The 72,089-nt window shown below is 40.6% G+C and overlaps 1 long non-coding RNA gene across 1 annotated transcript; it reads left to right on the forward strand.

Annotated features, from left to right (window-relative positions):
• Positions 1 to 11,638: 11,638 nt before the first annotated feature.
• LOC129475089 (uncharacterized) lies at positions 11,639 to 26,261 on the forward strand. The gene is made up of 2 exons (XR_010119551.1): positions 11,639 to 11,715; positions 13,532 to 26,261. It is a non-coding gene; the product is annotated as an uncharacterized lncRNA (long non-coding RNA).
• The last annotated feature ends 45,828 nt before the right edge of the window (positions 26,262 to 72,089 follow it).

Genomic DNA, 72,089 nt, shown 5'->3' on the forward strand with positions numbered 1-72,089 from the left:
AGTGATTTTTCTGCCTCAGCCTCCCAAGTAGCTGGGACTACAGGTGCCCACCACCATGCACGGCTAATTTTTGTATTTTTAGTAGAGATGAGGTTTCACTATGTTGGCCAGGCTGGTCTCGAACTCCTGACCTCAGGTGATCCACATGCCTCGGCCTCCCACAGTGCTAGGATTACAGGTGTGAGCCACTGCACCTGGCTGAAATGAAAGTTATTTTAAATTTGAGATGTCCATTAAAAGAAAACTTTAAAGGAACTGGAATTTGATGAAAGTTACCTCATAAAGTAATTGAAAGGACTAAAGATGAGAGAATGCATATGAAATAACTTAGCATAGTGACTGACACTAGGTAGGAACTGCAGAGATGTTTGCTTTAGTCAATTGTGCACATTTTATTTGAGGTCCCCCTCCTGTGCGACTACACTCCATTGCATGTCTTGTTTGATACATTATACCTAAGTATTTCATATATGAAGATGAAAGGAAGCAAGAATTAGTGGAAAGAATATGGTTTTGGAATAAAAACAGATCTTGGTTTGACTGCTGATTCTGTCATTTCTTGTGTGTCCTATGCAGGTCACTTACTTTCGCTTAGCTTCAGTTTCCCAATATGAAAAAAAAAATTCCCAATATGAAATTACCTTGCATGGTTGTGATGAAGATTAAATGAGATAATGTCTATAAATTGTGATGTTTGACACATTATAGCATAATTAATATGGCACTGACATAGCAACCTTAGTTGTTATGTGCTTCAATTCTTTTTCAAATAATAAGGGGCTTCCCTTGTGTTCCTCAGTGGGTTAGAATTTAGTGTGTGGAATATATGGTCCGTGGACAATGTTAACTGGTAAATATAGAGATCAAATCCTTGATGGATTATCTTTGATTGCCTCAAGAGCTGGCCAACCCAGATGTTTTTGTGTCCTTCAAAAAACAGTAGTGAAGGGTGCAGTAGTGTTCAAGAAACATGAATTCTCTTTCAAGAAGCAATAAGATTTCTCTGTATTAATTTAGAACATTTTTACTTTTTTTTTGAGACAGAGTCTCACTCTGTCACCCAGGCTGGAGTGCAATGGTGCATGGTCTCGGCTCACTGCAATCTCCACCTCCCGGATTCAAGCGATTCTCCCACCTCAGCCTCCCGAGTAGCTGGGACCACAGACGCGTGCCACTACACCCAGTTAATTTTTGTGTTTTTATTTATTTTTTATTTATTTATTTATTTTTTTTTTTTTTTTTTTTTTTTTTTTTTGAGACGGAGTCTCGCTCTGTCGCCCAGGCTGGAGTGCAGTGACGCGATCTCGGCTCACTGCAAGCTCCGCCTCCCGGGTTCACGCCATTCTCCCGCCTCAGCCTCTCCGAGCAGCTGGGACTACAGGCGCCCGCCACCACGCCCGGCTAATTTTTTTGTATTTTTAGTAGAGACGGGGTTTCACCGTGGTCTCGATCTCCTGACCTCGTGATCCACCCGCCTCGGCCTCCCAAAGTGCTGGGATTACAAGCGTGAGCCACCGCGCCCGGCCTAATTTTTGTGTTTTTAGTAGAAACAGCGTTTCACTATGTTGGCCAGGCTGGTCTCAAACTCCTGACCTCGTGATTCGCCCGCCTTGGCCTCCCAAAGTGCTGGGATTACAGGCCATTTTTACTTTTCAAAACTGTTCATTGTATAAGTAAAAAATAGTTTTGCAAGTGGGCACCTAAATTTGGTGTTCAAATGGTGTGATTCAGACCAATCTTGCTGAAAACAATTAAAAATGCTAGACTATAGTTAACAGCAATATATAGTTTCAAATAGCTATGGGGATATTGGACATTCCCAACAGAAAAAAATGATAAATGTATGAGATGATGCATATGCTAATTACCCTGATCTGATCACTATACGTTATATGTATTTAAGGACTATTATGTATCCCATGAATATGTACAATTATTATTTGTCAATTTAAAAAAATTAAAAACAAAAAAAATATTTGCAATGTGCTTTTTTTTTTTTTTGAGATAGAGTTTTGCTCTGTCACCCAGGCCGGAGTGCAGTGGCACGATCATAGCTCAGTGCAGTCTTGACCTCTCAGGCTCAAGCAGTTCTCCCACCTCAGCCTCCTTAGTAGCTGGGACTAGGTGCCACCTCACCTGGCTAATTTTTAAAATTTTTTTAGAGTCAGAGTTTTGCTATGTGACCCAGGATGGTCTTGAATTCCTGTGTTCCAGTGATCCTCCTAGTTCGGGCTCCTAATGTGCTGGAATTACAGGCATAAGTGATTACACCTGGCCTACCTTTTTGGAAGTATGGAAAAGTTGACTAGATAGTAAGGAGCTACAAGGCAAAATATCTAAGTGAAAGTGAAAACTTGAAAAGAAAAGGAAACACAAACTATCCTTGCACTGAAAATAGTTGTCAAACTCAGCTCCAGTTTTCATGGTCTTACAAAGCTTCAGTTTCAATGAATTTGAGCTTCAGTTTTCACGGCCTTACAAAGTGATGGGGACAGAAGTCAAGCAAATCTCAACAATGTTTAAAGGATTGAAATAATGTAAAGTTTTTTTTTCTGATTACAATTCAATTAATCCAGAAACCAATAACAAAAGTGGGAACAGTCTATGAATTTGGAAATTAGGAAGTACATTTCTAGGCTGGGTGCAGTGGCTCACACCTGTAATCCCAGCACTTTGGGAGGCCGAGGCAGGTGGATCACGAGGTCAGGAGTTCAAGACCAGTCTGGCCAAGATGGTGAAACCCTGTCTCCACAAAAAATACAAAAATTAGCTGGTCGCGGTGGCAGGCGCCTGTATCCCAGCTACTCGGGAGGCTGAGGCAGGAGAATCACTTGAACCCGGGTGGCAGAGGTTGCAGTGAGCCAACATCGTGCCACGGCACACTCCTGCCTGGGCGATAGAGTGAGACTCCATTGAAAAAAAAAAAAAAAAAAAAGGAGCCTAAATGGATACAGACAGTTTATTACTAACACAGATGGCATAAACAAGAATATCATGGCGTCAGCTCCCCACATCCTTAGTTCCACAGGATTACAGTGAACCAGAGGCTTCAGATGACAGATGGCATGAGCAGTGAGTTACTCTGTCCTGGAAGAACTATTCCTATACTATGTCAAAGTGGTTCTATAGCCTGAAGTTGCACCATAAGAGAAGCAGCAAGATAGAAAATCCCATGCCTCAGCAGAATAAGGAAGGTGGATGAGAACTGTCTTTTGGCAGCTTCCCACAAGATAGGGAGACCGAAAGAAACAGTCCTCACAAGACCACTTATCTTATCATATCCCAGGGAGAATTACAGGCCACTTCGCCAAGATTTAGGTCAGCTTCCAGTTGAGCCTTGCCTATATAGCCTATGGAAAGATGCAAAAGATTATCAGGACATCTCAGCAGAGGCATTCCCCTATAATCAAGAATAAATACTGAAAATTAAGGGAAATACCTTTGAACTCTATTTATACACAATAATACAAAAATGTTTTATTTTATTTATGACAACATTATAGTAATATTTAATAAGTCATTTGTCAAATTCGGTGTTATTGGAAATCCTTCAGACACGGTAAATTAGCACTTTACCACTAGATGGCACATGACAAATACAGTTGTCCTGTGTATCTGTGGAGGATTGGTTCCAGAACCTCCCACAGTTACCGAAGTCTGCATATGCTCAAGTCTGTGATATAAAATGGCGTAGTGTCTGTGTATGTCCTATGGATTTCCTCCTGTATAATTTCAATGATCTCTAGATTACGTATTAGAGCCAAGATAATGTAAATGCCACGTAAATAGTTGTTACATAGGCATAACTTGCTGATATCCCGGGTTCAGTTCAATATCCACACCATTGCAATAAGGCAAATATCACAGTAAAGCAAGTCACACAAATGTTTTGATTTCCCAGTGCATACAAAAGGTATGTTTACACTGTACTGTAGTCTATTAAATGTGCATTAGTACTATGCCTAAAAAAAAGTACATACCGTAACTTAAAAAATACTTTATTGATAAAAATGCTAACAATCATCTGAGCCTTTAGCAAGTCATAATCATTTTGCTGGTGGAAGGTGGGTCTTGCCTGACATTGATTGCTGATGACTGATCAAGGTGGTGGTTACTGGAGGGTGATGTGGCTGTGGCAATATCTGAAAATAAGAACAACGAGGCCAGGTGCAGTGGCTTACATCTAAAATTCCAGCACCTTGGGAGGCCAAGGTGGGCAGATCGTTTGAGTTCAGGAGTTTGAGACCAGCCTGAGCAACATGGTAAAACCCCATCTCTACAAAAAATACAAAAAGAATTAGCCAGGCGTGGTGGCACGTGCCTGTAGTCCCAGCTACTCAGGAGGTTGAGGTTGGTGGATCTCTTGAGCCTAGGAGGTGGAGGTTGCAGTGAGCGGAGATCATGCCACTGCACTCCAGGCTGGGTGACAGAGGGAGACCCTTTCTCTAAAAAATAAAAATAAAAATAAATAACAATGAAGTTTGCCATATTCATTGGCTCTTCCTTTCACAAGAGATTTCTTTGTACAATGTGATGTTACTTGATCGCATTTTACCCACAGTAAAATTTCTTTCATGGCTCATGCCTATAATCCAGCACTTTGGGAGGCCAAGGTGGGCGGATCATGAGGTCAGGAGTTCAAGACCAGCCTGGCCAATATGGTGAAACCCTGTCTCTACTGAAAATACAAAACTTAGCCGGGTGCAGTGGCGAGTGCCTGTAATCCCAGCTACTCAGGAGGCTGAGGAAGGAGAATTGCTTGAATCCGGGAGGCGGAGGTTTCAGTGAGCCAAGATTGCACCACTGCACTGCAGCCTGGGTGACAGAGCAAGATTCCATCTCGAAAACAAACAAACAAACAAACCAAAAAAACTTCTTTCAAAATTTGAGTCAATCCTCTGAAACCATGCTGCTGCATTATCAACTAAGTTTATGGAATATTTTAAATCCTTTGTAATAATGTCAACAATATTCACAGCATCTTCTCCAGGAGAAGATACTATCTCAAGAAACCACTTTCTTTCCTCATCTGTAAGAAGCAACTCCTCATCCATTCAAGATTTATCATGAGATTGCAACAATTCTGTTACATCCTCAGGCTCTACTTCTAATTCTAGTTCTCTTGTTATTTCCACCACGTCTACAGGTAACTCCTCCACTGATGTATTGAGCCTCTCAAAGTTATTCATGAGGATTGGAATCAAGTTCTTCCAAACCCGTGTTAATATGTGGATATTCTCCTCCCATGAATCACATGAATCACAAATGTTCTCTCTCTCTTTTTTTTTTTTTTTTTTTGAGACTGAGTCTTGCTCTATTGCCCAGGCTGGAGTGCAGTGGCACAATTTTGGCTCACTGCAAACTCCGCCTCCCGGGTTCAAGCGATTCTTGTGCTTCAGCCTCCCGAGTAGCTGGGATTACAGGCGTGCACCACCACGCCCAGCTAATTTTTGTATTTTTTAATAGAGATGGGGTTTCACCATGTTGGCAGGGCTGGTCTCAAATTCTTGACCTCAATTGATCTGCCCGCCTCGGCCTCCCAAAGTGTTGGGATTACAGGCATGAGCCACCGTGCCCAGCCACAAATGTTCTTAATAGCATGAATCAAAAATATTGATAATGGCTTCTAGAATGGTGATTTATTTCCAGAAGGTTTTCAATTGACTTTGCTCAGATCCATCGAAGGATAACTATCTATGGCATCTATAAACTTATGAAATTTATTTCTTAAATTATAAGACTTGAAAGTCAAAGTTACTTCTTGATCCATGGGCTGCAAAATGGATATTGTGTTAGCAGGCATGAACACAACATTCATCTCCTTAGACACCTTCATCAGAGCTCTTGGGTGGATAGGTGCATTGTCATTGAGCAGCAATATTTTGAAAAGAATCTTATTTTTTCTGAGCAGTGTGTTTCAATAGTCGGCTTAAAATATTCAGTAAAGCATGCTGTAGATAGACGTGATGTCATCCAGGCTTTGTTTTTCCATTTACAGACCACAGGCAAAGCGGATGTGGCATAATTCTTAAGAGCCCTAGGGTTATCAGAATGGTAAATGAGCATTGGCTTCAACTTAAAGTCACCAGCTACATTAATCCCTAACAAGACATCCAGTCTGTCATTTCAAGATTTGAAGCCAGGTATTGATTTATTCTCTCTAGCTATCGAAGTCCCAGATGACATCTTCTTTTTAGAAGGTTGTTGCATTTACACTGAAAATCTGTTCTTCAGTGTAGCTACTTTCATCAATGATCTTAGCTAGATCTTCTGGATAACTTGCTACAGCTTCTCCATCAGCACTTGCTGCTTCACCTTGCACTTTTATGCTATAGAAACCGCTTCTTTCCTTAAACTTGTGAACCAATCTTTGCTACCTTCAAATTTTCCTTCTACAGCTTCCTCACCTCTTAGGAGATGAAGGCTAGGGCCTTCACAGAATTGAAGAGAATTAGGGCCTTGCTCTGGATTAGGATTTGGCTTAAAGGAATATTGTGGCTAGTTTGATCTATCCGGACCACTCAAACTTTGTCTATAACGACAATAAGGCTGTTTCACTTTCTTATCTTTCGTGTATTGACTGGAGTAGCACTTTTAATTTCCTTCAACAGTGTTTCCCTTGTATTCACTACTTGGCTGTTTGGTGCCAGAGCCCTTGCTCTCAGCCTGTCTTGGCTTTTCACATGCCCTTTTCACTAAGCTTATTCATTTTTAGCTTTAGATTTAGAGTGAGAGATGTGGGAGGACTCTTTCACTCGAACATTTAAAGGTCATTGTTGGATTATTAATTGGCCTAATTTCATTATTGTTTTGACTCAGGGAATAGGAAATCTAGAAGAGAGGGAGAGAGATGGGAAAACAGCAGGGTGGTAGAGCAGTCAGAACACACACAACATTGATCAATTAAGTTCCCCCTTTATTTGTTTTTTTTTGAGATGGAGTCTCACTCTGTTGCCCAGGCTGAAGTGCAGTGGCACGATCTCAGCTCACTGCAACCTCTGCCTTCCGGGTTGAAGCAATCCTCGTGCCTCAGCCTTCTGAGTAGCTGGGATTATAGGCACGCACCACCATGCCCAGCTTTTTTTTTTTTTTTTTTTTTTTTTTTTGTATTTTAGTAGAAACGGGATTTCACCATGTTGGCCAGGCTGGTCTTGAACTCCTGACCCCGTGATCTGCTCGCCTTGGCCTCCCAAAGTGCTGGGTCCTGACCTCATGATCCACACACCTCAGCCTCCCAAAATGCTGCGATTACAGGTGTGAGCCACTGCACCTGGCCTAAGTTCCCCTCTTATATGGGCACAGTTTATGGCGCCCCCAAATAATTACAATATTAACATCGAAGATCACTAATCACAGATCATCATAACAGATATAATGATAATGAAAAAGTTTGAAATATAGCAAGAATTACCAAAATGTGACAGAGACACCAAGTGAGCACATGTTGGAAAAATGGCACCAATAGCCTTGCTAGATGCAGAGTTGCCACAAACATTAAATTTGTAAAAAATGCAAGATTTACGAAGTGCAATGAAGTGATGTGCAACAAAATGAGGTGTGTCTATATGGTATTATTTAGGGAATAATGACACAGAAAAAAGTCTATACATGTCCAGTGCAGATGGATTTTTAAAAAATATTTTCAATTTTGAATTCACGGATGAAGAACTCGTGGATATGGAAGACCAGTTGTATTCATCCTCCATCTGGTCAGTATGGAAAGTTCTTTCTCTAACTTAGGAATTACAAACCTGATTATCATTAATTTCAAAATGTATATGAATTTTAACTTTAAATATAATTATTGTGCAATAATTCTTTTTCTGAAAGTATTTTTCTCTTTATTTTCTAAATTTACCTTTTAATAATTTTTTTCTTTTTCTTTTTTGAGATGAGGTCTCACTCTGTCGCCCAGGCTGGAGTGCAGTGGCACGATCTCAGCTCACTGCAACCTCTGCCTCTCATGTTCAAGCGATTCTCCCACTTCAGCCTCCTCAATAGCTGGGATTACAGGCACGTGCCTGCCACCATGCCCAGCTAATTTTGTTGTTCTTTTGTTTTTGAGACAGAATCTCGCTCTGTCGCCCAGTCCGGAGTGCAGTGGCTCGATCTTGGCTCACTGCAACCTCCGCCCCCTGGGTGCAAGCAATTCTCCTGTCTCAGCCTCCTGAGTAGCTGGGACTACAGGCGCACAGCGCCACACCCAGCTAATTTTTGTATTTTTTAGTAGAGATGAGGTGTCACCATATCAGTCAGGCTGGTCTCGAACTCCTGACCTCAGGTCATGCACCTGCCTCAGCCTCCCAAAGTGCTGGTATTATCGGCGTGAGCCACCGCGCCTGGCCCTAATTTTTGTATTTTTAGTGGAGATGGAGTTTCACCATGTTGGCCAGACTGGTCTTGAACTCCTAACCTCAGGTGATCCGTCTGCCTCGGCCTCCCAAAGTGCTGGGATTACAGACATAAGCCACCGTGCCGGGCCATTAATTTTTTTTTTTTTTTCATTTAAAATACTTCAAGCCTACAGAAAAGCTAAAAAAAAAAAAAAAAAAACACAGTGAACACCTGTGTATACTTGACCTAGATTTACCAATGATTAACCTATTGCTACATTGCATTTGGTAGTTGTATCTTTTTAATCTTCATTAATCTAGGATAGTTTCCCTGCCCCCCAACTTTTTAAAAATAGGTTGATGGTTCAGGCCAGCTGTCTTCTAGATTGTTCCACAATCTGGATTTAATGATTGATTCTTCAGATAAAATATTTTTGGCTAGTACTTAAATAAATGACGTGTGCTTCCCATTTCATCACCTCAAAAGTCACATTTCAGTTTGTGCTATTATTGGTGACATGAAGTTTAATCAGTTAAGGCAGGGGTATTCCAAATGGCTCCATTGAAAATGCATGTTTTTCTCTTTTATATTTAATTAGTAGCCTATGGGCAATACTTAAAAGTCCTATGAATATTCTCTTCCCCAGTGTTTTGCCTAATGGTTTTGGTATGCATTGAGAATTCTTGCCTAAATCTTTTATTATACTGATGGTTTCTTTTCTTTTCTTTTTTTTTTTTTTTTGGAGACAGAGTCTCTCTCTGTCACCCAGGCTGGAGTGTAGTGGCGCAATCTCAGCTCACTGCAACCTCTGCCTCCAGAGTTCAAGCAATTCTCCTGCCTCAGCCTCCTGAGTAGCTGGCATTACAGGCGCCTGCCACCATGACTAGCTAAATTTTGTATTTTTAGTAGAGACAAAGTTTCACCATGTTGGCCAGGCTGGTCTCGAACTCCTGACCTCAGGAGATCCACCTGTGTCGGCCTCCCAAAGTGCTGGGATTACAGGCAAAGTGCTGGGATTACAGGCATGAGCCACCGTGCCCGGCCTATACTGAAGGTTTCTAAATGGTCAGTTACAAATTCTGTCATTCCTTACAAATATATATTCTTTTAGAAAAAAGCAGTTTCTTTTCTGTTCTGTTATTCTTTTAGAACAAAGCAGTTACCCTCTCCATTACCACTTTTTCTTTTTTACTATCACTGTAGACTCACGGATTTTTTTATTCTATGTTTTATAGTCAACGACCATTATTATTCCTTTTGACGTTCAAATTGTACCAGAGTTAGCCAGTGAGAGCCCTTTCAAGCCATCTCCTGTGTCTTTTTAATGTGTTCTCATCATTCTTCAAGTGCTTTTTGGCTTATAATACAAGATACTTCAAGTTCACTTGTATTTTTCCTGCCCCATATATAGCGTCAGCTATTTCTCCAGTAAACCTTGGTTTCTTTTAGTAGACAACAGTATTTAGAAACTAGTACCTGGGCATTAGATGTACTCATTGCTGCTGGTGTGTCCTATTAATTGCTACTGGAGTGTCATTGCCTCCTTTCTGTGGACAGACCTAGTAAGATTTGTCTTAGGAAATCATGAGTTCATACTAAAACTTCCGATTCAAATCCGTCACCAAGGTTTCTTTAGGATTCTCTTCACTTTCTCAGGTTCATATTTGTATCTCCTTTCTCCTATAGTGAGAACTCTGGTTCCAAAAATACCCCCAAAAAATGCATTTACTCGTTTGTTCTAACCATGCAGAATATACACACGTGGTGTGTGTGTGTGTGTGCGCGCGTGTGTGTGTGTATGTGTGTGTATGTATGTATGTGTCATAGTTTTAGAATTTACTTCTCCAATAACATTACCAATAATAAAGATTATATTTAAGTTTTCTGGTCAGAACCAAATGATGACGTTTGTTAAAAATACAGATTTCTGGGCTTGCCCCTAGTCTGCCAAAACAGAATACTTGGGAATAGGTCCCTTTAGTCCTCATTTTAAAAAATTAACACTCCAGGTGATTTAGAAGAATTCTGATGTTTGTGATTCAATGATGTTGTGATGAAGAGCTTGAGCTTTAAGTAAGAAAGGTTGGTATCCTCGTTCTGTTACTTAGTCTTTTCAGGTTCATCACCTGGTACTTAGAAAAGTGCCTGACCTATAATAAATACATAGTAAAGGTACTGATCTTTTTTTATTATAAAGTACTGAACTGGATTGCCACATATTTCCTATCTGGCAAAAATTAAATTAGTTTTAAAAGCAGTTTATGTAATGATGTAATGTTGTAAAGTTGTTCTGAAGTGAATACATTTGTGAAAATAGAAGTAAAAATTTTCTAAAAGCTACACTGTAAACATAAGTGTGCATGATCAGTTGAGATATATGAATATATGTTTATATATTTTAAAATTATATATGTGTTTCTTTACTTCTTCCACCCATTGGGAGTCCAGTATTTTGGGGCAGATCGTGTAACAACTCTAATGATAACGTTACCCAAAACTGATGAAAAAAAGAATAACTTCGACAAAATACTTCTGTTTTGCAGCCCGTGCATATTATTACATTATGAACTTTTAAAGGGAGGATGGACTATTTTTTATTCACTTTTATAATCCCTGTCCCCAGCACCATATTTTGACTGTGGTGATACAGGAATACCTCATTTTGTTGCACGACACTTATTTGTGGAGTGAATGAATCGTTCTTTCTCTCTTTTTTATTGTAGGAAAAATATACAACAAAAAATTTCCACTTGATTTTAACTGTAGTTTGGTAGCACTGAGCACATTCATATTAGAACAGGGTTCTACTGACAGCATTGTACCAAGTGAGGGGACCAAAAAATTTTCTGCTTTTCATTGTGGAATGTCATTTGAATCAGAAATCTTCTGGGGACTTTGTTATTTGAATTTCTAACTTTCCTTCTTACTTGCCTGGGGGATAACGCATATTGAACAACAAAATGGTAATGTTCATCCTCAGAGACTAGACCTTGTCAATGTTCTCTGATGCCTAGTAGGACCACTGCAGGAAAAAAAAAAGTTAATGAGACTGTTGCTAGGAGACGGGAGAGCCAAAAGCTCATAGTCTTGTAGGGGTTCCTCTGGAAATCAAGTCAACTTGAGTGTGTTTGGATTAGAGGTTTAGCTATTAAAATCTGCCCTTTGAAGAGCATGCACATTTTAGCATATAATGTTTAGTATGATTTCATGTTTTTGGAGAATTTTTGAGGATAATCTCAAGGCATTTCATTTCTTTCCATAGGGATAATCCCTTTTTTCAGAGCACATCTCATTTCCAAGTGGCTGTTGCGCTGCTGTTTGCCCCTACTCCTTCAGTGCGACAGACAGCCTCAGAGCTGGTGGGGAGACAGCATGCCACTGGTAAGTAGCTGAGAAATATTTTGTAAAATAGATATCCAGACTAAGATTTTTAAAGCAAGCGACATGTTTTGATGGAATAGAATAATGCAAAACTGTGTAGGAATCTCTGATTCTAATCAGCAGCATTGGGAAATGGATTAATTAAATTCTAAATATTCCCTGGTCATTTCTCTAGTTTAAAGCTTGTTTCTTAAATGATGGAGTTGCTAGGAGGCAATATAGAAACTTTCCCCTTGTGATTCTTGTAAAGTATTTCCTAAAATAAGATTTAATGAAGATGTTACTAAATTGGAGAATTGCTTTCAGAATTGTACCTCAGCTTTATGATATTTGTATTTGACGTGATGAAATGGGTTATGATTCAAGATGTTCTCAAACCTGGTTTATTTTCTCAGTGCTGGGAGAGCATAAGAAAAATATTACTTTGCAATGCAGAAAAGGATACGATGCCTCATTTTTTTAAATTAAGAAAGTCGTGTGACGGGATGTCTGTACTAGAGAGAAAATGAGGAAGAGGGCAGTTTGTAATAATGTTCAGATTGATTGCTTCATGTGAGATATGAAAGTGTATTCAATGAGAAACATTAAAATTTGGCTTTAGGATGAAAAAATCATGAAAAAGTAATAATGAATATTATGATCTTGCCTTCATTGGAAAAAATTAATTTGTATTTTTGGACAGCGATTTATACAGTAAAGAGTGTTCTCGGTGCTTCTTTTTTTGAAAAGGGATGTGAGATGGATAGCAGAGATTCTGATCAACGAAGCTTTAATGTTTGTTTCTGAAACATTCCTGAAAATGTCTATGCTTTTGTAGCTCTGTTTCTGCAAGAAAAACGAAAAAAAAAAAAAGTGAAGTGGTGGTTTATTTCTTTGAAATTCAAACTGAGCCTTGAATGTGAGGAAAAGAAAAATGATAGATAAATAGATTTCGTTTTTGAGTTAGATGACAAAGCAGCAGCAATCAAGGAGGAAAAATAAGAATGAAAAAGCTTAAAAGAAAGTCCTCAAGATGGGCCATTTTCCCAAGTTGAACATGTCTGCTGGTAGCATGTTTTGCAGAGGGAAAGGGAGAGAACATACTGGAGGCAAAGGGAGGGGGTGTTGAACAGAGCACTGCGGCAAAGAGAGTGACTGACGCATCCAGGGACATGTGACCATTCTCTGGTGTAGTGAAGAAAATTTGCCAGGACTCCATCTTGTATAAGACATTCTATACATACTGACATGCAAATAATGCTAGAATCTTTCTGTAGTACATAATGAGCTCATTTTGCGTGATCCTCCACTGGTGTATATTGGTATTTTGTCTTTGCTTCTACACTTTCCTCTCTGTGCTTCCCGTGCTTTTATACACTTACTAAAATATTAAAAATGATGTTTTCCCCTTTATTATAAAAATATCATAGTCATTGTAGTAAATTTTGAATAATTTAAAGATGACTATAAAAATTACGCATAATCCCATCACTTAGAGATAATTACTATTAATCTTATTACTGTCAGTCTCTTTTCTCTGAATATATGCAAATAAATGCATAGAAATATATATTTTATACAAAATGAAGATCACATGTACATACAATTTTTAGCCTGTTTTATCCATTAAATATATATTGGCAGCAATTCCTCATATTTTAAAATATTCCACAAGAATGTGATGTTTTGTGGATGTATAATTTTCTATCACATAGATGTCCCACTAAATGTCTGATTATTGAATGTTTATATGTGCATTATTTTTGCTGTTATAAATGACTGAAGGAATATCTTTCCATATAAATGTCTGTGTGCTTTTCTGTTTTTTTCTCCCTAGGAAAAATTCGTAGACATGGAATTCCTGGATCAAATGGTATGAAACAGTTTAAGTTTTCTTCCCCCCAACACCTATCACCTAATTTATTTATTATATGTGGTATAAACATTATTTTCCAGCCATTGTCTTCCTATTAATTTTTACCATTTATGGTGGTGATTTTTTTGATATTTTACAGTTTTACATGTTAGATTTCCATATCTGACCATTTTAAGTGTCGTGATTTTTTTCTTTCCTTTGATTAGTGTATTCACCTGTATTTTTTTCTAGTTATTTAATTGCTTCATTTTTTACAATTAACTCTTTAATCCACCTAGAATTCATTTTGATATATGGTATACAGTAGGATTTAATTTTTTTTCCCCCTAATAGGTCACCGATTGTTTCAGCATCACTTATTGAATAATCCAACGCAACAACTGTTCTTCCATTAGATAGGGTGTAGCTTTCCACAGGTCGGCCATTTTCTCTTTACCCAAGATGGTTACATTTCGCAATGGTACTCCTACCTTCCTGCAGCTTCTGACAGCATACTAGAGCACCATGTTTGTGCTTGTGCGTTTCAAAAATCCTAGGCACATGCAGATTAGGGCAGTATTTTAAACAGGATTTTTTTTTTTCATTTTAAATATGTTATGTTTGTCACATTCTTGTTGCAAATTAAAATTAAGGAATCCAAATATATGAAACCACGGTTTCAGGTGTGCTATTCCTCTTGGGCACACCTGATATCCCAATTGTGTGTTTAAAAAAAAAAAAAAAAATACCCCCGGGGTTAAAGTTCCTCCTTCAACCTCTTTTTTTTTTACTCTTCAGATACTCAAAGAGTTAAAGTTGCCTCGACTCAGTTCTTGGAATTTTCTAGAATGATGTAAGAGGGAAATACAAGAAATGTATGAGGAATAGAAGTAAATAATGTTTGCCAGCCTGTTGCTGGCCGTAGTCTCACGTAGGGATTTAAAGGAGCTAGGGTGAGTCCTAATCCATGCCACCATTGCCACTACCTCTTCTAGATAGGGACACACCCCAATGGGCCACCTCTTTTCACTGCAGGTATAAGGCTTAAGACATCAAGCAAGGAGTTTTTTAGTAGGAGATGGGATAAATATTGCCCTGAGAAATCTGACCATTAAAATCACTTGCTACCTATTACCAACCCTCTCCCGGGCTCCCAACGAAGCTTGCTTTCTCTATTGACTTCTGCTCCGGGCCTCTAGCTTTACTGATTCTGGGGTGAAAAAAAAGGGCGGGGGGGAGGGTGGCGCGTGAGTGGGAGGCTGCCTTGCCTGCGGTTATTGCAAGGGGCTCCTTTGGCTCACAGCCTCAGTCCCAGTAGTTTCCTGACTTGCCGCATTAGACTGTGTTTTGTTTATGAGGAGGCTGGTTTCCCTGGCAATGGCAGCTCGCCAGTGCATGCGCATTTGCTCCACTGCAGTAGCAGAATGCGGCTGTGGGGCCAGGGGAGGGGTCCTGAGGGCCGCAGTGGCTGGAGTTATTTGGCAGACATGACGTCAGTTTTTCTGAGCTAAACTGCCATCGTTACTGTATATGGAGCATTTTTTTTTTTTTTTAATAAAGCTTGGAAGGCTTTTAGCCACTCCTTTTCTTTCCTCCCAAATTAACTGCTGTCTATACGCTCACCAGTGACCACGAAGGCTTTCTAAGGTTTGAGGCCACCGATGCCCTCAGGGCCCCAAGGGGAATCATAATAGTATGAGAACAGGAAACAGACTGCCTGGTTTCAGACCTTGGCTGCTTGCTAGTTGCATGACTGTGGGACGGGTTACTTAAATCTCTTCGTTTCCTCAGATGTAAAATGGGGATGCTAACAGCCTGTTTAGAGCAGTGTCTGGCACATAGTAACCATTATGTAAGTGTTGTCTATTATTATTTGTAGATACTAAGGGGGACTTGCCTGGAAGCAGACTTGTGTCCGCAGTATACAAACACCCTTTAATGCACACACTGGCCAGATAACACAAACACACATTTACCCCCACAGCACATAGACTCTTCTCGCAGTACACACACTTGCCTTCCAGTACACAGACATATCCAAAGGCACACCGACAAGCACCACAGCAAAAAGATGTTCCCCAGAACACACGGACACCCCACTCCCCGTATCATTAGACTCTCCCAGAGGCACATATGTACCCCTTAATGCAGAGACTCACCTAAGGCGCACTGATGCTCTCCGCATGACACAGACTTGCCCCCCCATAAGGACTCTACTATGACACACAGGCAGTCCCAACATCACACACTGTTCCCACATCACACGAACCCATCTTAGGAAACACACAGCATACGGACTTACTCCATAGAACACAGCTTCCCGGAGAAGCACACATACTCTCAAGGCCAGTAGACTCACCCCACAGCACGCAGACTTTCTCCAGAGTGTATAGCTTCTTCCCACAGCAAACAGACTCTCCCCAGGGCACACAGACACCCCGACGCCGCATACTCTCACCACAGATCGTAGACCCGTCCTAGAGCACAGGGACTCTTGCCAATGAAACAGACTTTCCCGAGAATAGACTCATGAGACAGCTTGAAGACCCGCATCATGACACAAAGACTCTCCCACAACAGACAGACTCACCCCATTGTGTACAGACAAGCACCACAGGCCACAGACCATCACATCAGGACACAGACTTGCCCAGCACTACACAGACACTCCCCAGAGCACGTAGACTCGCCCCACAAAGCACAGACTAAACCCATACTACAGAGACTCTCCCTGTAGCTTTCAGACAAGTTTACCCCACCACAGAGACATGCAACGGTACATCTTACAACATATATCACTCCTTGATGCACACGATTGTGCCACAGCACACAAACTTGTCCTACAGTGCACAAATTCATGTCACAAAAGACACACTCACCACACAATACAAATACTTGCTGCAGCCAGGAGCGGTGGCTCACGCCTGTTATCCCAGCACTTTGGGAGGCCTAGGCAGGCGTATCACCTGACGTTGGGAGTTCGAGACCAGTCTCACCAACATGGAGAAATCCCGTCTCTGCTAAAAATACAAAATTAGCCGGGCGTGGTGGCGCATGCCTGTAATCTCAGCTACTACGGGGGCTGAGGCAGGAGAATCGCTTGAACCCAAGAGGCGGAGGTTGCAGTGAGCCAAGATTGTGCCACTGCACTCCAGCCTGGGCAACAAGAGCAAAACTTCGCCTCAAAAAAAAAAAAAAATTAAAAAAAAATACCAGGAACAAAAACAAACAAAAAACCAAATACTTGCTCCAGAGTTCACTCATTTGCCCTAAAATATCTAGACCTTACCCCAGAGTTAGCACACAATGCATGCTGTGTCACTGCATCACCAAAATACAACTCAAACTCCTCAGACACACTCTGATAAATAGACATACCTCACAATGCACAGCTTGGCATCATAGCAGGAAAAACTGGCTCTACAACAGATTTATTCTACAACAGACACACTCAGGCTGTAGAGACACCTAATCTTTCTTTAAGGTATTCAGACCCACCCTTTTGGGCACAGTCACAGATGCGATCCGCGATACCCTCACTCATCCCACAATACTGATGCAACCCACAGCATACAAACACATACCACAGCATAACACTCTAACCCCACAGTGCTCAGAAATGTCAGGCACACACTTGCCGTACAGATTTATTTCACACACAAAAACAGCCAGGTGGGTGGCTCATGCCTGAAATCCCAGCACTTTGGGAGGCCGAGGCGGGTGGATCACAAGGTCAGGAGTTCAAGACCAGCCTGTCCAGCATGGTGAAACCCCGTCTCTACTAAAAATACAAAAAAATTAGCTGGGCATGGTGGCACATGCTTGTAGTTCCAGCTACTCAGGAGGCTGAGGCAGGAGAATCACTTGAACCCGGGAGGTGGAGGTTGCAGTGAGCCAAGATGGTGCCATTGCACTCCACCTTGGGCAACAGAGTGAGACTTCGTCTAAAAAAAAAAAAAAAAAGAAACAAACAAAAAAAAACACTTCTTATAGTGCCTATACAATGCAAACATGTATCCCAAAATAAATGAAACTATTTGCTATGTCACTCTTAGGTTTACCCCAAAGCACATAGACCATTTTCACTGCTCAAGCTGCTGCCTACAAAACAGGAGAGGCCAAGCCATGCACAGAAATTCACCAAAATGCACAGATTCACCCATCAATATACATACTTGCCTCACAACTCACACAAACACCACTGAGCACTGAGACTCACCCTAAATGTACAGACAAGCCCTTCAGGGCACAGACTTACTCTGTAACATACTAAATCACATCCCCCATACTTAGATGTGCCTTATGATTCACAGTGATGCGTGTAAACACATAGATTGCTTCCACAATGCACAGAATTGCATCATAACACAGACTTACTCTACAGTGCAAAACCGACAGTGCACATAAACATTTCCCAGTCGGTAGACACACAACACACATATTACTCCTACAATGTAAAGATTTCCATCATGGTGGACAGACATGCTTTTCCATGCTGTTGAGCTACAACTCTGGCCTACAACAACAGAAATACAGCTTGTGTAATAGTTACCAGCAAGGCCTCTAGACCCATACTAACTGGGTTTGAATCAAGGTCCCATCCCTTGCTGATTGTATCACCTTGGGTAAGTATATTTCTTTGTTCTTTAGTTTGTGCAACTGTAAAACAAAGATAACAGTAGTGCCTACTTCAAAGAGTTGTTGTCAGTAATAAATACGTTAAGATTTGTTAAGTGCTTAGTACAGTGCCTGGCACATAGTGACTATTAGAATTGTTAATTTATATTACAACCATCACTATCATTACTACCAAAACAAAAAAGGCCTACCCCAGATATCTAGAATCATCTGACAACAAGAAGACTCACCATATAATATATAGATTAGCCCTAGAACGTCTAGAAACACTCGACAGCACACAGACACCCTGCCATAGTACCCACATACCCTACAGACCAGAACCCTAACCAGACATCACTCACAACACACAGAATTGCATCACAAGTAACAAATTTGTGCACAGGCTTGCTCTATAACACAACCCACAATACCCAGACTGGAAGCCAGGCTGTGTGTTGTACCCAGCCTCACCCAACAAGGCACAGGCCTACAACACACACACACACACACACACACACATCCTAACCTCATAGATATGCCCTACGTCACACAAACATACCCTATCACACATATATTTTTGTTTCACAACATGTGGATACCCCTGCTCTTCACAAACATGTTCCTAAATACATGCTCCTAAAATTGGCAGCATCACATGATAATACAGAGCCCCCATTCCACAACATTTTTTTTTTTTTTTTGAGACGGTGTCTCACTCTGTTGCCCAAGCTGGAGTGCAGTGGCGCAATCTCGGCTCACTGCAGCCTCCGCCTCCCAGGTTCAAGCAATTCTCCTGCCTCAGCCTCCCGAGTAGCTGGGAATACAGGCGCGTCCATTCCTGGCTAATTTTTTTGTATTGTTAATAGAGACGGGATTTCGCCATGTTGGCCAGGATGGTCTTGATCTCCTGACCTCGTGATCCACCTGCCTCAGGCTCCCAAGGTGCTGGGATTACAGGTGTGAGCGACCGCCCCCGGCCACAACGCATTTTACACTTATCTCATGCTCGTCCCATAAAGAACTACATGCCCCACATCGCCTAAGCTGCCCATAAATCTGACTTACCGAACACTACCACACATATGACCAGGCCCCACACCACACAGATTTGCTCTGTAATACCTAGATAAGTCCTACCATGCAGAGATATCCCCCTAAACACAAAACCATCCCAAATGCACAGCGTCATATCACAACAGACACACAAACTCATCCTATAACATGCAGACTTGCATGAAAACACCCAGACTCCCACAGAGCAGACCCACGCCCACAATGCTAATACCACACAGCGCCCAGACAGGCACAGGACAAAGACTAGCCTCAACTCATCTAGTCTCAACCCACATGATATAAAACTTGCTCTACAATGGTTAAAAGCTTATATTCAGGTCTCAGACTGCCTGAGTTCCAGTCCCACATGCATCACTTACTAGTTGTGTGACCTTGGAAAGGTTTCTTGAACTCTCTGTGCCCCAGTTTTATCAGCTATTTGTTAGGAATAATAATGTAATAGGGGTACTTATCTCTTATAGCTGTTAAGAGGAATAAATGGGCTGGGCGCGGTGGCTCACACCTGTAATCCCAGCACTTTGGGAGGCCGAGACGGGTGGATTAGCTGAGGTCAGGAGTTCGAGACCAGCCTGACCAACCTGGAGAAATCCCGTCTCTACCAAAAATACAAAATTAGCCGGGTGTGGTGGCGCATGCCTGTAATCCCAGCTACTTGGGAGGCCGAGGCAGGAGAATCGCTTGAACCCGGGAGGCAGAGGTTGCGGTGAGCCAAGATCATGCCATTGCACTCCAGCCTGGGCAACAAGAGCGAAACTCCGTCTCAAAGAAAAAAAAGACGAATAAGTGAGTTAATGCCTATCACGTGTTTCGAGCAATGCTTGGTAAAGAGAGTGTTATTGGTGTTAGCTGATCAGGTTGTCATTGTTGTCGTTACTCCACAGGGAATTGGACCATAAAGGTAAGACTCAATCTAAAGCAACTCGAATCAACCCACAACGCATGGAATATCCCTCATAAAGCACAGAATCGCATCACAATGAGTACTCTCACCACTCTTTTCCTGTAACACCCATATTGACTGCACCTATTCTTTTTTTTTTTTTTTTTTTTTTGAGATGGAGTCTCGCTCTTGTTGCCCAGGTTGGAGTGCAGTGGCGTGATCTCGGCTCATTGCAACCTCCGCATCCTAGGTTCAAGCAATTCTCCTGCCTCAGCCTCTCGCCTAGCTGGGATTACAGGCCCGCCACCACACGCGGCTAATTTTTGTACTTTTAGTAGAGATGGGGTTTCGTCATGTTGGCCAGGCTGGTCTCGAACTCCTGACCTCAGGTGATCCACCCATCTCTGTCTCCCAAAGTGCTGGGATTACAGGCATGAGCCACTGTGCCCAGCCTGACTGTACCTATTCTATAATGCCTAGAAGCATCTATCATATAGAGTTTCTACATAACACCTAGACTTATCACACAACACCTAGACACACTACAATGCACAACATACCCAACAAACAGAAACTCATTCACGAAAAGACTCATCTCAGTTTAAGCAAATGCACTCTATCATACACATACATGCTCTACAATACACATGCTCACCCCAGAACACCACGTTGGCTCCACAACACAAGGAACTCACTTCAAAATCTCTAGAAACAATCCACAAGCCTTAGACTTCTCCACTATGCAGAACAGCATCACACCACATAAACTTGACTACAATTAACAGACAAGAAACCAGGACATGCGCCATAACACATACATTATCCCCATGACATAAATACTGGTCCAGCAAAATGCTATCTTGCCTATACAACACTAAGATGTGCTTCATAAAATACAAACTTGTTTGACAGCACAAATTAAAATATTTCAAAATGCACATATATACTCCATAACACACAGATTTGCTCTACAACACACTGACACACCCCATATCACCCAGACGTGACCCAAAACACATGGCAATACCCGATAAACAGTCACTCTTTTTTTCTTTGAGACGGAGTCTTACTCTGTTACCCAGGCTGGAGTGCAGTGGCGCAATCTCGGATCACTGCAACCTCTGCCTCCCAGGTTCTAGCGATTCTCCTGCTGCAGCCTCCCCAGTAACTGGGACTACAGGTGTGCACCTCCACGCTCAGCTAATTTTTGTATTTTTAATAGAGACTAGGTTTCATTTTGGCCAGGCTGGTCTCGAACTCCTGACCTCAGCTGATCCACCTGCCTTGGCCTCCCAAAGTGCTGGAATTACAGGCGTGAGCCACCGCGCCTGGCCTCAGTCTCTCCTTTTAACACACAGATTGGCCACACAAAATAGCCTCTTCCTGCCACGACTTCCCTCACAGCAGCACATCCAACAAAGGATGGTCCACATACAGAGAAACACAATGTGCAGATATGTTCTGCAACACACAGCCTTCCTGGACAAGACCTAGACTCGCCCGGAAACACCCAGATCCATTTTACATCTTAAAGACTCACATCCCAGGCCAGGTGTGGTGGCTCAAGCCTGTAATGCCCGCACTTTGGGAGGCCGAGGTGGGCGGATCACGAGGTTAGGAGTTCGAGACCAGCCTGGCCAACATGGCGAAACCCTGACTCTACTAAAAATACAAAAATTAGCCGGGCATAGTGGCGGGCACCTGTAATCCCAGTACTCAGGAGGTTGAGGCAGGAGAATCGATTGAACCTGGGAGGTGGAGGTTGCGGTGAGCCAAGACCACACCATTGCACTCCAGCCTGGGCGACAGAGCGAGACTCCGTCTCAAAAAAAAAAAAAAAAAAAGACTCATATCCCAGATTAGTCTGCCAACCCATGGACGTGCTCCACAATGCATGGATAGAACCACAATGCATGGACATGCCTTACAACACATGGAACTACACAGGCTCTACCTTTAACACACAAACTGTCTCCATGAAACACTTCCTTGTCTCTTCAAAACTTAGTTTAAAATCAGACGAAATGCTCAAAAATACACACAGACTCAACAAGGCATGGACATACCCCACTTCAACTAGCCTTGTCCTGTAACACTGACACTCATCTGAAACATAAAGATACATTATGCCACACCTAGAATGGCCCCCCAGAGCCCAGACTAGCTCCAGAACACCCAAATAGGAGCCACGGTATATGGACATAACCCTACATATACAAATCCTTCCTACAACATAACGACTAATCCCACAAAACACTTTCTTGCTCCATAACACCGACACTTACCTCCCTGTGTGTAGAATCTCTGGACAATATAGACACTTCCTACAATTACAGATATGATTCACAATACTAAGACTTGCTGTAACACATGCCAACTTCTCCAAGCCACACAGAATCACAACATTATATGTATTATCGGACATGTCCGTATATTTTGGGGACAACTGAACTTATCCCATGACACCCAGGCCTTCCCCAAAATACGTGGACGTGTCCCATCATACATATAATTTCCAGACAACAAAGACTGGTCCTGAAAAATAGGTTTTTTATTTCATAACACCAACACTTAGCTGAGAGCACACAGGTGTGCTGAGCAAAACATGCATAAAACCCCACGATGCACAGACATGCCCTGCAACACCCAAGGTCACTTCATAACACACAATCTCACTGCAGTACACTGACCCAGGGACTCACCCTGAGACACTCAGACTAACACATCACATCCAGATCTACCCCCACCTAATCCTAATTGCCTCATGTCACTAGACTTACATTGCAATAGCGAGACTTGACCTGCAATAGTCTGATTTGTCCCATAACAACTAGACAAGACTATCCACACAATACATACAAAGACCCCCAAAATGTTTGCTTGTCTCCACAACACTGACAGTTTCTTAAGAACACACACAGATGCTGGAAAATACACAACCAAGTCCTACAGCACCAAGATATGCGCCTGTAATACCTAGATTTGCCACACAACACCCAGAATGGCCCTGCAGAACTCCAGAATGCACCACAAGAAGAATATATGCCTTGCAACACCAGAGCATGCCTTACACCAGCAGTCCCCAACCTGTTTGGCACCAGGGACCACTTTTGTGGAAGAAGTTTTTCCACGGACTGGGGGTGAGGTGGGAGGGGTGGTTTTGGGATGAAACTGTTCCGCCTCGGATCATCAGGCATTAGATTCTCATAAGGAGTACACAACCTTGATCCCTCTCATGCACGGTTCACAATAGTGTTCACACTCGTATGAGAATCTAATGCTGTAGCTGATCTGACAGGAGGCAGAGCTCAGGTGGTAATGCTTGCTCACTCACTGCTCGCCTCCTGCTGTGTGGCCTGGTTCCTAGCAGGCCATGGAGTGGTACTGGTCCGTGGCCCAGGGCTTGGGGACCCCTGCCTTACACCACATGGCGTGCTCCATAATACACAAAAACAGTCCTAATAACATAGACTGACTCTATACTTACTTGCCTCAATAACATTAAGACATGCCTTAGACCACATAGAAATGTTAGATAACATACAGAAAAAACACATAAATAACAGACATGCCCTGTAACACTTACACTCACCTCATAGCACTCAGGTTCGCCTGTGACAGCTAGATTTACCCCCAAAATACCTATACCTACCCCACAGCACCCAGACATGCTGCACATAACCAGAAACATCTCATATCACTCAAACACCTTCCAACAGTCAGACTTGCCTGGCAACCCAGACTGTCCTACAATACATAGTAAAATGGCCCACAGCCAAGAGACTTCTCACAACTTACAGACTGGCCACAAAAAGCATCTTTTTGCTTTCACAAAATCAAGACTTTCCACACAGCACATAGAAACAATGGACAAAGTTCAGAAAACCCCAGAGTGTACCGGTATGCCTCATAACATCCAGAGTCACCCCATAACACAGGACCTAGACTGGCCCCGATAAAATAGAATTAATACCCACAATAAACAAACATGCCCTCTAATATATGAATTCATCACACAACATGCACACTGTCCCCACAAACACCTTTTTGGTGTCAAGAAGAAAAAGACTAGCTTCACAGAACAGAGAAATGCTGGACAGTGCACCTGCAGTTAAAAAAAAAAAAAACAACCTCACAGACATAGCATTCATCACCCGAATGCGTTACATAGTAACATGGTAACAGGCATCATCTTATGACACACGTATCTACCCCCCAGCACCAGAGTAGCTCCATAAAATACCTTCTTGCTTTTACAGTGCGAAGACTCGCCTCATAGCACAAGTCTGACGTGCTGGAGAACACTCAGACGAAACCCTTAACATACATAAATATCACCCAGATTCACTCCACAACATGAAATCTAACCCCATGAAACCCGTGATAGTCCACAAAACCAGACACGCCTTATATCACCCAGTCTAGCTTCACAACAGCCAGGCGTAATGCAAACTCGCCCCCACAACTCATGAAAATACTCCACACCCAACAAACCTTCCCCCCACACAGAACCTTGCCGGGGCAAAACAAATGCAATGGCTCACGCCTGTAATCCCAGCACTCTGGGAGGCTGAGGCAGGCGGATCACCTGAGGTGGGGAATTTGAGACCAGCCTGACCAACGTGGAGAAACCCCGTCTCTACTAAAAATACAAAATTAGTCGGGCGTGGTGGCACACGCCTGTAATCCCAGCTACTTGGGAGGCTGAGGCAGGAGAACCGCTTGAACCCGGGAGGCGGAGGTTGCAGTGTTGTGCCATTACACTCCAGCCTGGGCAACAGACGGAAACTCCATCTCAAAAAAAAAAAAAAGAAAAAACTTCATGACACTGTCATACCAAGACTTGCTTCAGAGCACACACAAAAGATATAAAAGGATTGAAAACATACAGAACAACCTTGCAATGTGAAGATATACACCAGTACTCACCTCTCATTACAGAAAGTCATACAACAAGATCCCTGCTGGTTCCATGATACACACACACACATTCCATATACACACACATTCCATACACACACACACAGACACATTCCATACACACACACATTCCATACACACACAGACACATTCCATACACACACAGACACACATTCCATAAACAGCAACACATTCCATACACATACACAGATACATTCCGTGCACACACACACACACTCCATACACACACACATTCCATACACACACACAGACACATTCCATACACACACACATTGCATACACACACATTCCATACACACACAGACACATTGCATACACACACACATTCCATACACACATTCCATACACAGACACATTCCATAAACAGCAGCACATTCCATACACATACACAGATACATTCCATGCACACACACACACATCCCATACACACACACATTCCATACACATGCACACAAACACATACCATACACAGAGACACATTCCATAGACAGACACATTCCATACAGATACACACATATTCCATACACACAGACACATTCCATACACACACACACATCCCATACACACACACACAGGCACATTCCATACACACACACATTCCATACACACACACATTCCATACACACACACACAGACATATTCCATAATCACACACACATTCCATACACACACACAGGCACATTCCATACACATACACATTCCATACACACACACAGACATTCCATACACACACACATTCCATACACACACACAGACATTCCATACACACACATTCCACACACACACACGTTCCATTCACACACATTCCATATCAGCACACACACACACATTCCATACACCCACATTCCATACACATACACAGACACACATTCCATACACACACATTCCATACACACACACACTCACATTCCATACACACAAACACATTCCATACACACACACATTCCATACACACACATTCCATACACACACACACACATTCCATACACACACACAGATTAATTCCATACACACACACACATTCCATACACACACACACATTCCATACACACACACAGACTAATTCCATACACAGAGACACATTCCATACCCACACGCAGACACATTCCATACACACACACATTCCATACACACACACAGACACATTCTCTACACACACACACACACAGACACATTCGATACACACACACAGACACATTCCATACACACACACAGACACATTCCATACACACACGCAGACTCATTCCATACACACACACAGACACATTCCATACACACACACAGACACATTCCATACACACACGCAGACTCATTCCATACACACACGCAGACACATTCCACACACACACACATTCCATACACACACACAGACACATTCCATATGCATATGCAGATATGTCCCCAAAGAAATAGATTGTCTCCATGATATGCATATTAACCCGACAAAATACTTTTGGACCTCTGTAACACCCAAACTTGACTCACAACACACATAAATACTGAACCACACAAATGAAACCTGCACTACCCAGACATACCCATTGTTTGAAGGCTTGCTGCAAAATACCCAGACTTACGCCATGATATACAGACTTGGCCCGTTGACCTATACCTACCTTGAATCACAGGGGCTAATAGAGCAACACTCAGATGTTGCCCACAACCACACACATGCCCTACCAAACAACTTTTTGCCTTCATAACATGAAGGCTTACCTCACAGAACACAGAAAGGATGAACAACACAGACAAATCAGACAACGCAGAAACATGTCCCATGACACCCAGACTTGCTGCACAGCATTCAGACTCACACTATGACACTCATACTCACTCAATAACACTGATTACTTCACAACATACACACATAGCCCAAAACACGCAAACATCATCCACAACTAACAGACATGTCCTACAATACAGGGGCATGCCACACAATTCACAAACTTTTTCTACACTGCCAACACTTGTCTCACATAACACACACAAATAAAAAATCCACAAAGATGTGCCCCATAGCACCCAGATTTGCTTCACTACTTTCAGACTTACCTTATGGCACCCACACGTACCTTATATCATACACATTTACCCTGCAGCACTCAGCCTGGCCACAGAATATATTTACATGTCCATGCCCCACGACACACACACATGCCTTCCAACACATGGACACACCCAAAATACACAAACGTTTTACACGACATAGACTGACCCCAAAGAATGGCATCATAATACACAATTACAACCAACTCAGATCTACCCTACAGAACAAAGACTCATCTCCCATACTTATCACACAATTCCTAAATTTATACCAAACGCTCACACTCATCCCAAAATGCATAAACCCACCCCAGAACAGATGCAGCACAACATGTAGATTTGCCGTCACTTAGAATAAATTCACAGCTCATACTTATCACCCAATGGCCAGGCACACCTTACAATGTACAGACAACCCTTTCACAACGTAGACATTGCCTAAGCAATGCACAGAATTCTATAACATCACGAGCTCTTCCCACAATGTCGACTTACCTCACAGCACCCCAGATTGCATCAGAACAGACACTCCACCCAAAATATACAGCTTCTTCCACACCTCCCGGATACACCTCACAATACACAAATATGTCTTCTAAGATATAGACTTCTCAGAACCATGAAGTATTGCATAAGAACTTACAAGCATTTCTCAAAACATATACTCCATAATTAATGGATACACAGCATCTGCTCACATTCTCAAACACACAGACTTGCCTTCCTCCCCATCACCTGCTGCCAGCATAGTCTTGTGCAGCAGGTCTAAGATGTACTGCAGAAAACAGACTTGCCCCACTCTGTATGGAGTTCTACCCAACTTTCAAATTCATTCTACAATGCACAGACCTTTACTCTTACCTATAGCATTATCCCACAATGCAGAGACTTACCCACAAAGCAAATGATTACCTCAGAATGCACAGAGCCACCAGACATGCACCCAAACACACAGACATGTACCACACCAAGAAACACTCCACGACATGCATATGAGCCCACATTGGTCTCTCTATAACTTCCACACTGACGACTCAACACCTAGACCAACTTACTACGTCACACATGCTCCATGACATAAGACTCCCAGCACAGCCCATGGAACCCCGTCACAATGAACAATTAGTTTTTTTAGACAGATTTTCGCTCTTGTTGCCCAGGCTAGAGTGCAATGGCGTGATCTCGGCTCACTGCAACCTCCGCCTCCTGGATTCAAGTGATTTTCCTGTCTCAGCCTCCTGAGTAGCTGGGATTACAGGTGCCCGCCACTACGCCTGGCTAATTTTTGGTATTTTTAATAGAGACGGGGTTTCTCCATGTTGGCCAGGCTGGTCTCAAACTCCTGACCTCAGGTGATCTGCCCACCTTGGCCTCCCAAAGTGCAGGGATTACAGGTGTGAGCCACCATGCCCGACCGTGAACAATTTTACCTCACAGTGCAAAAATTCACAAAATGCCAAGACTTACCCCACAGCTAATCCAATATTACCGTAACACCTAAAGTCGCCTGAAGAGTCAGTCATGTACCAGAGTACTACGCATATGCCTCATAATGCCTACAGTGAACCTACAAGAAACCGACTTGCCCTATATTGCTCATACTCACACCAGGACATGCCCTATAACGCACAGATAAATTCCATAAGGCAAAAATCTCCCTAACAATGCACAGCCTCACTCTACAACAGACAATTACTCCACTATGAGAAGAAGAGATCCCAAATATCCAGCCTTACCCATGAACTCACAGTCTTGCCACACCACATTAAGACATGTCTTACAGGCCGGGCGTAGTGGCTCACGCCTGTAATCCCAGCACTTTGGGAGGCCGAGGTGAGCGGATCACCTGATGTTGGGAGTTCGAGATCAGCCTGACCAACATGGAGAAACCCCATCTCTACTAAAAATACAAAATTAACTGGGCGTGGTGGCGCATGCCTGTAATCCCAGCTATTTGGGAGGCTGAGGCAGGAGACTCACCTAAACCTGGGAGGTGGAGGTTGCAGTGAGCTGAGATCACGCCATTGTACTTCAGCCTGGGCAACAAGAGTGAAACTTGGTCTCAAAAAAAAAAAAAAGAAGAATAAAAGAAAAAAAAGACATGTTATCTTACAATGCACAAACTAACTCCACAATACTTACATACAACTTACAGTGGACACATGTACCCTATGACAGAAAGGTTTTCCTACAAACACAAAATTGCATTCTGATGCACAGATTTACCCCCAAATGCACAAAATCACTCTGCAATGCAAATGCCGCACAAAAAACCATGTGCCCCCCAACACTCAAAATTACCCCAGGACTCACAGACTTGCACCACAGGATCAAGACCTACCCCATATTGTACAGATACGCTCCTCACCAGGCCTGCCTTTTACAATACAGCCTCACCCCACGAGGTACCCTTGACTGAAACCCTAGATACGGCCTACAGTGTACTTACCCCCACAACAACGTGGAAAACTCTCTAATGAAAGGTGCGTCCTCCAATGTACAAAATATCTTGCAAATTCATAGACATTCCCCACAGTCTCAAAATTGCCACATCATTTTCAGACTTTCTTCCAAATGCAGACTTACTCTAAAACACTTAGAATCAAATGGCACATATACACCATGGAATACTATGCAGCCATAAAAAAGGATGAGTTCATATCCTTTGTAGGGACATGGATGAAACTGGAAAACATCATTCTCAGTAAACTATCGCAAGGACAAAAAACCAAACACCGCATGTTCTCACTCATCGGTGGGAATTGAACAATGAGAACTCATGGACACAGGAAGGGGAACATCACACTCCGGGGACTGTTGTGGGGTTGGGGGAGGGGGGAGGGACAGCATTAGGAGATATACCTAATGCTAAATGACGAGTTGATGGGTGCAGGAAATCAATGTGGCACATGGATACATATGTAACAAACCTGCACATTGTGCACATGTACCCTAAAACCTAAAGTATAATAAAAAAAAAAAAGAATCAAATTAGACATACAGACTCAACCCATATGAGATTCTCCCCACAGTGCACTAACATGCTCCACACCACTCAGACTCTCCTAGAACACACAGAATCTCATCGCAACCTCACATCACCCCACAACGCCAATATGTGACCTACAAAACATAAAAATGCATGTTGACAATTCACAACAAGCATCACAATGTACAGATTTGCCCCACAACACTGAGACACACACCCTGTCATCCACAGACACATCCTAGCACATGAAATCACTCCACAAAACAAGCCATCACACAACACAAAAACCCACAATTCAAGACATGCTTAATTATAACTTGACATACCCCACAACACACAAAATTGCATTATAATGCAGGCTGACCTTATAGCACACAGAGCGGTCCTATAGTATTATACAAACACAAGCTTCGCCTACACCCCAGAATTGCCCCTAACCACCCACATTCTCTTTACAACACCAAGACACACCTCATATCACATCGAGAATCAGCCTGTATCATATAGAATTGCCCGAAAATGCACAGAATTGGACCACAAGTTCCAGAAATGCCATACTAGGTGCAGACAGAGCCTCATTCCTGAGGGACTACCACCCTCAGAAAAAAAAAAAACAAAAAAAAAACACATACATTTCCTGTAAGGCAGAGACACACTATAAAATGCAAAGATTGCCCCATCACGTGGAGATTTACTATAGCTGTCCAGAATCAACCCATAAAATATATAGTCTCACCTCATGACTTCAAGACACATCCCACAACATACAGACTGTCATGTGTAGACCACAACACCTGGACATGCCCTACAATGTGACGACGTGATCCACACTCTGTAGACTACCCGAGCACTGCATATAATTGAATCCAGAAAATCATAATCATAAAAGTCACAGCACCTAGAATCACTCCCAAACCAGGTGCCGATGACCGACTGGGCCCACGCTTTATAGAGATAGCCTATGGTAAAAAGGAATTTGAGGGGTAAAAAGGAATTTGAGGAGAAAAAAGAAAAAATATACAGAGATATATGACAATCCACAGCTTCCCCGTGTGCCATTTATATATGCCTTTTTTTTTTTTTTTTTTTTTTGAGACGGAGTCTTGCTCTGTCACCAGGCTGGAGTGCAGTGGCACGATCTCGGCTGACTGCAACCTCCGCCTCCCGGGTTCAAGCGATTCTCCTGCCTCAGCCTCCTGAGTAGCTGAGACTACAGGCACATACCACCATGCCCAACTATTTTTGTATTTTTAGTAGAGATGGGATTTTACCATATTGGCCAAGATGGTCTCCATCTCATGATCTCGTGATTCGCTCGCCTCGGCCTCCCAATGTGCTGGGATTACAGGCATGAGCCACTGTGCCCGGCCTTTATATATGTCTCTTTTAATGTAGAGAACAGCCTCGCAGTGCAGACGTGTATCCCACTTGGCACAGATCGACACCACGAGAAACTCCCTCACAGGACCTACGCTTCCCTATACTTTGAATAACCCACATACTTGATCATAACCCACTTTCCTATCAGAAAGACTCATGCCACAACATAAAGCTCATTATTCCAAAACATATAGAACCAACTCCCAATGCAAAGAGACTTCCTTCGTAACAAAAAGATGTTCTCTGCCACATTCAGACTTACCTCACCTCACCAGACTTGACCCACAACATCTAGCCTTGCACCACTACACAGAGACATGTCATTTCACCGAGAACTAGCCCCAGAACACTAAGGCTTGCCTCATGGTCTTTATACACTCATACCTTAGACTCATATCATGATGCAGAAGAGGCATATACAGGGAAAATGTAATCCACAATGCACATACTCAGTCCACAACGCATAGACTTGCCCCATATTTCACAGCTGGCTCTCGTAATTCCCAGACTTGCTACACAGTACTCAGAAGGCCTTACAACACCTAGAAAAAGCAGCATAAGTATGCTCACTCTAGAACATTCAGATTCACTTCTTAAGGGACAAACTCAGTCAGTTACATTGAATACCCAACACCATATTGTTTGCTCCACAGAATATGAGGAGAGGGCCTACATGCTCACACAGAGCTTTGACAAGTGACTTCATTTCTTTCTTTCTTTTCCTTTTTTTTTTTTTTTTTGAGACGGAGTCTTGCTCTGTTGTCAGGAGTTTGAGACCAGACAGGTCAACATGGTGAAACCCCGCCTCCACTAAAAATACAAAAATTAGCTGGGCGTGGTGGTGGGCGCCTGTAATCCCAGCTACTTGGGAGACTGAGGCAGGAGAATCGTTTGAACCGGGGGGCAGAGGTTGCAGTGAGCTGAGATCGCGCCATTGTACTCCAGCCTGGGCGACAAGAGTGAAACTCCACCTCAAAAAACAACAACAACAAAAAACAAAAACAAAAACAAACCATTACAGGCCCATGCATAAAGAGCTCTATAAATGTACTTGCATATACAGACTGTTAAATGCACAAGCAGGTGTACACTCAGATGCCATGTATACCCACACAGAAATACTGAAGCAGACTACATCCTAAGCATGTAAGAGACATACACATGTATCTATAGATAATACCTAATGAAACACACTTTAGACATGCATATGTACATATAGACATCCACTGGCACACAAATGCGCAGATGTACAGACATGCACCCTCACATGTCAACATATACACACATTGGCATGCACATATCCACACACACTGTTCTACAAATCTACTCCTATGTTAATGACATACAAGTCCTAAATGCACATTGAATATGTGGATATACACATATACATGTGCCAATGTAGGTATATGGATGCATTTATAGACTTAATCATGCCACAAACAGAAACACAGATTTACACATGCACAGACATTAGAGACACATGCAATTTATAGATATGAAAAACAGGGACACCTAACCACAAAGAAGAACCTTTACAAAAGTGGCTATGACTTTTTTTTTTTTTTTTTTTTCTGAGACAGAGTCTTGCTCTGTCATCCAGGCTGGAGTGCAATGGCGCGATCTCAGCTCACTGCAACCTCCACCTCCCAGGTTCAAGCAGTTCTCTGTCTCAGCCTCCCAAGTAGCTGGGATTACTGGCACCCACCACCACGCCTGACTAATTTTTGTATTTTTAGTAGAGACAGGGTTTCACCATCTTAGCTGGGCTGGTCTCAAACTCCTGACCTCAGGTGATCCACCCGTCTTGGTCTCCCAAAGTGCTGGGATTACAGGTGTGAGCCACCGCGCCCGGCCGAGGCTGTGACTTTTAACGTGCCCTTGTCTTAGTCTCTTCAAGAGAGAATGAAAATTATCAAGCTCCTGCTACATATACTGCATAAAAGTAGATGTGGACATTACCAGAAGGATCTCTAAAGGATTTTGAGTTCACATGCGAGTATGCACACACCTCACAAACCCACGTGCACATGCGCTTTCACGTGCACAGAATCAGCGCCATAAAATCACATGGAATCACAGAAATAGAAACATGTGCATAGCCACATATAGAAAGATACATGGACGACACACATCCCACTGAAATGTCAAACTGTAATATTTAAATGCATGTCTATTGAAGTTAAAAAAAAAAAACCTGCATTTTTATCCCAGCTCCATCACTTACTAGTTCAATGATTTGGGGCTATTTTCTTGCCTTCTCATCTGTAACATGGGAGTAATATTAGCACCTATCTTTTAGAGTTCTTTGAAGATGTAGCGAAATGAAGGGCTTAGCCCCAGTGCTTAGAATGTCATAGATGTTGCTGCTATTGCTGTTATCTTTTAGTTTTGGTACAAAGTGCTTAGCTAGATAGGATTTGGTTTTTGTGGTCAAACTGCATGATTATATCATAGAGATGTATTAATCAACTTTTTTTGTAAATGTATTAATAAAGAATAATTTATTAATGTAGTAATATAGATTACATCCACAAACAAGGTCATTTCTGAAATTCTCAGCGATGGTAAGGGATTATTACTGTCTCTGGCAAATGGAAAGACCTGAAACAAATATTTCCTGCTAGTGTGGTTTGTTGTTGTGATTACTGTCGTTAGTATTCTTTTCCTCTTTTCAGGAGTTGGAAGATTGAGAGCGGAGTGGAAGAATGGGAAGAGGGCTTCGTGCCCGGTGCACATTTGCCACCTAGTGACCAAACTGAGTAAGTACCGTATTTGTGGATTGCTCAGAACCGTCCCTAAAACTTCACTCATTGCAAGGTTATGTAACCACCCTGGTGAATAAGCACGTATACATCAAGTTATAGCGATTTCTGCTACCTATCTAGAAATTTTTAAAAAGTCATAAAATAAAAAGAAATCTTTCTCTCTAACTTTTCCCCCTGCCATCCCAAATTTCCCTGTGGAATTCACTGAGACCGTGTTCTATAGCAGTGATCTTCGTACTTTCTAATTATTTACCACCTAACATCATTTTGGAAAATGGTCTACTCCATCTTGAAGTGAACACCTGAAATTTCTTATCATAAGTTTAAGTATTTGTAGCGTATTTCCAGCATATTATGAATACTCTGACTTTTAAATAAATTGATTTCATCAAATTTTTGCATGCATTCAGTGAAATAAAAATACCATACTCATTTGATATTGATAATTGTTGATTTAAAAAAGCATGAACAAGGTCTTCTTTAGCAGTCAGAAATTTTACGTAATGTTTCTATCTCCTTGAACTTGCCATTCTATTCAGCTTCCCTCACATAATGTATAATAATGTATATATTTTTAATATTTAAAGGCCCCTTATTGGTCACCTTACCACACATGCCTGCAAAAAGTATACAAGAATTGAAAAAAATTTTCTGTGACTCTGTGCCTCAAAAGATTAAAATTTTTATCATAAATTTATTAGTAGTACACAATCAGAAGAACTTAAAATATTACACATTTGTTAAGTAATTAGAAAAATGAAAAGTAAAATTGGTTGAAAATACATCTCTTTCTTTTTTTTTTTTTTTTTTGAGACAGAGTCTTGCTCTGTCACCAAGGCTGGAGTGCAGTGGTGCAATTTCAGCTCACTGTAACCTCCATCTTCCAGGTTCAAGCAATTCTCGTGCCTCAGCCTCCTGAGTAGCTGGGATTACAGGCACGCGCCACCACGCCCGGCTAATTTTTTTTGTATTTTTAGTAGAGACAGGGTTTCACCATGTTGGCCAGGCTGGTCTCAAACTCTCGATCTCAGGTGATCCACTTGCCTCAGCCTCCCAAAGTGCTGGGATTACAGGCATGAGCCACCCTGCCCAGCCAAAAATACATCTCTTAAGTGAATATGATTTTATTTTCCCCAAACTAATTTTTGAATCTGAGAATGACTCTTACTTATTTCTAATGAGCCAGACTTCAGTTCCTGTCCTTCATTTTTATAGATAAAAGAACTCAGAAAATTTTGTTCCCATAAATAATCATGTAGTGACCTGTCATCAAAAATAATGATTAAAAAAATTTTAACTAAATTTTTGATGTTTAACAGACAACTTGATTAGACCCATCTTTAATTCTGTGAAAGCAAAGAAACCCTCTGATTTACTAAAGGATTTGTTGTTCAGTTACTTTTTCAGTTTCTGGGAAGTTTACTAAAATGGCTTTCCCCAAATTTATTACATAACTATTATATCTGTTATATTTTCATTTGAGGCATTATTTAAAATTCATTATACACATAAAAGATTGTGAAAATCAAAGTACTTAGATCAATATGTCTTTGCCAATATGATAATTTTGATAAAATGCTATTTATTTATTTATTGATTGATTGATTGATTGAGACAGAGTTTTGCTCTTGTTGCCCAGGCTGGAGTGCAATGGCACGATCTTGGCTCACTGCAACCTCCGCCTTCTGGGTTCAAGCGATTCTCCTGCCTTAGCCTCCAAAGTAGCTGGGATTGCATGCATGTGCCACCATGCCCAACTAATTTTTGTATATTTAGTAGAGGCGGGGTTTTCCATGTTTGTCAGGCTGGTCTTGATCTCCCAACCTCAGATGATCTGCCTGCCTCGGCCTCCCAAAGTGCTGGGATTACAGGCGCGAGTCACCACGCCCAGCCTTTAATTTATTATATTCTATAAATATAAGAACTTGAGGCTACAGATTTGAATTAACAATTTTATAGAAAATATGCATAATATAATTTATTTGGCAAAGGTAGTATTCATATAAAAATAATCAACAAAATCAGATTTACTTTCAGAAAAAGTGTCTGACTTCATTTTTCAAGGAAAAGATATTAATATACGTTTTGAGGTGCATTATTAAAACCATGGATAAATCAATTATGGAGCACCTTGTTAAACAGATAACTAGCAAAGTAAATATCATATTAAAATAAATATGAGGCTTTTATCCACTTCAAAATAAACTAAGAAATTAAATAATAACTTTGTTTCTGACATATAATTTTAAATTAAACAATGTAGTATGTGGTTACCATTATAAGTCATACATGAAACAAGGAATCTGAAGGTAGGCAGAATTTCTCATGTAAATATGTATGTATGTGTTTTTAGAATATTGGAGTTGAATTTCTTGGATTAATTGACTAAGAATAGCATATACATTTTTTTCAAATCCATAAACTTCATTAGACCATAGAATTAAAGTTTTCTTTTTCTTTTCTTTTCTTCTTCTTTTTTTTTTTTTTTTTGGAGTCAAGAGTCTCACTCTTTTGCCCAGGCTGGAGTGCAGTGGTGCAATCTCGGCTCATTGCACCCTCTGCCTCCCGGATTCAAGTGAGTCTCATGCCTCAGCCTCCCGAGTAGCTGTGATTATAGGTGTGAGCCACAACACCTGGTTAATTTTTGTCTTTTTAGTAGAGGCAGGGTTTCACCATGTTGCCCAGGCTGGTCTCGAGCTCCTAGACCCAAGCAATCCATTTGCCTCGGCCTCCCAAAGTGCTGGGATTACAAGCTTTAGCCACCGCAGTCGGCTGAGGATTGATTTTAATTGGAAAAGATATTTTACGATACAGTCTGAGAAAACAGGTTCTAACAAGTTTAATACAATGATCACATAATTTCTGAAATAAATTACATAATTTCTTCTTTAATTTTTAACTTTTTAAATAATTTTGATACATTTGTACATACTTATGAGGTACATGGGAAATTTTGTTATATGCCTAGAATTTGTAATCATCAAGTCAAGGTATTTAGGGTAACTATCACCTGAGTATTTATCATTTCTCTGTGTTAGGTACGTTTCAGCTCCTCTCGTCTAGCTATTCTGAAAAACACAATGCATTGTTGTTACCTATAGTCACCTTACTATGCTATCAAACACTAAAACTTATTCCTTCTATTTAACTGTGTGTTTGTATCAGTTAATAAGCCTCTCTTCATCCCTCCCCTCCTGCCTATACAGCCTTCCCGGTCTCTGGTGTCTATTATTCTACTCTCTACCTCCATGAGATCAACTTTTTTAGCTCCCATATATGAATGAGAATATGTACTATTTGTCTTTTTTTGCCTGGTTTATTTTACTTAAGATAATGACTTCCAGTTCCATCCATGTTGCTGCAAGTGATAAGATTTCATTCCTTTTTATGACCCAGTAGTATTCCATGGTTTATATGTACCACGTTTTCTTTATCCATTCATCTGTGGATGGACACTTAGGTTGATTCTATATCTTTGCTATTGTGAATAGTGCTGCAATAAACATGGGAGTGCGTGTATCCCTTTGATATATTAATTTCTATTCCTTTAGGTAAATACCCAGTAGTGGTATTGCCAATTTCTATACATAAGTTTTACCAAAGTCTAAATATTTTTTAGTACTAGAAAACAGTCCAATTATGCTGAAAAGAATCAGTGTCCGCAATATATACTGCAACTAGTTAGGAGATGCTCTTTTTTTCCCAGTTGATGACACATGTTAGTGATTAATATTGAGAACAGCTGGAAAATAATGCTTAATTTTAAGCATGTGGGAAAAAATGGTGTTCTTAGGCAGATTCATTTTAAGAGAGAATACACGTAAGAGTTGAGAACCTGAAAGTGGATTCATTGATACTGTTCCTACTCACGTACTTCTTGAAAAGAATTTGTGTAACAGTAGCCTAGTGTGAAGACCACTGTTCTAGTCTGTCTCCTGCAAGATTGTTCCAGAACAATATATTGTTGTAATTGTTGGACTAACCCATTTATTGTAGTTTATGTTCACAACCGTGCAATGGAAGTAGTCGTCACTTTTGCATTTCTGCCAGATGCTTCTGTGAGTGATCAGGTTTGAGCAAAATGTCCTGGAAGGGATTTTGTTGTTTTGTTGATAAATACATATTTTGACTAAACTTGTTTTATCCAGTTTGGGAGCCACAATCACATGTGGCTATTTAACATTTAAAATGTGGCTAGTACAAACAGATATGCTGTAAGTATAAAATACATACTGGATTTCAAGGATAGGATAAACATAAATAAAGTATTTCACTAATATTTTATGTTAATTACATGTTTAAATAATATTTTGATGATATAGAATTAAATAGTACATTTCACTAAAATTAATTTTACCTGATTTTTAAACTTTTAAAAAATGTTGCAACATGAAAATTTAAAATTACTTGTGAAGCTCACACTGTATATATTATATGACAGTGCTGGTCTAAAGTTTATATTGGAAATCTCTCTAAGTTTCCCTAAAACCACTTCTATGGAAAAAATTGATTTTCCACTAATCTGGTTCAGTATATTGCTATTCTGATGTAATGTGTGCCTTTTACTAGTTTTTGGGTTTCCATGTTGGGGGATTTTTAGTAGTAAGCAAGAAAAAGTTAAAAAAGTAATATTCCAGTAAGAATATTGGAAAAAAAGTCTACTAGTACCTAGACACTTTCCCATATGAACTTTGAAAGGCTTCTTGGTGGTTACATGTGAAGCATTTCAGACTCTTCATAATTCTAGTGGTGGATAATGCATTCGATTGAAGACATGAAGTATTTAATCACATCTGACTTTCTTTTTCTTTTTGAGATGGAGTTTCCCTCTTGTTGCCCAGGCTGGAGTGCAATGGTATGATCTCAGATCACAGCAACTTCCGCCTCCTGGGTTCAAGCGATTCTCCTGCCTCAGTCTCCCTAGTAGCTGAGATTACAGGCATGCACCACCACACCCGGCTAATTTTTTGTATTTTTAGTAGAGACGGGGTTTCTCCATGTTGGTCAGGCTAGTCTCGAACTCCCGACCTCAGGTGATCTGCCTGCCTTGGCCTCCCAAAGTGCTGGGATCACAGGCGTGAGCCACCGCCCCCATCCACATCTGAAACTTTTTTATGTAATTATTTTTACGTAACATTAAGAGAAAAATACACTTCCAGATAAACTATGATGTAATGCTTTCATATTCATAGAATTTTAATTTTATACTTACTAATGAGCTCTTTTAGACTTGTTTAGATATATATTTTTATTATGTATCATGATATAACAATAGCTGTGACCAAATTTGAGCATAAGCAGGCAATGTCTACCCTTATTCAACGGCCTCCTGGCTCACAGTGACTGTAAAATGCCATTGATTATAAGATCCATTCTGATTTCAGTGATGTGAAGTGTGATAAAAAAATATGCATCCTAGAATTGATTAAATACACCAAGTCATTTATCAAGAGAAAAGGATCATGGAGGACAGAAAGTCAAACTCGAAGACATTGGCCTAATGAAAACACCTTTTCTATATATTATCGTATTTACAAAACTTAAAATGTGATTCTCTTTAAAATTTTATCAGAGTCCTCTTAAATAACATTTCATTATACATCTCATCATAATTGGTATTTCATGGTTTTCCTGGCATTCTGTTCTTTGTTTCCTGGTTTGGAAGTGGGAGGGCTAGGGAAGAATGGTGACATGTGGGGCCAGGGTTGGAACAGACCGGATCTCTCCAGACTGAAAAGGTCTAGTACCTCCATTGGGAGAACTGCTTAGCACAGTCTTGTGTGAAGCTGTGGCTTCAATGACTCTGTTTTTCTTCATAAGTAGGCTGACAGATGGAGTTCTCCTCGTCAAGGCTTAGTTTAGTCTTAACATAATCAGTATATCCTTTCTTGACTGAAGGGTCTAAGAAGGGAAGGAATGAAGATTGAGCAGCTTCTCTAGTTTTTGTTTTATATTATATTCGGGAGGTCAGCAGGATGCATCAAAATTTCACAAGAAGTACATTATCTCAAGAATCAATAAAATAAAAACGAGATTTGTCAACCAGGAATTATGGCACATCCCTGATTCTAATGATACTCTTGATGATATGAGATTTATAAGAAGTAACAAAGTGAATGTTTGTTTTTTTTTTTTTTTTTTGCAACGAGAAAAATAAGAGAACCAATGACTTGTTTTCTCTCTTGTCCCTACAGTGAAACCTTACATTAAGACTTAGGTATTTCTTGAGGGTTTAGAAGCAAGGCCAACTTCATGAGCAAAAGGGGCTTTTGCACAGGGCCCCTTGCTTACAAAGGTTCCATACTCGGCTTACTGCTCTGCTGTCACCGTCTTGAAATTCTTAATAATTTTTGCAAAAGGGGCCCACATTTTCATTTTGCACTAGGCCCCACCAATTATGTAGCTGATTCCATTCAAAAGGAGATACTTGCCAGTGAATAATTAACTCAAGATGCAAAATAAAATTAGAAGCATTCCTAATGTGCACTGAATTCTTGCTGTCAGCTCATAACATAGGATTCATAAGCTATTATTGCTGCTATTGTGTTGTTAGGAATCATAGCTGTAGAACAGGGGTAGTTAGTACGACTCAACAGTACCTTATACTGACTCCTCATTTTTCCATGATACAACCTGGGGCATCTTCATCTATAAAATGTCTGTGACATTACACTTGCCCTGCTTAACCCCAGATAAGGCAATTGTTAGAATCAAATTGAAATTCCAGTGAAAGTACATTGTGACCTGCAACAGTTGAAACAGTAAAGTTTGAAACAGACGTAAAAGATGATTTATTCCTCTCTAGAGCTTGGAGCTGGGTGGCAAGCACCAGCCAGGGGCTCTAGGGATCTGAATTAGACTCAGTAATGAGGCTGCTCTGACCCATGAATATAGAGTAAATATTCCAGTGGGTACTAGAGCCAGGAAATCATGCCTTTGAAATTTCAAGAGTCCAACCAGGGCATCCCACTGCTGTCAAAAGGGCTGGGTTGAGGCACCTGGATGCAAATTGCAGAAATGCAAATAGGGTTAGAGGGTTTGGAAGAGAGAAGAGGAAATGCAGCTTGAAGAGATCCTCTGAGCCACTGGGGCATGGTCACAAGCACTTGTCTTGGACACCAGGACTGAGGAGGGAATGGCCAAGGGTGCCCACCATCTCAGACTAACAGAAGTTTTCCTGTTACCCAGAAGAGAATTGTATTCAGAGCTGCCATTACCTGAGTAAGGAAAGGACTCTTTTGTCTCTATTGTACGAGGGAACTCATTTTCTTGGTTGTAAAGGGGAATAGCTCATAATAGAGACCTTGGGGAAGTCAGGAAATACCAGATGGCTCCAAATGCAAGAATGCCTGTAGATGATTGCCTTCTGTAGTACATCCTGAGGGTCTTAAACAATTACAGCATCTTGCTATGAAATGCAATGGACAGAGGTGAAAGTAGCAGTTCACATGAGGCCACAGAAAATGCCAGTTGAAAGATGATTTACAAATAATCTTGGCAATGCTTTTTCTCACCGATGGGAGATGGCGAACAACAGTTTGCTTTATTTCACACTGTCCCTTCGGCATTGCTGGCAAAATGGCCAGTGTGCTCCTCCCTGTCTCTCAGCTCTGATCAGTTCCAGGGAATCCGCTTAATTTAACCTCACTGTATCTTTGTAGGGAACTTCTACTCTATCTTTACAGTAAATAGGCTGAATATATTGGTTACATCTTACCTAAAGAAAGCTTTCCCAGGGGCACTTTGTTTTGCAAAAGTTTATTGGAAAATTTTTGTGTAAGTTGGATTATGGTTAAAATTATTGAGTGGAGCTTATTAAAAGGTTTTGTGCTGAATATCTTGAAAAACTACCAATTGCACCTGATATATATTTTTTTAATATGTAGGGCTCTTAGCTTGATTAGTGTAGGGTACACTCTTGGGATTTCTATGAGAGAGGAAGGTCAAAATCTTCAAGTAAGTAACTTTCCTATTGGTAAAGTGAGGATTATTAATTCACGGTTAATTTGAGCTTTGCTCTTAGATTTGTACATTGAATCCAGGGAACTCAAAAGCAGGACAGAAACACTTTTATTTTTCCTGCATCCCCCCAGGTAGATCCAAGTAGACAACTTTTTAACTTTCCTTTTTCTGTACTATATTTTGCCCTACTGAAATGTGGTCTCTTTTGCAAGTACATAAAACAAATCAAACTACTTAAATCCTCTAAAGAGAGAGTATGCATTCAGGCAATGATTCTATATCCTGAGATTTGTTCATATTCATGTAGGCAGAAAATTCCAGCATGACGACAAGGTATCCCTCTAAAATACGTATATGGAAAGCAATTAGTGTGACTTTGAGCTGGCAAAACACTTGGTGAATAGCAGAAAGAATATTTCTTGGTAAGAACTTATGGTAGAAGGTGATACAGAGAGAGAGAGAGAGAGGAAGGAAGAAAGGAAGGAAAGGAAAGGAAAAGGGAAAGGGAAAAGAAAAGAAAAGAAAGTGGCCAGGCGCGTGTTGGCTCACACCTGTAATCCTGGCACTTTGGGAGGCCAAGGAGAGTGGATCATCAGAGATCAGGAGTTCGAGACCAGGCTAGCCAACATGGTGAAACCCCATCTCTACTAAAAATACAAAAACTAGCTGGGCATAGTTGCGGGTACCTGTAATTCCAGCTATTCGGGAGGCTGAGGCAGGGGAATTGCTTGAACCCAGGAGACAAGAGGTTGCAATGAGCCAAGATCACACCATTGCACTCCAGCCTGGGCGACGAGCAAAACGCTGTCTCAAAAAAAAAAAAAAGAAAAAGAAATAGAGATTTATATCTGGTAAAATGCCAGGTATTTGTTATTAGGTCATTTTGATTAGACAGGGACACACAGATGAGAGACGGAGAAGTAACAGGAAGTTTTGACAAACTTCCACACTTGGAATCAGGGCTTAAGGATGATAGCTACAAGCTTATCAGCTTCTGCAGTAAGAGAGTTTTTTTTTTCTGTTTATTCTGCTTCAATTGCACAGTAGTGAGAAAATCCCTTTCTACCCTGAATAGTAATGCATTTCACTCGTCCAACTTTATATTACCCAATATGAGTTGCATGTGAATTTTTACAAGAAAAAAAGGTAAAGACAGCCTTCCCAACTGATACAGTTACAAGACATTAAAATATTTACACCGAGAAAGCAAGAAAATCTTTATTATGGGGCTTGCACAGAGTCTAGTTAATCTGGCAGTATTCATGTACCATATTGTGAAGATACCAGCACGTGACCCTGCGAGCAGTTACATCAATAGTCATTTTGAAGGATTTTTGATGTTAGGTACAGGGAAGCCATTCCCCAAAAGAAAGTCGAGAGGCTTTCCCTCCACCTCCTCCTCTTGACCTTGGAGTTGGTAAAATTTTTAGGTGTTGCTACTGACTGTGTAGACCTGGGAATATCAGAAATTGCTGAAATTGTTTCTTGTACGTGCAGAAAGGATAGGAATGTAGTATTTTAGGAGTGAGCATTCGTGAAAAGGCTGTTTCCTGGCTAAAATGATACAATATATTTGGTTGCATATTTCTGTTGGGAAATGAGGAAGAGGGATTTATTGCGTTGTGTCAGAATGCAAGGGTAAGGTAGGTAGGAGTATTTGCATCATTTTGATCTTTTTGCACCTGAGTTTGTACACTAGGTTCAGGCTGCCGCAAGGGCTGCAAACCTGGCAAACCAATAGCAAAGTGCCAACTTCTGATCCGTTATTGGTTCAGATCAGAGACTTCCACCTGCTTCACAACTTGGCTTGGGGAGGATGAGTCACAATCTAGATCAGTTAGGGAGATAGGAGGTGAAGATGTGGTTTGACATCTGCATTTGTGCTAAAGAGAGCTTGAGCATTACTACTAAACCTGTGCATTTTGAGAGGCTTTCATCACAAAGGAGCCCAGAGAGGGGAGTTGATTGTTGTGCAGAGGTCTGGGTTCAAGCATAAAGATGCTTGTATGTGAGAAGCTCGTAGTGGGAAACATTCTCTGGAGGGCTTTGTGAGCTAGACGGATGATGTCATCTGTGCAGGTGCCTATAGGTAACTTAGGTCAAGCCCAGCTCTAGTTTGGATTAGAGCTTTTTTTTTTTTTTTGAGATGGAGTCTCGCTTTGCCGCCCAGGCTGGAGGGTAGTGGCGCTATCTTGGCTCACTGCAACCTCTGCCTCCTGGGTTCAAGCGATTCTTCTGTCTCAGCCTCCCTAGTAGCTGGGACTAGAGATGCACACCACCATGCCTGGCTAATTTTTGTATTTTTAGTGGAGACCGGGTTTCACCATATTGGCCAGGCTGGTCTCGAACTCCTGACCTCGTGATCCACCCCCCCCAACCTTGGCCTACCAAAGCTTTGGGATTACAGGCATGAGCCACCGCATCCAGCTGGACCAGAGCTTTTTTAAGCTACCTGCAGCATTGTCTAAAGTCCCTACTGTGTTCCCAGACCAACCAAGAGAGGCCACACCTGTCAGTGAAGGTAGGTTGAAAGCTAAGCAATGATCTCATTTATGATATAGGAAAAATTTCCAGTGCTTCCCCTAGACCCCAGTTGAGACTGAGGACAAGACAAGGGAAGGTGATGATATAGTCTTAGAGTTGCAAACAACCCTTAAAGGCCATTTAGTGTAATCCCTATGTCTCAATTTTGAAATTCCCAATAAAATATCTCTCCCACCTCTGCTTGAACATCTCCAGTACTGGGGAGCTTGGTGTTTTCTAAGGTAGCCCATTCAGTCTCTGGCCATATTCATTAGATAACTCTTCCTCATATTGAACTGAAATCTGCCTCCTTTGATAGAGGTTCTGATCTCTTGGGCAAGTCACCTCCTGCTGATACATGACCCTTTTAATAATTGAAGACAGCACCTATGTTTCACTTAACTCTTTGCTTAGCTAAGTTTTTCTCAATTCTCATTTGACAATTTTGAGGCTTCTGTTATCCATGCTTTTTCCTCTCAACAGTCCATAGGCCAGGGTGCCAAAGTCTGACATAGTATTCCTGGTGAGTCTGACCATTCATTCCCTAAGCTGAACATCATTTCTCTATTGACCACATGACGTGGTCAGATTGCATTGTCGATTCAGCCGTAGTTTCCAGACAGTCTAAATCCAGCTGGAAGATGCCCCAATGCTGCTTCACTAAGAACTACAGGGATAGCCAGCGCTTCCAAACAAAAGTATTTCACTACTGAATATAGGTCCTGGTGACACAGAAAGTAATAAAGTGGAGGGTAGAAAGTTATCTGGTAATATTTTTTGTTGATAGCTTTAGTGTCTATTTTTCTTCTATATATTATCCCTAGTTTATCCACTGGTCATTTCATATGCTGCCTGGGACCAGGCCCAAGAAAATATGGAAAAATGAAACTTACATAAGATTGAGGAATTTTATTAGTCATATACACTGCTTACAATAAATCAGGAGTGAAATTGAAACTGCCTTTCTCTCTTCACGCCTCCCTCCCCAACCACAGTGTTAGGAATGAATGATACTGCCTGCAAATAGAGGAAAAGAGAACTTGGTCACTTAAAAACATAGCATTTTAATTTTTTCTTCCACTAGATTAGAAAATATTTATTTGATTAACAAACTGTAGTTGTATACATTTATGGGGTACCATGTGATGTTTTGATATATGTTGACATTGTGGAATGACTAACTCAAACTGACAAATCCATTACCTCACATACTTAATCTTTTTTGTGCTGAAAACATTTAAAATCTACTCTTTTAACGACTTAACTTTTTGTGGTGAAACATTTAAAATATACAATGCATAATTATTTATTACAGTCACCATTCTGTGAAATAGATCACTAAAGCTTAGTCCTCCTGTCTAACTGAAACTTTGTATCCTTTGATCAACATCTCCCCTTCCCCCGTTCCTTTAGATTTTAACTAAGTTTGTTCACTACATGGGCTAAAAAGTGTGATATATTCTTTATCTAATTAACTAAATAATAATCCCCAGTAGAATGTAAAGAAAATGTGATTTGGCAGATTTAGGCTTCATATAGTTGGATGAGAGGGGGATCCAGTGTGAAGTTACATTTTGAGAATATTCACATTCCTCATGGATTTGTACAATTAGCACACATCACAATGATCACTCACTTAGAATCGTATAATCAACGCTTCATACAAGGGCTAAACTAAAAATTATAAGATAGGTGACAGCTACTGATGTATTTATGGAGGCAATAGAACAAACTATTTGGTATTAGAAATGTGTTGAGTAAAAAGAGCTGTGTGCTTGCTGGGAGCAACTAATGAAGAGTTTGCTTACATTGTCCCATATTTGTGATTAAGTGTTCTACCGCCCTCCCACTCCACCCTTGACATTTACTATATTTACTGTTCTAACTCCCTTCCTGGGACTGGAGCTCCTGCAGTATCTAGCTTACAAAATGCATTTCGTCACACACACTGACTCACTCCAAAGCCAGTTTCAAATATGGTTCCTTCTTTTGGCCCTAAGATTTGAAAGACAGGGCATGTAAGTTTCTAAAGCACAACTGAATCCATCTTAACAAGGAAAGGTAAATACATTTTCCCTGCAGTTTCAAAATTTTCCACAATAAATGCATAGGAGTTTTCTTAGTAGGAAAAATAATAAATGCAACAAAAGCTTTGTTGTATTTGGAAGTGTTCTGAAAAAACATTTAGGTATGGGGTAAGATGGGCTGGAATTTGCATTTTTTTCAAAGTTTAGAAATCTCTGAACTGATGAATAAAGAATTACATTGGGCTAGGCACAGTGGCTCATGCCTGTAATCCCAGCACTTTGGGAGGCCAAGGCGGGTGGATTTCCTGAGGTCAGGAGTTTGAGACCAGCCTGGCCAACATGGTGAAACCCTGTCTCTACTAAAAATACAAAAATTAGCCGGGCGTGGTGGCTGGTGCCTGTAATCCCAGCTACTCGGGAGATTGAGGCAGGAGAATCGCTTGAACCCGGGAGAAGGAGGTTGCAGTGAGCTGAGATCGCGCCATTGCACTCCAGCCTGGGCCGGAAGAGCAAAACTCCATCCAAAAAAAAAAGAATTACATTGGCCTTCACTGAATCCTGAATCCTAGCCTGGCTTTTCATGCAGAACAGTACAGACATTGTAAACATGTGAAGCCAGGTGTACTGGCTTTGATTTTTGCTTTCTTCCAGCTGGCAGTGGGCTAGGATGGCTGTGCCCAACTGTCTTCACTAAGAGCTGCCTTATTTTTGAAGATGTGGAATTAGCTATGGAAAGCAAAATTCCTCTGGCTGTGCCTTTGGTGCCTTGATCTATTTGGCCACATCCCATCCCTGCCCTGGACTCCTCTTTCCTTTTTGTCCAACAGTTTTTTTCTGAGACAGAGTTTCACTCTTGTCGCCCAGGCTGAAGTGCAATGGCATGATCTCGGCTCACTGCAACCTCCGCCTCCTGGGTTCAAGTGATTCTCCTGTCTCAGCCTCCCGAGTAGCTGGGATTACAGGCGTGTGCCACCATGCCCAGCTAATTTTTGTATTTTTAGTAGAGACGGGGTTTCGCCACGTTGGCCAGGCTGGTCTCGAACTCCTGACCTCAGGTGATCTGCCCGCCTCGGCCTCTCAAAGTGCTGGGATTACAGGTGTGAGCCACCATGCCTGGCCTGTTCAACAGTTTATAAGGAGCAGAGTACACAGTGGATAACAACATCTTATGCAGTTAAAGGGGCATTTCATGATCCTTTACAGATAAACAAACTGGGATAGAAGAATATAAAATATTAACTTCCACCCCAGAAGAAGCCACCTCACTTTTGTTTTAATGAAAGTTTGTTAAAGTGATGAGGTTACAAATTAATATAAATGTTTGGGAAAATATGCTTCTTGTTTAGAGAAAGTGGGACCATAAACCAGCAAAAGTATTTCACTGAATTTCACTTTAATGGCTGCAGGTGAACACTTGATCTGAGAGTGGTACGGATCTCTTTGTCTTTCTATTCACCCTCTTTCTGTTCCCTCAACCTAATCAGTTAAAGGTCAGCTCTCTGACATAATTGCAATCCATTTTATTCAGACAATGGAACATCTTATTACTGAGTGCCAGATAAGTACCCCATTGCTGTCTACCATCAAACAGGAAGTCAGAAAATAAATTCAACATCTAACTCCACTATTAACTAGTTGGGTGATCTTTATCTCATTGCCAGTTTTCTCCTTTTTAAAATGGGAAGAACAACAATATTTGCTGTGGCTTCTTCACAGGGTTATTGTGAGGGCAAGTGAGAAAATAGGCATAAACACACATTATAAAATAAAATATGATATATAATTGTGAAGTATTACAATTGTTAATTGTAATAATAAGTATAAGTAACTTTTTAGATGTGGAAGACAATATTGCATTTAATATTAGAGACATTTATTGCTCCAGTGAAATTATTACAACTGTAGATTTTAGTGTATACTTCTGATTCTCAGATAAAATTTGCAGACGTGTTTTGATGTACTTTATAAAGATAAGAATAATTCAGCTGAGTTAGACTCTAGCTTTTTCTTACAACTGGTCAGTTTTCATGAGTGTAAAAACAGGTGGTTTATCCAATTCTGAAATACCTTTTAGGTGACAACCCTATAACATTTCATATGTGAGGCCATTGTCTAGATGTTACATTCCAGATATCTATAGTTTAAAGAATATAAAACTTTTTAACATTAGGAATTTGCCAAAAAACATTCTGTAATCATCCTGAGTAACGGGGATGGGAAAGTTTTTGTGATGCATTTTATTTTCTCTAATCTTGAAGTTAAACTAATTGGTCCAATTTTTAAAATAGTGAATAACAAAGACTGGAGGAGCCAGAATAGAGGAGCAATTTGAGGCTCAGTGAACTGCTCAGATATCAAGGAAGAAGGAGGCACAGTATGCAGATTCTCCAGGGCAGAAGACTTAGAGTCTCTACAAATTATAAGAAGTAGGGGAGGAGGAAAGACAGTGATGGAAGGAGGAACAGAAGTTATGTTTGTGGGTAACTACTTGACAAGTATTTTAAGTTTTGCAGTTTTAATTTACTTTAATTTAATTTTTGAGACAGGGTCTTGCTCTGTCTCCCAGGCTGGGGTACAATGGCATAGTCAAGGCTCACTGAAGCCTTGGCCTCCTGGACTCAAGTGATTTTCCCACCTTAGCTGCCTGAGTAGCTGGGACCACAGGCTCCCATCACCTTGCCTGGCTAATTTTAAACATTTTTTGAAAAGTTCTTTGTAGAGACGCGGTCGCCCTTTGTTGCCCAGGCTGGTCTCAAACTCCTGGGGGCAAGTGATCCTCCTGCTTTCGCCTCCTCAAAGTGTTGGTATTACAGGTGTGAGACACCATGCCTGGCCAAGTTTGGAAGTTTTAAAAACATGTTCTACAAGTCCATCAATGAATGAATAGATAAAGAAAATCTGGTATATATACACAATAGAATGCAATTCAGCCATAAAAAAGAAGAAAATCTTGTCATTTGGGACAACATTGATGAACCTGGAGAACATTATGTTAAATAAAATAAGCCAGACACAGAAGACAAATACTGTTTCATCTTCATATGTGGAGTGTAAAAAAAGTTGAACTCATGGGAGCAGAGAGTAGAATGATGTCTGCCAGGGGCTGGGGTAAGGAGGAGGGGACCTGGGGCGACGTTTGTCAAAGGATCCAAAATTTCAGTTAGACAGGAGGAATAAGTTCAAGAGATCTATTGTACAACATGGTGAATATGGTGAATAACAATATATTGTATTCTTGAAAATTGTCAAGAGAGTAGATTTTAAGTGTTGTCACCACAAAAATAACTATATGAGGTAATACATATGTTTATTAGTTTGACTTAGCCATTTCACACTGTATACATGTTTCAATAAAGCATCATATCCACAATAAATATATGCCATTTTTGGTCAACTAAAAATAAATTAATTTTTAAAAACCATGTTTATTGATAGAGGACTGTTTTTTATTTCAATAGCTTTTGGGGTACAGGTGGTTTTTGGTTACATGGATAAGTTATTTGGTGGTGATTTCTGAGAGTTTGGTGCATCCGTCACCTGAGCAGTGTACACTGTACCTAATATGTAGTCTTTCATTGCTCACTCTCCACACATCCTTTCCCCGTGAGTCTCCAAAGTCCATTATATCATTCTTATGCCTTTGCATCCTCATAGCTTAGCTCCCACTTATTAGCAGGAACGTACAATATTTGGTTTTCCATTCCTGAGTTACTTCACTTAGAATAATGGCCTCCAGCTCCATCCAAGTTGCTGCAAAAGACATTATTTCATTGTTTTTATGGCTGAGTAGTATTCCATGGTGCGTATATACCACATGTTCTTTATGCATTCATTGGTTGATGAAGACTTAGATTGGTTTCATATTTTTGCAATTGTGAATTGTGCTGCTATTAATATAAACGTCTGTGCATATGTCTCTTTGTATAATTGCTTATTTTGTTTTGGGTAAATGCCCAGTTGTGGGATTGTTGGATCAAATGGGAGTTCTACTTTCAGTTCTTTAAGGAATCTCAATACCGTTTTCCATAGTGGTTATACTAGTTTACATTCCCACCAGCAGTGTAAAAGTTTTCCCTTTTTACCACGTCCATGCCAACATCTATTTTTTTTTTATTTTTTAATTATGGCCATTTTTGCAGAAGTAAGGTGGTATTTCATGGTGGTTTTAATTTGCATTTCCCTGATAATTGGTGATGCTGAGCATTTTTTCATATGTTTGTTGGCTGTTTGTGTATCCGATAGAGGACTATTTAATTTGGGAAATAATCACTGTGAGACTAAAGCAAGATGCATGTGATATAAAATAAGACTTGATAACCTAAACCGACCTGCCAGTGGGAAGAATACATTTTGAAGAGGCTTCAGTGTCTTTCCATGGCTGGATCAACAATCTGCCGAGGTAGAATTTCAGAGGAAACAAGAAGAATAGTTTTGTAGTCAATGCAGGGTATTAAGGGCTTCCTAAAGAGATTAAATGAAAACCTTATTATAGTCCACTAATACTTTATTAATGTAGCAGGCATATTTTGCTTTTCAAATTTTTCATTTAATCTTGTATTTGTGAATATTACTAAATGTCTTGGGATTAAGGACTTTTAAAGAGCCTTGTTTACAAAGCCCGTTATTCAGTTCCCTGCAGCAACTCAGAAAGGAGTCTACACATCTACCCCACAGGCCTCCTTATTACATAGGAGTTTAAAAAAGGAAAAGGAGAGCTGGAAGAGTTTTAGGAGGAACGTGGCCAAAAGGAAGAGAGATGTTTGCAATCGCTCCTTCACCTTTGCCACAATCATTTTCTTATCCCTCTCCCTTGATCCCTTGGTGATGATTATCTTAGGGACAGGACATAGTAGTGGCTCCCCCTAGCTCTGGCTTCTTCCAGTTCTTTAGGCTTTTCTCCCACTCTCTCTGCCACTGCCTTTGCCTATGGTGCTGCTTTTCCTTAACTGGGCTGTTTAAAACCCATCCCATCTGTTAAAGCTCACCTCAGATGCATCCCTGTCATCCCTTCCACCACGAGCAAGAAACAAATTTTTCGGCAATCTCTGCTATTTCCACGTCTGAATAGTCAGTAGCGACATCACAGAATCCTATCAACTCCAAGGTCTAGAGGAGGAGGGAGAGGGAACAAAGCCCCTAGATATTTTGTGAGGAAGGGCCTGTCTGTCTCTAACATCAACAATACTTCACTTGTCTATTGGGTCCAACCACCAGGCATAGTCATTTGCTTCTATCTTCACAATGTGGTACATGAATATTGCCAGGTTAACTGGGCTCTGTGCAAGCCCCATAGTAAAGATTCCCTGGCTTTCTCTGTATGAATAACTTGTAAAAGTGTCATTGATTATGAGGCTGTTTTTCACTTTTTTCGTAAAAAACTTATGCCCAAATCATATCAGGTAATGTAAACTTGGACAAGCAAGAATGCATTTCCAACCACCAGGCATAGTCACTTGCTTGTATCTTCACAGTATGGTACATGAATATGGCCAGGTTAACTGGGCTCTGTGCAAGCCCCATAGTAAAGATTCCCTGGCTTTCTCTGTATGAATAGCTTGTAAAAGTATCATTGATTATGAGGCTGTTTTTCACTTTTTTTGTAAAAAACTCATGCCCAAATCATATCAAGTAATGTAAAGTTGGACAAGCAAGAATGCATTACTTTTCTAGGGGAATGGAAATGTTCTCACCACTGTGCAATTAAACCAGAATAAAGAGAAAACACTCTTGCTTCAGAAACTGGTAAGACCTTAGCTTTCATTCTTAGTCCTGATTTCAAGTATTTGAGTTTGTCAAAATTGCCTGTCACTTGTCCTTCCCTCATCTGTGTGTCCCTTTCTCACATACTTCTACTCAAAATGATATAATAACAAATTATGCAGATATACAGCTGTAAAAATATGTGATATATCCCGTAATATTGCTCAATTCATGTCTGTGAGCACAAAAATGGTGTCATTTGTGTCAGCTGTTTCTATGTTCCCTCTACATGCACCTAAGCATCTTAAGGGTGGAAGTTGTATCTTCTTTATGTCCCATAAAGGGCCTAGCACAGTGCCTTCTATAGAGATGCTCAGCCCATGAATGAATGCATGAAGAATAGAATCAGTACGTATGTGTTGGTTATTTGCACAGTTACGTGGTGTAACAGTGACAAGCCATAGACAAGCCAACATTGAATGGGGCAGAACTGTCTCCAGGTTAACACCGACACAAATCACCGAGGAGAGTAATTAAAAGAACAAAGAAGGACCCAAACACACTGACCCACATCTCTCTCTAGTACACGTAATTGCATGTTAGAGAAGCACATGTTTATTGTGACTAAGCGCCTCTCTTTTTAAAATGGCTTTTTTGTTACCACACACTCCTGAATGTCAGGCAGGTGGCGATTAATATTTAAGTGACCTTTGCCAACTCTTATTTCTTCAAAAAACGGATGAGAGACTAAAGAGGTTGTATAACCAATCAGTGGCCTGTGACACCCCAAGTAGCCTTTGGTTTAACACCAAGTCTGTTAATGAGGCATCTGATTGCTCCTACCAGATGTGTGGATTGTTCCAGAAATCAATGACTACATTCAACTGGGAGCCTCCTGAGTTAATTCGGCCCTTTAGCCATCTCATGCTTAGTGTGCTGAAATTGATGGTTGAGGAGGCATCAAATACGCTATCTACATCAAAGAAGCCTGCTACAACCAGAAAAAAATCCCAACAAAGTAAGAATTCGTTATTTTAATTATTTAACATAAAATGTAAAGTATCTGATATATTTGGCTAGATGATATGATTAAATTGCTGATAACATAATTTTCTTTGTTATATACATAAATAGAAAAGGAAGATCAGTTTCTTTGTTGTTTTCAGGATTAAATACTTTTTTGAAAATTAAGAAAAGCGAAAATTAGGACAGATGCCACCTCTTCAACTACCAGTCTCTTTCAGGATAGTGAGAGCTATCTAAGATTCCAGAGTCTGTACTAATTAGAGTCTATGCTACTAATTATCAGTATAATTTGGGATAAGCCTTCCACTCTTGGGCCTCAATTACCTTGTTAGTAGATCAAGACATTGGACCAAATATCTATGGGCCCTTTCAGCTTTGAGTGTTTGTAACTTCGTGAAACATCTTTGCCTTTATTTTTTTATACAGGGCCATGTTGGAGTGATAACCAATAGGGAAGTAAGAGCCATATACTTTTGGGGGTTATGTCTTTGAGCATAATCTCATGGTGGAAGAGTGCCTTAGCTTCTAGAGCTGTGTTGTCTAGTACCAAGGATGTGCTATACATATAAAATATGCACCACATTTCCAAGACTTCATCTGAAAATTTTATAAAATATACTGTTACTTTTTATCTTTATTATATGTGGAAATGATAACATTTTGGATATGTTTCGTTATATAAAATATGTTATAAAAATAATTTACCTGTTACTTTTCATTTTTTAAAATATGCTATTCCAAATATTGAAAATTATATCCATGGCGCCTATATTTCTTTTCTTTTCTTTCTTTCTTTCTTTCTTTCTTTCTTTTTTTTTTTTTTTTTTTTTTGAGATGGAGTCTTGCTCTGTCGCCCAGGCTGAAGTGTAGTGGCATGATCTCGGCTCACTGCAACCTCTGCCTCCCAGGTTCAAGCAATTCTCCTGCCTCGGCCTGCCGAGTAGCTGGGATTACAGGTGCATGCCACCACGCCCGGCTAATTTTTGTATTTTTAGTAGAGATGGGGTTTCACCATTTTGGCCAGGATGGTCTCGATCTCTTGATCTTGTGATCTGCCCACCTTGGCCTCCCAAAGTGCTGGATTACAAGTGTGGGCCACTGCGTCCGGCTAGCTCCTATATTTCTATTGGACAATCCTGGTCTAGACAGTTACTCCCGCTATATTTGACCTGAGTTCCAGTTCAAAAACCTCCCAAGGTTGAAACCATCCAAACTAGTGGCACTTAGTCTTGGATGCACACTGGAATCACATTGGCATATTATGAAAAATAATGATCCCTTCCTCCCTATGATTCTAATTAAACTGACTCATAGTGACCTTTCTTACGTGCTCTGAATTTTTTCCATAAGGCCATGGGTGGCGTAATCATAAAAGAAAAGATTTTGTTATATGAATGCCAGAAACTTGTATACATCCAAATTGGACAGCTACTGGATTAAGGGGGCATGAATCACTGAAGCAGGCTTAGCCCTGACTCTTAACCAGTCTCAAGGGCAAAACTGTTTCGCTCTTCAGTACTCAAAAATCAAGCAAACAGACAGGAAATCGTACCTTGAATTAATTCTGTCTTAGCTGCTGCTTCTTGTTTGAGTTTCTGAAAATCAGCTTATTACACTGCATCTCATCTCCCAGGGAGATACTTGACATTGCTTGGTCTGTTTTCAGAGGGGAAAATGGAGCTCAAGGAGTGTGGCTATCTCCTAGGTAAAGAAAATTTCTTCCAGCAGATTTTTTTTTCTACTGGGGGATTGTTTTGGACTCCTAATATATTGAAGGAAGTAAAAGTAGACAATGTGGCTTGATAGAAATTGGACGGACCTCTAACATGGAGCAAGCAGCCATTGATTTCATGTTGATTTCTGATAGCATAGGCTGTTTTATTTTGGCCTCACCCTCAAATTTTGGGGTTCACCCTCACTGAAGTCTGCCATCCCTATATGCTCATAAGATCTATAGTTACTTGTGGTTGGGCCCTAGATATGGGCCTTAGGTAAGAAGGGAAGCTGCTCCTTTCCTTTCCTAATTGTCCTCTTGATTCTCAGAGCCGTAGGTACTTGCCCAACTTCTATGGTTGACCAAAATCGGAGTCCCGGTAATGAATTTAGAACAGATTTTCAAAATAACTAAAAACCCTAGGCTTTTAAATCAGACTCTATTGAATTGTTTCTTGTGATCCTGGTAAGTCATGGAACTTCCTGACACTACAGGTGCTTGAAAAAGAGGTGCTGAGCTACTGTGATCATGAATGTCCATATTTGCTGCCATCTTTAGTGGTGGTAATATCTTGGCAAGGTAGTAGAGAGTTGATAAAAGCTCCAGTAAATAATCCTATGTGTCCACAGTGCCTTAAAACTCTACCAATCCTCTGCCCAAGGTTTTTTGATCAAATACTACTTCCCTGAGTGAAAGATTAAGTTAAAGGTGTATGCGTTGTTTGAGTTGTTTTGGAGCAGCTCTGCCACTTACTAGCTATATGGCCTTGGGTAAGTAACTTAACTTCTCTGAGCTCCACTTGTAAAATAGGAATCATAATATCCACTGCATAGTTTAGTGAAGATTTCGTGAGTTGCTCTACCTATTTTCCACACCTTGCACGGTGATGCCTCCAGAACAGAAGCTAAAGAAATGTTTGTAGAATGAATAGATGAATTTATGAATATTAATCTTGTGAAAGTATATGCTTACAGAATTGCCCTCTGTTTGGGTCAGTCTAAAGGTACCAGAGTTTAATTTGGTGGCTAATTGTCAAAGCCTAATTAGTTTCTCTATCAAATACTTAGACTCAGCATATCTCCATTCCCCTGGCATTTTTGTAAAATAGAGGCTAGACATTGATGGGAAGCTGGGAAAAGCACCTTCTACCACAGTACACATTTTGCAGAGATAGAGATATTTTAGGGGGTCAGATTGTCCCTAAATGTGAAAGATAAATGAGGGTAAGTTCTAGTCGAATATAAATAAATTTTACTAAATAAGGGAGTCATTAAAATGGACAAGCACGTATTGGATCAGTATTTAAATATTATTGAGACATGTACATGTAAGTGCTTGAAAAAAAAGTAGAATTCTCTGAACTACTTATATAACCCCCTGCCCAAAATAGAACAATAAGTAACTAGAGCCTAACTCTTTTAGAACAGCTATAAGAGGATAGTAATATTAACTCATCAAAGAGACATTACATGGAGCCATGGATTTAGATTATTTTTTGTGTCAGGTAAAGTTTGAAAAGATAAAATCACCGTTTGTTTTTTAGGACAGATTTTCTGAAAGTCCATTGTCATACTATAGTCATAACCTAAATCACGTTTGAATGAAACTTTGAAATGAATGAAACTGGAAACCTCTTGTACTTAGGTAGTTGTGGCTACAGTGAATAAAAATGACATGCTTTGCAGTTATGTAAAGTGTAGAAAGACTCAAGATCGAATGCCAATTAATAAAGCCAAGTCATCTGCACAGCTTCATTTTATTATTTTTTGATCTCATAAATTATTTTCTCTTGGCATCTCCATCCTAGAAGCTCTATGGAATAGCGGAAGGGAGCACGAACTTGAAAGTGTATAGGGATGGAGTGAGAAAGAGAAAAGCAGATGCAACCAGAGTAAGGAGGCTGGATGTACAGCCAGTCCAGAAGGTGCTATGGTGAGCTGGTTCACAGAGTCATTTGGAGCTTTACCCTAGCCCACATGCATAGGCAAACATAAAAACATATGCATTCACAATATCATTATTTTCAATTTAGTTAACAGCTTTTCAAATCAACATGGTGTTTCATAGCAATTAACTGTAATTACAAATCCGAGAAACATTTTTTTTCTGGGTAATTACTTTCCTGATTCTTGTTCCATCATTTTCATTTAATTCTGAAAAAAATTTAACTGCCATTTTGATAAGTGTTTAGTGTTTTTAAACTGATTGTGTATACCCTATTACATAAGTACTTTATGCATACATTTCCACACACTTTTCCCCAATCCAAAAATGTCTATAAATGTTTGCAGCGACTCCCTATCTGGAGGCTGGTTGCACACTTACTCTCATGCCTATGATTGCTTGGAAGGGACTGTCACCACTGCCAAGGAAGAACGTTTTTGACAATAGAACTACCAATTAATCAGTGGCAGACGAGAGAAGAATTGGCTCCATATATTCTGATGGCGACTGGCCACTTGGCAGCCGGCCACCAAGTGAGTTATTGATCCATTGGAACTCAGCCTACTTGGATTGCCATGATGGGGTTTCTGTCGGCAGGCTATTACACCCGTGCGCCTTGAGGAGATGAAAAAAATTTAAAAAGACAAACTTAACAGGTTTAAACTATATAAAGTGAACTATATGATAGGCACTGGCAAGCTGAATGGCAGAAATGCTGACCACTTGGATTTAGATGTATTGAATAAGTCTCTGAAATTCAATTAACTGGCCCAGATAGCAACTGAAATGCTGTTTGTGGTGAGGAGGGAGAAGATTAAACAGTACTGATACTTGCAATGAGTTCTTAATTAGAAGGGCAGAATAAATGGAGGGACACCAAAGAGATAGGATCAAGCTCCAGTTCAGATGCTCCTGGGCTGTGTGATTTCTGTTTGTATAATTCCTTTTGTTTTGTTTTTTTGAGACAGAGTCTCCCTCTGTCATCCAGGCTGTAGTGCAGAGGCGCAATCTCGGCTCACTGCAACCTCCGCCTCCTAGGTTCAAGCGATTCTCCTGTCTCAGCCTCCCAAGTAGCTGGGATTACAGACAAGCACCACCACATCCAGCTAATTTTTGTATTTTTAGTAGAGACAGGGTTTCACCATGTGGGCCAGGCTAGTCTCGAACTCCTGACCTCAAGAGATCCACCCATCTCGGCTTCCCAAAGTGCTGGGATTACAGGCATGAGCCATCACCCCCGGCCTCTTTTCTTTCTTTCTTTCTTTTTTTTTTTTAAAGAGATGGACTCTCACTCTGTTGCCCAGGCTGGTGTGCAGTGGCTCAGTCATAGCTCACTGCAGCTGCCAACTCCTGGGCCTAAGTCATTCTCCCACCTCAGCCTCCAGAGAAGCTGGGACTACAGGCACGCAGCACCACGCCTAGCTAATTAAAAATTTTTTTTTGTTTACAGGTTGGGTTTCACTATGTTGCCCAGGCTGGTCTCAAACTCCTGGACTCAAGTGATCTTCCTGCCTCCCTCGCAAGTCACTGGGATTGCAGTTGCAAGTCATCACGTTTGGCTCGTGTATTCTTTGGGAACACCTATGAGCCCAGCATTAAGGGGCTACACTCATTGTGGCAAATAATTCATTCAGAAAGTATTTATTGAGTCTATTTACTGGACCAGAGACTGCTAGGTGACAGGGCCATGGAGATACCCCTAAGACATAGCTCCAACCATAGGGTGCTTATAGTCTAACAAGGGAGTTAAGACCTGTCTGTAGATAACTCTAAAACAAAATAACACAAGTGTCACAAGGAAGAAAACAATTGCTCTTGGAGTTGAGAGAAGGAAGGAAGTTGGGGAAATTCAGGAAAGGCTTGACTCTTTTTCATTCATTCAACAAACACAGGAGAATGAGACTATACTAGGCTGGTAATACAAAGGCAAAACACTACTTGATCTCAAGGAGTTTATCTTCTAGGGAAGGCAGATACTCAGACTAGTAACAGCATCCTGGGATAAGGTTAAGTGTTATGGACAACTGAGGTAAGAACAAAGTGATGTGGGAGCCTGGGGATTGCTCTCTTTAGGGAAAACAAGGAAGGACTCATGGTCTAAGCACTCGTTGAACTGGGTTTTCTTCAGTGAGCATATAGTCTAGTGAATGTGACTGCCATGCGCATGAATAATTCCAATACCAGGTAGAAAATGCCAAGTGCCCTACAAGAAACTCAGACATAGGGCTATAAAGTAGGTTCAGAAGTGAGTGTATTTACTTCTAGCTGGGGTCTCAGTTAAGGATTTACCAAATAGATCAGATTGGAGGTGAGCTTTAAAAGCTAAGCAGAAGTTCAACAGGGAAAGGAGTGAGGGATGTGGCAAAACAGAAGAAATAGCTTGAATAGGCCGGACGCGGTGGCTCACGCTTGTAATCCCAGCACTTTGGGAGGCCGAGGCGGGTGGATCACCTGAGGACAGGAGTTCGAGACCAGCCTGACCAGCATGGAGAAACCCTGTCTCTACTAAAAATACAAAAATTAGCTAGGCATGGTGGCATGCGCCTGTAATCCCAGCTATTTGGGAGGCTGAGGCAGGAGAATCACTTGAACCTGGGAGGCAGAGGTTGCAGTGAGCCGAGATCACGCCATTGCCACTCCAGCCTGGGCGACAGAGTGAGACTCTATCTCAAAAAAAAAAAAAAAAAAAATAGCTTGAATAGAGCCATGGCCTGTTAATGGTGAGTCTTTTGACGTGGCCAGAGTGGAAGAGTCTGGATGGCGGCATAGGCTGAGGAAAATCACAGAAGGCACTGAATGCCAAGACAGGTCATTGGATTTTGTTGAGTAGGCAGTGGAGATTGGTGTGTCTTTTCTTCTTCTTACCATGCTTTAGGATGGAGGCAATAGTAATTCATAGTGATGGCCTTGGAATCAGACTATTTGGGTTCAAATGTTGCCCCACCACTCACTAGCTGTGTGAACTTGAGCAAGTCTCTTAGCCTTTGTGTCCAATGGGGACATTAATAATACTACACTCCACAGGTACAATCAATGAGGATTGGTTTAGAGTTTAGTTTAGTCTTGTTAGAACCATGCCTAACAAAAGGGAACACTGTATAAGTGTCACTTGTTGTTGTTCGTAGTAGTAGCAGCAGCAGCAGCAGCAATAATAGTTGTGACATAATTGGTAGCAACATTAGGAAATTCTTGTGTTGTAAACTTGTTGGAACATACTTGGGATGACCCGACATTGCTGAGAAAACCAGGAGTGAACCTCAGGGACTATTGAGAAATGATCAATACTATGTATGCTCTTTGCAAAATTGTTCAGGTACACCTGAGTTGAACCACATAATAGACACATAAATAGCTAGTCCTCGGCTGGGCGCGGTGGCCCACGCCTGTAATCCCAGCACTTTGGGAGGCCAAGGCGGGCGGATCACGAGGTCAGGAGTTTGAGACCAGCCTGGCCAACATGGCGAAACCCCGTTTCTACTAAAAATACAAAAATTAGCCAGGTATGGTGGTGGTCACCTGTAATCTCAGCTATTTGGGAGGCTGAGGCAGGAGAACCACTTGAACCTTGGAGGCAGAGGTTGCAGTGAGCCGAGATCGTGCCATTGCTCTCCAGCCTGGGCGACAAGAGCAAGACTCCATTTATATATATATATGGTCCTCAACAGCTAAAAATGGCCTAGCCAGAATGTTGGCAGCCAAGGCAAGTTGGGCAACCAATACAATGTCATGTCCGAGCTAGAGAATTTCAGAGAGCTCCTCCGTCTATGATATAAGACACATCATCAGGAGAGCTTGCAAACAGTAAGGTTCACCTGTGGTTAAACTTAAGGCTGTTCATAAAGTCTAGCAATAAAACTATTTCTTTCCCATGTACCAGGTGTCTTAGTTTTCACACTCCCACCACAACTTGAAATGTTTAATATGAAAGTGTGACCATCTGCAAGTAACACTAAAATATTGTCACAGGAGGCTTGTTCACAAGAAATAGGCACAGCCTGGGAACAATGATCTGCAAGGCTCTGGAACCTGCTTTTGTTTGCATTTACCCTCCTTATAGTTTTGGACACGCTCAAGTACAGCTGCATTTAGCAGCTGGTCCATGATTTGGTCTATTCTCATTGTGCCGCATACTACAGACTCTGCAGATGAATGTCAGTGTAAACATGACTCTTTCTGATGGGTTGCCCTAACCTTTAGTTTATTTAATCTGGTTCTTGGTCATCACTAAGCACAAAGGCTGCTGTTACAAGACAGAGACATCTCAGTGAGTACTGGAAACACCCACAAATCTTCCCTCTCAAATGAGCTTTAGCACATGAGCTCTGAGGTCCCTTTGCAGATTCACAACAAGCAGCTGGAAGTTTCTGAGACACTGAACAATTAAAATGGACCTCTTCTTGAGAACTCTGTGGCTTACACTGTCAAAGCTCTAAGCAAGCATTGTTTTGTAGGCTCAAAAGTTGGAACTCATACTGAATTGGAAAAATTATTGTATGTCTTAATGAGAAAAGGATTTAGGGTAGCTAGTAGCAGGCGTTCTGCCAGGAGTCTCACAGCCCTGCAAGGTTTAAGCCTTAAGTATCTTCTTCCCAATTTTGTGTCTTGCATCATAAAATGGGTCTAAGATAACATGTTTAGATAAACATTAATTAAACCTTTAGCTAAAAAAATTGTTTGCCTCCTTAGAATATTTTTTTGAGAGGGGATGTTTTGGATGGGTCCTGTTTGTTTAAAAAGACTACCCAAAGGAGTTTCCCAAAATAAATGTCCTTGTGGCAGAGACTCAAAATCATTCATAGAATAGAACTGGAAATGTAGAAATGAGAGAGCCCAAATTCAGGAGTGTTAGGGCCAGCAAACAGAGCATGATGTTTGGTTCGAGCCCACCTGTATGACCCTGAGTAAGCCAATGTTTACACTCAGTTTCTGCATCTGACAAAATATGGCAAAGAAGATGTGCTTACATCACAGAATTGTGGTGAGGGAGGATTAACTAAAATACTATACTTTGGGAAATAGTTTGTAAATTGCAAAGTGCCATTAAAATGTAATGAATTACTATTATAATCATCACTGTCTGAGGTCCTACAGCTTATAGCGACCTCGTCAAAGTTTTTCGAAAAGAAATAAGAGGGAGAGAGAGAGAGAGAAAGAGAAAGAGAAAGAGAAAGAAAGCACTCTTATCTTTCCCCACTAGATGGCAGGTGAGCCAGATGGTAAAGTACTGATTGGCTTAGGACTCTAGAAACCACAGCAGTATTTTGGTTTGTGAAGCAGCGCAGCAATGGACAAAGGGTGAATTAGAAGTCATGAAAAGCAGAGACAGCCTGTATCCCATCGGTTTGCAGTTTACCAACATTTCGTTTGTATGAAAACATGGTCTTTTTCTTTTGACTGTGAGAAAAAGGATAGCTAAACAAATAACTTATCTAAGAAGGAAAATGTTGAGCCCACTCAATTACAGCTAACAGACTTAACGATTATTTGTAACTCCACTTTATAGGTAATGTCTTCATCTATATCAGGGATTGACAAACTGCTTCTGTAACAGTAAATATTTCTGGCTGTGCAGGTTATATAGTTTATGTTGAAACTATTCAGCTTTGCCACTGTAGCAGAAAAGCAGCTTGAGACAATATGAAAATAAGTGGGCATGAATAGGTTACTATAAACTTTTATTTATGGACACCGAATTTTGAAATTCACATAACTTACACTTGTCACAAAATATTCTTCTTTTGATTTTTTTTTGAGCACTAAAAAAATGTAAACATTATTTTTAGATGAAAGATCATACAAAAAATGACCATAGGCCTGATTTGACTGGCAAGCAGTAGTTTGCAGATCCCGGGGCTAATGTTAAAGACTTCTTAGCTATCAGATTGGCAATCTCCTCAATCTATATATTTATAACTTTCATAACACATATTTCAATGTGGTTAGTATATTTTTTGCATGTATAAATTACTAAAAATCCATGTGGTATTTTTGCCTACGTCTGTTATTGTCTTGCTTGTTAAAGACTATAGACAAAAAAATTCAAGTAGTAGGCTGGGCGCAGTGGCTCTCCCCTGTAATCCCAGCACTTTGGGAGGCCAAGGCGGGCAGATCACCTGAGGTCAGGAGTTCGAAACCAGCCGGGCCAACATGGTGAAACCCCGTCTCTATTAAAAAAAAAAAATACAAATATTAGCCAGGCATAGTGGTGGGTGCCTGTAATCTCAGCTACTTAGGAGGCTGAGGCAGGAGAATCGCTCGAACCCAGGAGGCAGAGGTTGCAGTGAGCCGAGATTGCGCCACTGCACTCCAGCCTGGGTGACACAGGGAGACTCTGTCTCAAAAAAAAAAAAAAAAAAAAATTCAAGCAGTTGGGCATGGTTCTTGGATTTGTCAGAAAGAAAGCACACAGTTAAATGTGAATTTCAGTTAAAAAACTAAAAACAAAAGGGATTTGCTGCTTTCTCTGAGATTCAATGCTAAGTCTGTTATTCTTGTACTGACCGATCCTCATTTATTAAGGCCTTAATAAGTGAAGTTGAAGATCTGAAGACAAGACTTCTCCAGTAAAATATGTCTTTGGGGAATTGGGAGGAATATGGATCTTCACTGGCTTGGTTGTTTTCCGTGCACTTTAACACATTAAAACAACTGTATGGCATTAACGGCTGTTTTTCACATCCATTTTCTAGAAGAACAAATTCTGAGCTGCCAGTCTCAGTTGAACAAGCCATTTAAAATGCTTTGTAAGAATCTCAGAGTAACCTGTGGACAAGCACTTACCATTTTATGTTGCAAAGGGCTTCAGAGAAATTTGAGGTCTCATAAAGGAATTGAGTAGGAACAGCAAATAAAATCCTCCCAGGCTGGTGTTCTGTGAAACTGAGCTTCCTTCAGGCCGTTTCACAACAGAAACTCCGTCCTCCTCTGAAAGCTTTTTTATACCCCTTGATGGAGGTGTGAAGCGTGCACAGGCAGCAGTTCGTAGGGCCTGCATTAGAGAGGTTTCTTTTTGTGTGTATCTGTTAGGATTCACTACTGGTATTAAATATTGACCCACATTTAATTTGCTTGGTGACTTTTCACGACAGATATTGAATGTTAAATACTCTCCAAACCGGATGTTTTTCCAGTTTTAAGATTTGACGCCCTTATGATCGAATCCATCCACGACTTTTACAGTTATTGAATAACCAACAGACCCTTGGAGGGTCTCTTACCGCTCTGGACTTGAGTTGGTTAATCCCGCTGCAGAGACGGAGTGGGGCGGGGGTGGGGGTGGTGGTGAGTCGTGTAACTGAGGAAGAGTCCCTGGCATACTGCAACTAGGTCAGAAGTGACAGCATTCAGCCCTCCCCTCCTTAGGGAGTGGGGTAAGGGGGTGACCCCGCCCAGTGCAGAGGGAGACGAGTCAGGAGCCGACGAACGCTGGAGAGGCCATCCGCAGGGGCAGGTCTCTCCAGAGAGCAGCCGGGTGACAACGTGGCACGGAACGGCACTGCACCGGAGTAGGCACACTGCGAAGACGAGACGAATCCTCCCCAGAGAGGGGAGGCGGTTAAGGAGAGGGGATTGCGTGGCCCGGAGCAGCCAGACCCGGTAAGCCGACTCCTTCCCGTATTCGGCTTTAACCAAGCTGCTTTCCCTGGCGGCGCCACAAATTCCCTGAGCGGAGCGTCTTCGCTGGCTCACAGCCAGCCAGCCAGAGCCCACCTCAGCGACCTCCTCCTTCCCACCCTGAGGGCTCCTGCCTCGGCTCCCGGCTTCCTCTTCCGGGCTATCTTTTACCCCTTCGGTAGCTGGAAAATCGCCCTCACTCAAAACGAGCAAGGCACTCGCCTCGGGTGCAAAATTTAAGGCGGCACCAAGATACTCAGTAATCAAGATAAAAATGTGGATGTAATCTCTTTAAAATTCAAAGTTATAACCAAAATTCCGCAAGAAGCTAGATAAGAAATATTAAATAAGGGCAAGCTCAGACCTTGCACTTGAACGACTTAGCCTCACTTGCCTCACCCTAATCCCCGGCGCCGCTAATCAACTCTGAAGTGATTCCCTCCTTTCCGTGGTGCCACGTACTGGGCCTCCGGTTTTCGTTGTGTATACGCCTTCCTGGTTGTGTGGGAAGGGGCAGGGACTGAGCCTCAAGGATCGCAGCCCAGTGCTTTGTTCACCGAGGCCCTGGGGTCAATGTGGATTTTGGAGGAGCCCAAAGCTGAGAGCTTATGCGGCCGCCCCAAGTCGCAAAGCTTTGCATTGGAACCGCCTGAGCCCCACAGAAGCAAAGTTGGAGGGGAAACTGCACTCCCTTAATTAGTATTTAGGAACCCCTTCAATAATTGAATTGAGTATACAATCTTTAAAGTAACTACAAATAGCAGGGAACGGCTTTTGGAATTATTTTTCTAGAAGAGGGATGCCTCTGTGCTTAGACACTCCTTGTTCCTCTCTAGCTTGCCATGTGTATTTGGTGGTATGGCAGTTCAGTCTGAAGTTGCAATGATACAAGCGCCTTTAATGAGGATCACACTCAATAACTTAGGAAGCACCATTTACCACTCCTAGTAAGTGACTAGACACTGTTAGGTGCTGGCTAAAAGGGGTTTTCAATTCTTACCATCCCCTAGAGCCATTTTATGCTGATCTTGAATTGTTTGCTGCTATTACAGTTAAGGGAGGCGACAAGGGGGGCAACTAGCTCCGGAGTAGGGGATGGCCTGGTTTTATTTATAAATGTTTCTTTATGTCTTATGCGGGCCAGTGAAAAATGAGGTTAAGAGGAAGATCTGTAAAAGATCTGGAGAAGATCAGGAAACTATTGTTCAAATTCGTGTGCCTTTTCTTAAAATCTTTTGAAGTTTTGGGCGTGACCAGCTCTTCAAAAGGAAGAAAAGGGCACTTGTGATCCCTGGCCTGCTAAACAGAGTTTGCTTCCCTTGAGGAGGTATCAAGCCAAATTCTACTTAACCTGGAATGGGGAAAAGGTGGGCAGAACGGTCATTGTCGGCATCGTCAAACGGGGGTCACCGCAGATCCTCTCAGCTGTTGCATTCCTTATAGGCCTGGTTTAGCTGTTCCACGCTGTAGCCAGCAGAGGGCACTGTTGCTACATAGAATCTTTTTTGACTGTTATTGGTGGTGAATTTTCAGAGCTATTTAAAAAACTTTCATCCAGTGAGAAGCATGAACGATTTTCCATGAAATTTTAATGTGAAAAATAGATTATTATTAAAAACTGATGGATGTCTATTTGGTTGTTAACCCACTGAACCATAGAAAGTGAAGATGTTTCATAACAATCAAAGATTAAAATAGCAAGAACAAAAAATAAATGTGATAATAAATATCAGCATCATATCCCTCAATTTTCGAACATAAGTAGTTAGGGCTTTTGCTCATAGGGATGATATTTACATTTTCAAGTGAAGAAAGTTGATTTGTGAATTTATATTACTCATTTGGAAGAATGAAAACTGGGATAGGCATGGTCATGTGATCTTACAATGTACAATTCAGTTTTCTGCATACAAGTCTCCAGTAAAATATGCTTCTACGTGCAGTGGGAGTTTAAAAATTAAAAATGTAAACGATGTAGAGTTAATTATCATAAATGAAATAACAAAGAGAGAACGTGTATGATTCTGAGTAGGATTAGAATTGAAATCTGTTCGCTATGTTTAGGTAATATTTGTAGAAATTTAATGGAAGAGTTATATCGATACTAATTTATTTCTTACAGTTTTGATAGGAATATGTGGAACAAAAAGAAAATTCATATTGTAGAAACTTAGACTCACATTTTGTGTTAGAACCTATGAGCTACTCTGGGTGTTTTATTTTAAGATGGTTTTTGCTCATTGTTATGCTACAGGTATTATCATACATCTTTTCTAAAGGTGGAGGCCTTCTTTTTTATTTAACCCGAAGTTTCTTGTGTTAGGATGATTTTGAGCAGTTAAGAATTGCAAGAAAAGGTCTTAACATCGTTAGTTTCAAGTGCCTTGTAATGGTTGAGTGTGGCGTCTAGAGCAAGATTGCCTAGCTGTATATTTTGGGCTTTCCTGCTTAATAAATGTGTGACCTCGGACAGATTATGTAACTTGTCTGAGCCTCAATTTCCTCATCTATAAAATAATAATAATAATAATACCTAACACATAGGGTTGTATTAAATATTAAGTGAGTTAATATATGTAAAGCAGCTAGAACAGTGCCTGGCCCAGAAAAATTCACTTTATAAGTGTTATTTACCTATTATTTTTTTCCATTATTGTTAATAACATTTTTAATTTGAACATGATGTATTAATTTCCCCTTAGTTTGTTGTTTAGCTCTAGAGCTGCTAAGATTCATTTGCATATAATATTGCTTAATTTTAAATAAGTGGTTCTATGCACATTTAGTAACTTATGCCTCTTAAACATTGGCTATGCAAGAGAATTCTTGAATAATTTCATGAAGCAGTCTTTGTCTCTTACTCAGAGTAGAATATTTTGAAGATATCTTTTCTCTGAAGTTTTTAGACAAGCTATAAACTAGTTTGTATTAGGCAGAGTTCTCCAGAGAGACAGAACCAATGGGATAGCTAGCTAGATAGATAGATAGAGGAGAGAGGATTTATTAGAGGAATTTGTTCATGTGGTTATGGAGGATGAGAAGGCCAAGATTGAGGGAATGACAATTGGCGAGGGCTTTCTTGCTGTGTCATCCCATGGCAAAGGAGAGAGAGGCCAAACTTGCCCTTTTGTAAGGAATCCACTCCCATGAAAATGGCATTAATCTATTCATGACGGTGGAGCCTAATCACCTCTTAAAGATGTCACTTCTTAATACTGTTACAGTGGCAATTACATTTCAACATGAGTTTTGGAGGAGACAGACATTGAAACCATAACAGCTCCATGACAGAATTTTCACATGCACCAGAATGTGAATGACAGCTACTCATTTTAAGGGAAAACAGCTTAGTTTAGTGTAAAAAACATGGATATTGGAGTCTGGAGCTTGGACGCTAGCTGTGTGACTTTGGACATGCCACATGTCATCTTTGAGCTTCTGCTTTTTCAAATACAAGGCTGTTGTAAGGCCAAAATATGATCAGGTTGTAAAGGGTTTGCCACATACTGAGTGCTCACATCAAAACATATCAGTTCCATTTCCTTGACCTTACTCCCTTTCTCCTTTGATAATGCTTCATTCAAGTGTAGATCGAAGACCTCAGGACCAAGGAGGAAATGACATGTTAAGATTTGACTGTAACAAAAGGGTTAGTGTTAACACATCCATTCTGTACCTATACAATAGAAGTGCAATAGTAATCTTAGAAGCTGTGAAAGATCACTGCTGCTTCCTCTCTCTGGGCCTCTGAATTAATCAATGATGTAATATATATAATACATATAATAAATATATATAATATATATTATATAATATATAATATGTAATATATTTATTATATTATATATTTCTTATATAATAAATGTAATATATATTTCTTATAAAATAAATATATATACTATATTATATAGTATATAATTATATATACTATATTATATAGTATATAATTATATATACTATATTATATAGCATATATATTATTATATAATAAATATATATTATATTTATTATATAATATATATTATATATATATAAAAATAAATATAATATATATTTCTTATATAATATATATTTCTTATATAAGAAATATAATATATATTTCTTATATAAGAAATATAATATATATTTCTTATATAATATATATTTCTTATATAAGAAATATATATTTAATTAAATATATAATAATTAATTAAATATATGACATATTATATATAATAAAATATATTATATTTTATATATTTGTATATGTATATATTAGTGTATATATTAGTATATACATTTGTATATATATTATATATATATTTCTACTAATATACATACACAAATACATATTAGTATAGGACCTAGTTACTGCCTCTAAGGCTTCATGTCTTTCTGATGGTCATATAATGGAATAAATGGGACTTGAGTTGGATGATGAGATTCCATAGATAGAAAGGAAAGAGGGAGCATTCCAACTAGAAGGACTGGTGTGAGCAGAGGTACAAATGTGATTTTGGTCAGGAGCCAATAAGTAAACTAGTCTTTCCAGAGAAACTTTCTTGGGGAAGGTGCCTTGTAGTGCCCACAAATGCAGGAAGCAAGAATTAGGACAAGGTCACTGATGGTCAGTTCAGAAGGCTTATTGAGTAAGCACAACACAGCAGAGGTACTGTTTTGGGAATAAAAAGCTGGTGGCTATGAGGGTGGACTTGGTTTTGGCAAAGTTAGTCAGGAAACTATATTAACAGTCTGGGGCCAGATCATGGAGGGCCTCATAAGCCCCAATTGCTCCTTCATCTACATTTGCTTCAGCTTTTACGTCTTTCTAGACTAGTCCTGTTATGTTTTACAGATGTCTTCCATTTCAGTCTTAGATTCTGTCTTCTATTTGCAAGTAGCAATTCTATAATCCCATTTGATTTCCATAGCATCTAATAAAACTCGGTTTTTTCTCCACCCCCCCATGAAAGCAAATTTTCCATACATTTTGTGTGCCAAAACCTAGTAGCAAGGAAGATTAGGTCAGATTAATCCTAAATATCTGCTTTTTTTATTCATTGCAAACATAAACCCTTTCATTAATATCAAGACAGCTAAACAACTCCACCTCATCTAAGAAATCTGGCATCTGAAGCCCTTAATGATTTGCCTCAACAAATCTTTTACAGTTTTATTTTTACTGCCCACTTCAGCCGTCCTTTGTTTCAGCTTCATCCCTCATCTAATTCCATGCGTACCCAGCAATTTCATGCCTCCGCCTTTGTCCCTTCCACCTGCTTGCCTTCTCCTCCACACCCTAAAAATTCTACCCATTCTTCAAGGTCCCATTCAAATGCTACTCCTTTTGAGAGTATTGCATGCTGGCCTTACTTTCTGTACTATAAACATTTATGCTATAAAATGAGGACCTATTCTATTCCAGTCACTGTCAAAGCATTCCCAAATGATTAAAACACAGGGAAACAGATGGCACTGTAGTGAAATATCCTAAGTGCTGTAATCAGAGTAGGCATTGGAGGAAGGCTCTGAGAGTTTCCATCATCAATTCAAAGCCAGCAGGAGGGATCAGGGAAAGCTTCCTGGAAGAGGTGGTATCAGAGGCGTTTGAACCAGAGTGACTCCATCTTGAGTAGGGGCTGGGTAAAATAAGGCTGAGACCTACTGGCCTGCATTCCCAGGAGGTTAAGGCATTCTTAATCACAGGATGAGACAGGAGGTCAGCACAAGATACAGGTCACAAAGACCTTGCTGATAAAACAGCATGTGGTAAAGAAGCCGGCCAGAATTCACCAAAACCAATATGGTGATGAAAGTGACCTCTGGTCGTCCTCACTGCTCATTGTATGCTAATTATAATGCCCACCAAGCACCTGGATTTAAAAATTGGTAACAATTTAGCCAGGTGTGGTGGCTCACGCCTATAATCACAGCTAGTCTGGAGGCTGAGGCAGTTGCAGTGAGCCAAGATCACGCCCCTGCACTCCAGCCTGGGTGACAGAGTGAGACTCCATCTCAAAACAACAACATAAAAATTGTTAACATTTTTCCATAAAATAAATTACTGATAACATTATATATCTATTTGCTTCAGTTCCTCCTCCGACAAAACATATATTTATTTATATTACCACAGTTCCATTACTGCACCCAGTAGAATCAACAGCAGTGGCCTACTGTCATCTAACAGCCTACTCATGCTCCAGTTCCCTCAGTTCTTCCAAAACTATGAGTGACCATTTATTTATTAATTATTAGTGAAGCGTTATCAGAAGATCTGAGATCTGAGAACTTGGTACTGTTGCTCAGTTGATATGAGTCGTAGTATGGATTGGTGGAAGAACAAAACTTAAGACGACAAAATAGATAGTAATTATTTATTTGAAAACATTTTCCTCTCCAAGCTACACTAACCCAGAGAAACTGAGGGATCAACTAAGATCAGCTTGAGGACTCAACCTGGTTACCCAGGAGTTATGGCACTACCAGAAACTCTCAGGCTCTAGAGAGAAAAAAGACCACTGGGAGAGAACTCCAGACACTTGTGGATGGATAGTCAGTTGTTTATTCCAACACCATTTTTTGATTAGTCCATCCTTTCCTTAATGTTCTGAAATACTACCAGGCAACTGTAAAAATATTAAAAATGAATAAGTGAACATATTTGTATTATCTTCTTGGGGGGAAGACTTTTCAAAGCAAGGCAGAAACAGTTGACTACATAAATACTTGAAGCAACTTTATGGCAAAAGACAAAAGTAATAAAATTCGAAAGTAAATGACATGCTTGGAAAAAATATTTGCAATATAGAGAGGATTAAAAATAAGTTCTCTAAAATGGTAACAGTACCTATAAATCAGTAAGAAAAAATATAACGTGGAAAAAGGATAAGAACAAGTATTTAAAGAGGAAAGGTGATTAAAGAAATCAATTAAAACAAAAATTAGATACCTTGTTATTTACCTTCTAATTGATACAAGTCACAAATGTTGATTATGTGTCATGTTGGTAAGTACATGAGAGAAAAGAACTCTCATTTGCTTTTAGCATACAAATTGGTACAACCTTTGTAAGGGCAATTTGGCATATATATACACATACACACACATATATATATATATATATACATACACATATATATATACACATACACATATATATATACACATACACATATATATATATATTTTGTTGTTGTTGTCATTGTTTTTTGTTTTTTGTTTTTTTTTTTTTTGAGATGGAGTCTTACTCTGTCACCCAGGCTGGAGTGCAGTGGTGTGATCTCGGCTCACTGCAACCTCTGCCCCCTGGGTTCAAGTGATTCTCCTGCCTCAGCCTCCCAAGTAGCTGGGATT

Source organism: Symphalangus syndactylus, chromosome X, assembly GCF_028878055.3.
Source record: "Symphalangus syndactylus isolate Jambi chromosome X, NHGRI_mSymSyn1-v2.1_pri, whole genome shotgun sequence".
In the NCBI taxonomy this organism is placed as follows: domain Eukaryota; kingdom Metazoa; phylum Chordata; class Mammalia; order Primates; family Hylobatidae; genus Symphalangus; species Symphalangus syndactylus.